We start from the raw sequence: 72,089 nt of genomic DNA, 5'->3' as shown, positions 1-72,089 counted from the left end.
TCCCCCCCCTTGGGATGGAGGAGTCCACACATAACCCAGGATGGGTCGACTTCCCTTGTAACGGGGACTTACATAGTCAGGAGAGCGAGGGACCCCATTTGTGGGACTACCTCCTTGACTCCCTGTTTGTGACTGGCCCGAGGACCTTCTGGGCCTAGCATTATTAGGTGCAGGTAGGTTTTTAGGCCCCCCATCTCCAACTCTAAAACGGGGGTGACCTTTACCTCTGCCACCTTGGCAGCAGCAGGGGTGTTGTTGGCTTTGGGGTTTTTGGGCGCATTATTTTTATTTTCTATTGGCTTCTGCACCTCGTAGATGCGGGTGGCTTGTTCAATGACCCATTCTAAAGATCTTTTCTCATGAAAATCTCTCACGAGCTGGGTCATTATGTATTTGGGCAAGGCATGGAAAAACGTATTAATAAATTCTCTGCTATCCGTGCGCACTCTTCTGGTGGTCTGCGCAAAGGCACGTTTCAGTTCTTGCACAAACTCTTGTGGGGCCTGATCCTCCCCACACTGCAAATTGTAGGCTGCCTTGCGAGCCTCTTGGGGATTTCTGTGAACAGAAAAATGTTTTAATATGGCCGCCCTATAGGTGGACCACCTGGAATGATTTTGGTCCTCCAGCCCTGCAAAGAAACTGGAGTACTCTGGGGAGAATGTCCACTTTACATATTGGATACAGCTTCGGCTGTCCTTCAAATGAAAAGTCTCCATCATTTGCTCATAGAGCTCCAAGTGTTCCCAAACAGAGTACTTGGCGTTCTTATGATAAGGCGTGATGACACTCCTGATTGCCTTAATCTGTTTCAATGGGTCCTTAATCAAGGTCCTTTTTGTCTTATTGGCCCTTTTGGTCCGGGTAACCCTGGTCCATTCATCTTCTGACTCAGAGGCACTGCTCCCAGAGGTTCCCGTCTGTTCTTCCAGGTTTTCCCGGATTCTGCGAGCCTGGGAATGGCTGGCAGAATGTGGGGACCTGGTCTCATGTGTCCTGTACCGCTCAGAGGAGTCTTCAGATCCCTCCTTGCTGCCAGGATTTGATGGGTACCCCCCCCACTGACCTAACTGGGCAGAGGTTTTCAGGATGCCCTTAATGGGCCTACTCACCTGGGGTTCCCCATCAAATTGCACTGTGCTTGGGTGCCCATACCCGGATGCCCGCCCCTCCATTCCTGGGTGGTACTGGCCTATGAGCCCCATGCTTCTGGCTGGATAGTAATCTGCCATCCCTGTGGCCCTGTGCTCATGTGCGCCAGGGGACATGGGGGTGGCAGAGTCCAGGGACTGAGAAAAATAAAGGCCTCTGGTACTAGGGCTCCTGGGGTTATGCTCAGGAGTTTCTCTTTCCCAGCGAACCTCATCTCTATCTGCCCCTGCTCCCTGTTGCAATGCAAGAGCCTGCGCCTTCAGTTCCTCAGTTAAGGCCTTACTAGACTCTATCAGTCTCTCCTGCATCGCTACCTGTTGTTGGAGTCTATCATTGTGCTGGCAGAGAGCCTCATTCTCTCTCTGCGTTTCCTGATTGGTCCTGGAGCACTGGGCCAGTCTTTGCTGCAGGAGGGTTACCTCCTGAGCTGTGTCCCTATTGGCCTGCTCCTGTCTTGCCAGAGCCTCCTCCACCTTCCTGGTGTGCTCTAACAAGTTATGGTGTTCTTTTTGGAGGTCACCCAGTCCCTGGAGGGCCAGGTGATTTTCTTCCATTTTCCTATCTAGGTGGTTTCGCAGGGTGACTACCTGCTCAGCACATACCCTATTGAAGTCTAACTGTTGCTCCAGCTTTTTCTGGCTCTGCAGTAGGGAGTCCAAACCTTCTTGGTACTCCTTCTGCAAGGCCAGAAATCTGGTATCCTGGTCAGCCTTTTCCTGTTGCAGGATGTCCATATCCTTCTTTATTTTAATGATGTGCTGTCTACTCTCATTTTCTGACTCCTGGCTCCCCTGCAGCCTCTGCTCAGAAGAGACCAGATCAGATTGGACCTTCTCTAACGCCATCTGTCGCTTATTCGCCAGATCTTGGCTTTCAGTACATTTATCCTGCATGTCTCCCATATATAGGTACAGGTATGCCGCTATCCTAACCATCTTGTCTTGTTCATCCTTAGCTTTAGGAGCCATGTATAGTTCACTCAGGGCCACATGTAAGGGACCCTGATCTCTCCATATATCTGACCCTGTTTCCGTGACCTGTTGCGTGATGGCCTGCAACCAGACCATGCGGTCCTGGTGAGTCCACTCACCTCTCACAAATAACTTATGTATTAAGTGCTCTCTGGCTATTTTCATGTCTACTAAGGTCGTCATTCTAGAGATTTGAGTTCCTTCCTGACTTACAGAAGTTTGTATTTTATTCTTGCAAAACAGACCTTTTCCTTAGAGCGTTCCTTTGAGGAGTGCTTTACAGCGTAACACAGCGTGTGATCCGACCGGATATGTGTATCTGGTCAGCTGGCACGCTGTATTAATCTGCACAAGTGATAGATCTAATCCAAACGTCCGGCACGAGCCCCCAATTTGTTAGAGGATTCAATTCAACACTACAGCTAAGTCAATGCCTAGTCTGGGATACTGAATGGAAACCCTTATTAATATATCTTTATGTCCAGTTCATGCGTTCTGGATGACTACCCCTATATAACACCCCTCTCTTGGAATCCTCCTGACCCCACTGAGCCAAGAAGTAGTTCTGTTTTGCACGTTTAAAGGTTTATTTGATAATTTAAACAATATATATATATATATATCACGCTTTATAATAAATTAATAATTGAATATCACACTGAATCTGAGCAGTAATCAATAATGGATAGTCTGGCACTAGCACACTTCTTTATAGTCAATGATGAGTGGTTATAGGATGGATAAGATAGCAACAATACCTTATGGTTTCAAATGGATGCAAGGTGGAATGAAATGCAGTACAGAAAATACTCAATATGCGTTCAACAAAACAATGTAATCACTTTTCTCTGGCAATCCCCTCCCCCCTTTATGCAATGCAAGGAAATGGAAGGAAAGCACACAGTTCTCAGAAATGCAATCAACTGTAATTCAGTTCACCCCAGCAAGCTTAGACTACAGAAGTTGGAAACACAGGCCCAAAATGCTTTTATATGTGCTGACAATGAAGTGAAAAATATGCTAAAATGCTTTTAATTCCCTCTAGGAGGTTCAGGGTGAGTGAAATCTAGTTAATATTAGTCCAGGCTCACTTTAGCAAGGATCTAGGAGTAACTAGCAGGTTAAACGAATTTTTGGCAACTGAAAGCAAGAAAACTGCTGTTTTCACACGTTGAGAAATTTGCAAATCGCGGCAAATTCGCGAGTGAGTTTTTCACGATTGCGGCAAAAGTATTGGGGGTAGGAATGCGGTTCTAAGCTTTCAAAGGAAAGTTACTGCAAGTCTCTAGGACAAACGGTTACGGAGTTATGAACGATTAAATAAAGGTAGTTTTTCGGATTTGAAATTTTAAAGTTCAAAATGACAAATGACGGCTAGCAACTAGAAATGACAGGTGACAGCTTTGCAAATGACAGGTGACAGTTAGGAGGCAGTTCTACTTAGATTAAAATAGATTGAATTATATTATTTTAACTAAGAGATTGGTTCTGCACAGTCTGCTAGGTACTCACAATATATTTCTGAAATAAATGGGCCTCGCCACGGATCTGGTCAGGTTTTAGACTGGACTCTGGTCTGGTCTCTGCACTTCACAGTGATCTGGGTCAGCTCTGCTCTCTCTCTGGTTTTGGATACTGCTCTGCTTTCTCTGGGTCTTTCTGCACAGCTTTCTCTGGAGATTGATGGATTTGAAGTCTGGATCTCTGGATGTGGTATGGTCCGGCAGAGCGCGTTGCAGCAAATGGAATTGAATGTCCCTATCTGTCCTGTCTGTCTGCTTTTATGTGTTTTGAAAATGGGTGTGTGTGCAGCATCACTAGGCTCTACCCCTCTCCACTTGTCATTGGCCACTTCATCCGCTTCCCCTTGATTGGGGGAATAAAATGAAGTGTCATCATGATGAGGTCTGTTTATGGTACAGAGAACCCACCCCTGTCAAATTACACACAATCTATATTTTGACCTAAAAGACATATTTGCACAGGTACACATTTGTTTAAAATTACATGCACCCATCACATATCACAAGAGGTATACCCTGTCCAAATCTGCTCTTCCTGGGAGCTTGCATTCAGAAATGGCGACATTTGCACTTTTTAACTGGTTTCGCAATAACGGACATTAACCCAAATTTATACACATGTGCGCAAGGAGTATGGACATTACTTGATGAACTGTCAGATTTTTAACATGCATACATTTTAAGTAATACCCTCTTAACTGCTAGGTTGCCCCCAGATCATGCCACCGGTTCTAAAAACCTCTTAAAATGTGGGCAGAAAAATCACAAGAATTATGGTATCATTTAAATAATTTTCACAAGTCCGTACTATGAGTTATTCATCTTTTTCTAAAACCATATTCTGGCTACAGGGGTGTGGTTTCCCCCCAGCACAAGGTTGAATTTCTGGTTTTTCCAGTTCTGCCAAGCCAGCTTGCTCTCACAGGCAGTGCTCCTCCCCTTTACTTCCAGGAGGAGGCCACTTTTACAGCCCCTGTAATAAAACATTTGCCTGAGTCAGGACAGGGCTTTGTTCAATTTCCTGCAGAGCCCAGGTAATTCAATCAGGGAAGTGTCATATCGTTTTTGGTGGGAGCAGCAAAAGGGCAGCTAGGCCTGGGAACACAGCTGTTGTGCAAGTCTCAACTCCTGTCGGGGGTAGCTGGTGGGCAGAATTCAGTTCCTTAAGCCAGGCCCCAGCTAATGTCACTTTTGTTCCCCAGTTTTCTGCATTCAAATAAAATGAACCATTTTTACATATGCAGCTAGAATGCTGATTCTAAGTTTAAAACTATGACATTTAAACAATTGCAACCTATGTGACACTCAAAAGTAGGTCACTCATTTCTTTTAAACATTTAGATTGTTTAGTGTCTTTCAGTCCAAATTTACTTAAACTGCTGAAATCCACAGCTCAGCCAGTCTTGTTATAAACCTTCAAGTCACTTCAGAATATAACTTTAGATTGTATCCACCTCTCAGTAAGTCTTTCTTTGGCATGCTTTGGGTTCATCTATTCAGTTTTAAAAAAAATCTGGTGGTTTTAAAACGCCGGCTTTCTGATAGTGGTGAGTACTGGTACTGCACCCCTTTTTGGGATTTAAGAAAATGAATTCCCCACAATTCTAGGTTGCTTTTGGCAGTCAGCACTGCCGTTCCCAATGGTTTCAGGCTACTGTGTGGGTAGTCCAATGGTGGTTTTAGGCAGTGCCCTTCTGTGCCCATAACATCGACAAAATGGGTGGCAGCCTATTCTTCATGCACTTCCCTGGGCATTTTCTGGGAAGCTCTGGCCATCATGATGTTTTCAATGCCAGTACTGCACAGTTTTTGAGGTAGGGCTCGGATGTATGGGTAAAAACATCCCACAACATCAAAGATGGTGGCACCAAATCTAACACGCTTAAACCTGGGATGCACCATCTTGTGTGGGTCTTGAGATCATAGATATTGAGTGGGATGGCAAAGGTTGGAGCGATGTGCAATATATTGAGGCACCTCATTGTTACAACGCTTGTAAAAGGAGAGGAGTTTATGTGTGATTCGATGTTTTATAGGGAGCCAGTGAAGTTCCCACCTAGCATTGGTAACGGTCTCTCTGAGATAACCCACGGACTGCCCAGACCGCCCCATTTTGGGTGGCTTGAAGTGCCTTGATATCGGCTTGAGACGTGCCTAGCAGCAGACTATTGCGGTAGTCTAAGTGCGAGTTCACTAAGGGCGTAGTAAGCCGCAATCTATTGCTGAAAGAGATGTACAGGCGAAAGTAGTTTAAGAGTTTTGTAATGTGACCACAGTTTGCCCAAATATGAGTGATCTGCATTCTCATTAAGATCTGTGCGTCAAGGATGACGCCCAGTGGACATTCTGGACATTCTTGACTTTTGCTCACACCTTCATTTTAGGTTTTATATGTGTAGTCACAACTGAGTATATGTTTTTTGGTTCTTATGAATTTTTTCACCACGTAATGAGTGAAGCCAACACAAATTATACAAGACATGTGTGCAACATACTATGATTTTCCAGTCCTGATGAAGGCTGTCTAAATTGTTTTCTGGGGACACTACGGATGGGTGGTCCCTTGGAACTCAGTAGGCTGAAACAACACCAATGTCGACATGCTTCTATAGTTCAAAAAGAAGTAATTCATTCCCGTGTTGCAATACATCCTTAGGCGATGGGAACATCTGTGGCAATGTGGCAATCCTCCTCTAGTCTTGAATATGATATCGAGTGGTCGTTGAGTGAAGCTCAGTACACCCCTAAAGCCACAGCGAGGCTCACTGGGCTTGTGCATTAATAGGGAAAAGGCGTGATACTATACATATGCCTTTCCCTGTTTCTCCCAAATAATATGGGAATTATTTAATTATTGCATTTTGCACTTTATGTTCTTTGCACTTTTCACTTTAATAGGTTACTAGCCTCATGCATGTGGATTCTGAGATTTGTGTTGTTTATGGGTTGTTTTTCAGTCATGTTTTTTATTTTTATCAGGATATGAATTAAGTTGTTTTTATCATGTTTTATAAACATACCTGATTGTTTCCAATATTATTCACGTTTGAACACAGGTTTATTTTGTCTGGTCTGCACAATACTTGTTGTTGTGACATTATGTAGATGTGCTTTGCAATGAACTATGCCACCTATTTATTTTTCTAAAATGTACTTTTTATATTTGCTCGCAGCCAGTAGTTTCAGCCATATTGTCTGGTTCACTAAAAATAAACATTTACTTTGCAAGCATTGTGACCTTGGACACAGACTGTGATGATTGACTGATGAAGGAGATCAGCGCAGAGTCTCCACTGGCTGTTTGGCTTTAATATTCCCAGCACCGGATTATTGAAGGTGCTGTGGACTGGACGGATTATTCCCCGGGACTCAAGGTTCTTAATTATTTCAGTAAGGGACTCCATTGATGCGAGAGGCAAGCGATATTGCTTCACAAACACAGGAGTCATGCCAGGGTCCGTGGGGATTGTTGTTGTGTGGATGTCAGTGCGACCACAGTCATATGAGTCTACCGCAAAGAGATCTTGGAAATCCAAGAAGACTTGTTTCAACTTTTGCTTCTGTTCCCGAGTCACACAGGCATCAGCTAGGTTGACTCTCTCTTCCACCATCTGCCTGAAGCCTGGAAAGACTTCTGGTTTGGCTATCTCCGCGGCCTCCTCCAGCTGGGTGGAGAAGTCCCTGGTCAGAGTGCTGATTTGGACTGGAGGCTTCAGGTGGGAAAGGCAGCCCTCATGGACCTGGAAAATCACCTCATCCCTCCTGAAGTCACAAGTCACATCTTCCTTACCATAGGGGCAGGAAGTGTACACCAGGAAGTTCCCCCCATGCCGGGTAAAAATCCTGTCTGGTGTTGTATTGTCATCACTGTCACTGTCAAAGCAGTCCTTGGGGATTGGCCCTAACAGTTTATTACCTAAATCTATGGAAAAATGTCGGTCATCAACCGCCATTCCAATAATGGTGCCTGCGGCTAGAGTAATACTCTTTGAGTCGCTGTTATCCACCTCTATTGGAATGGTGTCATGTTCTATGTTGACTAATGGTGTTGGGTTTACCCCCAACCCTTGCTGTTGGAGAGAAGCGTTTAGATGTATGTAAGCATCAGGGTTTTGCAAATATTGTCCTCTTTTAACTTTCACTTCCAGGGAGAATTGTCGGGTCCTTTCTGGGATGGTGACTTCCTCTTTGATCTGAATTTCAACTGCATAAGGTAGCAATTGAGCTGACCTAAATGCTTTTTCTGGATCATCAAAGCCCATGGGATTATCCGCTAATCGGGACCAAGCTTTGAAGTTTATTAGGTCCAAACTAATGGCAAAGTGATTGAGAATGTCACTGCCTAAGTAAAAAGCGGCAGTGACGTCTCGCACGACCCAACAATTGTGGACTATGCTCTTGTTGCCAATGGAGATTTTGAGCATACACCTGCTTGGCAGGAGATGTTTGGAATTAGGTGCTTCCAGGTCCATTTCCCATTTGTCTATCAGTTTGAAGGTGGGAATGGCTGGATCTTTTGGGAGTTGGCGGAACATGGCTTCGCTGATGAAGCTCTTACCGTTGTTCACACACACTCGAGCGAGAACAGAGTCCTTCCCATCATTTAACTGAACAGGGATGAACAACTGCTCTCCAGTTTGCTGAATATCAGCCAGGCTCTGAGCTGATTTCACATCCTTCTGGACTATAGGAGTGGGAGTTTCTGATTGTGGATTAGTATAGAATCTCAGAGTGTTTCCTTCCAGCGTGGAGTACCACTTTAGACTGGAAGGAAGGTTGATTTTCAGAAATAGAGAGGACCCTCCATCACCAGTCTGTTGTCCTACTGCTATTTCTGTCACGTCTGGAATTTGGCTGTTCTGGAAGTGAAATTCTACTTGGTCAGATTTTTGTTCAACCATGTGGCAGGGGCCGTTTAAACTAACATGGTTGACACTCTGTTTTAATTTTATTGGTTGGCTAGTCTGGGTCCAGAGGACCTTGTTTACGCAATCTATTAGGGGTGACAACCTTCTCAGGAGGTCATTCCCTAGTAAACAAGGGGTGCCCTCTGGAGTCACAACTATGACTGGGTGTTTCAACTTGTGTCGCCCAATTTTAATGTCCAAGTCTGCCGTCCCCTCGACGGGAATTTCCTTCCCGTCAAAGTTCTGGAGTTGTCCAGGAAGTGAGGTGAGAGGAATTTGGTAATTCCCTCCCCTTCCTGCATTCAGTTCATCAAAGGCCCTTCTGGACAGAAGGGTAGCTTGAGATCCAGTGTCCACCAGTGCCAAAATTGTACCCTGCCCCTGTACTTGTACCGGGGCATAGTATCTTCCCTCCTTCTCCTCAAGGGGGCACAGATAATGCACATTTTTGGACAACTGGTGGGCTAACTTTCTGGTTTTGGACATCGCTAGCGAAGAGATTTGGGCAGAATTCTGTGGAGAGCCTTGGGAATCTGAAAGAAAAAGTTGGCAACTGGAGATCAGAGCCATTGTGGGTTCCCCTGGCTCCGGTTCTGGGCCACCCCCCCCTTTTTGGAGGCAGTCACCAGGATGGGTTTGAACCAGGGGATTTTCTTGCTGTTGGTTCTGGGTTGAGATGGTGGGCGGCGGTAGCTCAGTCTCCACATCTCCCCAGTCTGGATTGGCATCCCTAGGGACCCATTTTTCTTTGGGAGGAGTTCCCCCCTCTCTGAAGGAGAAGATCCTTTTCCCAGGATCCTCTGAGGATCCCTCTCCCTCAAATTGGAAGATCTGTACCTCCTCCTCAAACTGAGTCTGTTTGGGTATTTTGTTTCTCCTACCCCCCCTCTGCTCCTTAGGAGGCAGACTTTCAGGGGCAAGAGATTTTGTTTCCGGTTCCTGGGTTTCCAGGGGCTGTTTACAAGTGAGGAAGGAAGCTTCCTCCAAGGCTTTACACCCCCCTTCCCTTTGTGCCTCCTCCCTGGGAACCGGTGAGTTATCGGGGTGCTGCCCCCATCATTGTTCTGGAGCACCAGGTCCAGAGTTGGGTGCGTTCTGCGCCGGAATGCCGATCTGAGGGTTCTGCTGAGCCCTCAGTATGTGACCCAGATCCCGCGCCATGTTTTGAACCTGGCGCTCTAACTGGGAAACCCGCTCAGGCTGATACGGGGCCCTGTTTTCTCCCCTGGGCTGATCCCGGGAAGGGTAGCTATCCCTTCTTTGGTAGTACCCCTGGCTGGGAAGATTTGGATACCCCTCCACCCTTGGCCTCCCCTCTCCCGGATTCGGTTGTCTGGGCTCAGGGAATTGGGGAAAGAAGGGTGGAGGATTTTGGGGCTGGAAATTGGGTGGATACCTGGGGAAAAAGTTCTGCCCAGGATTTGGAGAATTTCTGCCCTCCTGCGGGAAGTTGGGAGGGAAGTTCCCTGGGTTAGGTACTTGGCTGGATCCCCCCCCTTGGGATGGAGGAGTCCACACATAACCCAGGATGGGTCGACTTCCCTTGTAACGGGGACTTACATAGTCAGGAGAGCGAGGGACCCCATTTGTGGGACTACCTCCTTGACTCCCTGTTTGTGACTGGCCCGAGGACCTTCTGGGCCTAGCATTATTAGGTGCAGGTAGGTTTTTAGGCCCCCCCATCTCCAACTCTAAAACGGGGGTGACCTTTACCTCTGCCACCTTGGCAGCAGCAGGGGTGTTGTTGGCTTTGGGGTTTTTGGGCGCATTATTTTTATTTTCTATTGGCTTCTGCACCTCGTAGATGCGGGTGGCTTGTTCAATGACCCATTCTAAAGATCTTTTCTCATGAAAATCTCTCACGAGCTGGGTCATTATGTATTTGGGCAAGGCATGGAAAAACGTATTAATAAATTCTCTGCTATCCGTGCGCACTCTTCTGGTGGTCTGCGCAAAGGCACGTTTCAGTTCTTGCACAAACTCTTGTGGGGCCTGATCCTCCCCACACTGCAAATTGTAGGCTGCCTTGCGAGCCTCTTGGGGATTTCTGTGAACAGAAAAATGTTTTAATATGGCCGCCCTATAGGTGGACCACCTGGAATGATTTTGGTCCTCCAGCCCTGCAAAGAAACTGGAGTACTCTGGGGAGAATGTCCACTTTACATATTGGATACAGCTTCGGCTGTCCTTCAAATGAAAAGTCTCCATCATTTGCTCATAGAGCTCCAAGTGTTCCCAAACAGAGTACTTGGCGTTCTTATGATAAGGCGTGATGACACTCCTGATTGCCTTAATCTGTTTCAATGGGTCCTTAATCAAGGTCCTTTTTGTCTTATTGGCCCTTTTGGTCCGGGTAACCCTGGTCCATTCATCTTCTGACTCAGAGGCACTGCTCCCAGAGGTTCCCGTCTGTTCTTCCAGGTTTTCCCGGATTCTGCGAGCCTGGGAATGGCTGGCAGAATGTGGGGACCTGGTCTCCTGTGTCCTGTACCGCTCAGAGGAGTCTTCAGATCCCTCCTTGCTGCCAGGATTTGATGGGTACCCCCCCCCACTGACCTAACTGGGCAGAGGTTTTCAGGATGCCCTTAATGGGCCTACTCACCTGGGGTTCCCCATCAAATTGCACTGTGCTTGGGTGCCCATACCCGGATGCCCGCCCCTCCATTCCTGGGTGGTACTGGCCTATGAGCCCCATGCTTCTGGCTGGATAGTAATCTGCCATCCCTGTGGCCCTGTGCTCATGTGCGCCAGGGGACATGGGGGTGGCAGAGTCCAGGGACTGAGAGAAATAAAGGCCTCTGGTACTAGGGCTCCTGGGGTTATGCTCAGGAGTTTCTCTTTCCCAGCGAACCTCATCTCTATCCGCCCCTGCTCCCTGTTGCAATGCAAGAGCCTGCGCCTTCAGTTCCTCAGTTAAGGCCTTACTAGACTCTATCAGTCTCTCCTGCATCGCTACCTGTTGTTGGAGTCTATCATTGTGCTGGCAGAGAGCCTCATTCTCTCTCTGCGTTTCCTGATTGGTCCTGGAGCACTGGGCCAGTCTTTGCTGCAGGAGGGTTACCTCCTGAGCTGTGTCCCTATTGGCCTGCTCCTGTCTTGCCAGAGCCTCCTCCACCTTCCTGGTGTGCTCTAACAAGTTATGGTGTTCTTTTTGGAGGTCACCCAGTCCCTGGAGGGCCAGGTGATTTTCTTCCATTTTCCTATCTAGGTGGTTTCGCAGGGTGACTACCTGCTCAGCACATACCCTATTGAAGTCTAACTGTTGCTCCAGCTTTTTCTGGCTCTGCAGTAGGGAGTCCAAACCTTCTTGGTACTCCTTCTGCAAGGCCAGAAATCTGGTATCCTGGTCAGCCTTTTCCTGTTGCAGGATGTCCATATCCTTCTTTATTTTAATGATGTGCTGTCTACTCTCATTTTCTGACTCCTGGCTCCCCTGCAGCCTCTGCTCAGAAGAGACCAGATCAGATTGGACCTTCTCTAACGCCATCTGTCGCTTATTCGCCAGATCTTGGCTTTCAGTACATTTATCCTGCATGTCTCCCATATATAGGTACAGGTATGCCGCTATCCTAACCATCTTGTCTTGTTCATCCTTAGCTTTAGGAGCCATGTATAGTTCACTCAGGGCCACATGTAAGGGACCCTGATCTCTCCATATATCTGACCCTGTTTCCGTGACCTGTTGCGTGAAGGCCTGCAACCAGACCATGCGGTCCTGGTGAGTCCACTCACCTCTCACAAATAACTTATGTATTAAGTGCTCTCTGGCTATTTTCATGTCTACTAAGGTCGTCATTCTAGAGATTTGAGTTCCTTCCTGACTTACAGAAGTTTGTATTTTATTCTTGCAAAACAGACCTTTTCCTTAGAGCGTTCCTTTGAGGAGTGCTTTACAGCGTAACACAGCGTGTGATCCGACCGGATATGTGTATCTGGTCAGCTGGCACGCTGTATTAATCTGCACAAGTGATAGATCTAATCCAAACGTCCGGCACGAGCCCCCAATTTGTTAGAGGATTCAATTCAACACTACAGCTAAGTCAATGCCTAGTCTGGGATACTGAATGGAAACCCTTATTAATATATCTTTATGTCCAGTTCATGCGTTCTGGATGACTACCCCTATATAACACCCCTCTCTTGGAATCCTCCTGACCCCACTGAGCCAAGAAGTAGTTCTGTTTTGCACGTTTAAAGGTTTATTTGATAATTTAAACAATATATATATATATCACGCTTTATAATAAATTAATAATTGAATATCACACTGAATCTGAGCAGTAATCAATAATGGATAGTCTGGCACTAGCACACTTCTTTATAGTCAATGATGAGTGGTTATAGGATGGATAAGATAGCAACAATACCTTATGGTTTCAAATGGATGCAAGGTGGAATGAAATGCAGTACAGAAAATACTCAATATGCGTTCAACAAAACAATGTAATCACTTTTCTCTGGCAATCCCCTCCCCCTTTATGCAATGCAAGGAAATGGAAGGAAAGCACACAGTTCTCAGAAATGCAATCAACTGTAATTCAGTTCACCCCAGCAAGCTTAGACTACAGAAGTTGGAAACACAGGCCCAAAATGCTTTTATATGTGCTGACAATGAAGTGAAAAATATGCTAAAATGCTTTTAATTCCCTCTAGGAGGTTCAGGGTGAGTGAAATCTAGTTAATATTAGTCCAGGCTCACTTTAGCAAGGATCTAGGAGTAACTAGCAGGTTAAACGAATTTTTGGCAACTGAAAGCAAGAAAACTGCTGTTTTCACACGTTGAGAAATTTGCAAATCGCGGCAAATTCGCGAGTGAGTTTTTCACGATTGCGGCAAAAGTATTGGGGGTAGGATTGCGGTTCTAAGCTTTCAAAGGAAAGTTACTGCAAGTCTCTAGGACAAACGGTTACGGAGTTATGAACGATTAAATAAAGGTAGTTTTTCGGATTTGAAATTTTAAAGTTCAAAATGACAAATGACGGCTAGCAACTAGAAATGACAGGTGACAGCTTTGCAAATGACAGGTGACAGTTAGGAGGCAGTTCTACTTAGATTAAAATAGATTGAATTATATTATTTTAACTAAGAGATTGGTTCTGCACAGTCTGCTAGGTACTCACAATATATTTCTGAAATAAATGGGCCTCGCCACGGATCTGGTCAGGTTTTAGACTGGACTCTGGTCTGGTCTCTGCACTTCACAGTGATCTGGGTCAGCTCTGCTCTCTCTCTGGTTTTGGATACTGCTCTGCTTTCTCTGGGTCTTTCTGCACAGCTTTCTCTGGAGATTGATGGATTTGAAGTCTGGATCTCTGGATGTGGTATGGTCCGGCAGAGCGCGTTGCAGCAAATGGAATTGAATGTCCCTATCTGTCCTGTCTGTCTGCTTTTATGTGTTTTGAAAATGGGTGTGTGTGCAGCATCACTAGGCTCTACCCCTCTCCACTTGTCATTGGCCACTTCATCCGCTTCCCCTTGATTGGGGGAATGAAATGAAGTGTCATCATGATGAGGTCTGTTTATGGTACAGAGAACCCACCCCTGTCAAATTACACACAATCTATATTTTGACCTAAAAGACATATTTGCACAGGTACACATTTGTTTAAAATTACATGCACCCATCACATATCACAAGAGGTATACCCTGTCCAAATCTGCTCTTCCTGGGAGCTTGCATTCAGAAATGGCGACATTTGCACTTTTTAACTGGTTTCGCAATAACGGACATTAACCCAAATTTATACACATGTGCGCAAGGAGTATGGACATTACTTGATGAACTGTCAGATTTTTAACATGCATACATTTTAAGTAATACCCTCTTAACTGCTAGCTTGCCCCCAGATCATGCCACCGGTTCTAAAAACCTCTTAAAATGTGGGCAGAAAAATCACAAGAATTATGGTATCATTTAAATAATTTTCACAAGTCCGTACTATGAGTTATTCATCTTTTTCTAAAACCATATTCTGGCTACAGGGGTGTGGTTTCCCCCCAGCACAAGGTTGAATTTCTGGTTTTTCCAGTTCTGCCAAGCCAGCTTGCTCTCACAGGCAGTGCTCCTCCCCTTTACTTCCAGGAGGAGGCCACTTTTACAGCCCCTGTAATAAAACATTTGCCTGAGTCAGGACAGGGCTTTGTTCAATTTCCTGCAGAGCCCAGGTAATTCAATCAGGGAAGTGTCATATCCCTTTTGGTGGGAGCAGCAAAAGGGCAGCTAGGCCTGGGAACACAGCTGTTGTGCAAGTCTCAACTCCTGTCGGGGGTAGCTGGTGGGCAGAATTCAGTTCCTTAAGCCAGGCCCCAGCTAATGTCACTTTTGTTCCCCAGTTTTCTGCATTCAAATAAAATGAACCATTTTTACATATGCAGCTAGAATGCTGATTCTAAGTTTAAAACTATGACATTTAAACAATTGCAACCTATGTGACACTCAAAAGTAGGTCACTCATTTCTTTTAAACATTTAGATTGTTTAGTGTCTTTCAGTCCAAATTTACTTAAACTGCTGAAATCCACAGCTCAGCCAGTCTTGTTATAAACCTTCAAGTCACTTCAGAATATAACTTTAGATTGTATCCACCTCTCAGTAAGTCTTTCTTTGGCATGCTTTGGGTTCATCTATTCAGTTTTAAAAAAAATCTGGTGGTTTTAAAACGCCGGCTTTCTGATAGTGGTGAGTACTGGTACTGCACCCCTTTTTGGGATTTAAGAAAATGAATTCCCCACAATTCTAGGTTGCTTTTGGCAGTCAGCACTGCCGTTCCCAATGGTTTCAGGCTACTGTGTGGGTAGTCCAATGGTGGTTTTAGGCAGTGCCCTTCTGTGCCCATAACATCGACAAAATGGGTGGCAGCCTATTCTTCATGCACTTCCCTGGGCATTTTCTGGGAAGCTCTGGCCATCATGATGTTTTCAATGCCAGTACTGCACAGTTTTTGAGGTAGGGCTCGGATGTATGGGTAAAAACATCCCACAACATCAAAGATGGTGGCACCAAATCTAACACGCTTAAACCTGGGATGCACCATCTTGTGTGGGTCTTGAGATCATAGATATCGAGTGGGATGGCAAAGGTTGGAGCGATGTGCAATATATTGAGGCACCTCATTGTTACAACGCTTGTAAAAGGAGAGGAGTTTATGTGTGATTCGATGTTTTATAGGGAGCCAGTGAAGTTCCCACCTAGCATTGGTAACGGTCTCTCTGAGATAACCCACGGACTGCCCAGACCGCCCCATTTTGGGTGGCTTGAAGTGCCTTGATATCGGCTTGAGACGTGCCTAGCAGCAGACTATTGCGGTAGTCTAAGTGCGAGTTCACTAAGGGCGTAGTAAGCCGCAATCTATTGCTGAAAGAGATGTACAGGCGAATGTAGTTTAAGAGTTTTGTAATGTGACCACAGTTTGCCCGAATATGAGTGATCTGCATTCTCATTAAGATCTGTGCGTCAAGGATGACGCCCAGTGGACATTCTGGACATTCTTGACTTTTGCTCACACCTTCATTTTAGGTTTTATATGTGTAGTCACAACTGAGTATATGTTTTTTGGTTCTTATGAATTTTTTCACCACGTAATGAGTGAAGCCAACACAAATTATACAAGACATGTGTGCAACATACTATGATTTTCCAGTCCTGATGAAGGCTGTCTAAATTGTTTTCTGGGGACACTACGGATGGGTGGTCCCTTGGAACTCAGTAGGCTGAAACAACACCAATGTCGACATGCTTCTATAGTTCAAAAAGAAGTAATTCATTCCCGTGTTGCAATACATCCTTAGGCGATGGGAACATCTGTGACAATGTGGCAATCCTCCTCTAGTCTTGAATATGATATCGAGTGGTCGTTGAGTGAAGCTCAGTACACCCCTAAAGCCACAGCGAGGCTCACTGGGCTTGTGCATTAATAGGGAAAAGGCGTGATACTATACATATGCCTTTCCCTGTTTCTCCCAAATAATATGGGAATTATTTAATTATTGCATTTTGCACTTTATGTTCTTTGCACTTTTCACTTTAATAGGTTACTAGCCTCATGCATGTGGATTCTGAGATTTGTGTTGTTTATGGGTTGTTTTTCAGTCATGTGTTTTATTTTTATCAGGATATGAATTAAGTTGTTTTTATCATGTTTTATAAACATACCTGATTGTTTCCAATATTATTCACGTTTGAACACAGGTTTATTTTGTCTGGTCTGCACAATACTTGTTGTTGTGACATTATGTAGATGTGCTTTGCAATGAACTATGCCACCTATTTATTTTTCTAAAATGTACTTTTTATATTTGCTCGCAGCCAGTAGTTTCAGCCATATTGTCTGGTTCACTAAAAATAAACATTTACTTTGCAAGCATTGTGACCTTGGACACAGACTGTGATGATTGACTGATGAAGGAGAACAGCTGTGATGAAGGCCTGTGATGAAAGGGAAGGATTGGCAGAGGACAAATACTCTGACGTAAGAGTCAAACTGTGATGAAGGACTGTGAAGAAAAAGAAGGAATGTGATGAAAGAAAAGGACTTTATTACAGAAAATAACTGGGTTATGAAATGATGAAGGTGAGGGGCTGTCATGAGGAAGGAACGAAGGAAAAGGACTGCTCTGATAAAGAACTAAAGAACTGCAGGCAGATGGACGGACTGACATAGGACAAGGACTGCAACAAAGTGAAAGCTCTGGCCCGAGTGACTTACAATGGAAAATGACAGTGACGAAGGAGAACTACTTATGATGGAGAAGGCCTGCGAAAAGAAGAAGGATGATGATGAAGGAAAATGACTGCGATAAAAAAGAAGGACTGTGATGATGGAGAAGGAGGATTGGGATACTTGATAAGGACTGTGGGGATGGGCTATGGTGAAGGGCAAGAACTTTAACAAAAGACTATAACAAAGAGACAAAGGGCAGGGCCAGTAATGGAGAAGGGTTGTGATGAAGGATAAGTAGTCAGATGGAAGAATGTTATGAAGGAGGACTGTGGAAAAGAAGAAGGAATTACTATATCAAAGGAGTGATGAAGGAGAAGGACTGTGATGAAGGACTGTAATGAAGGACTGTGATGAAGGGCTGGTGAGGGGGAAGGACTGTAATGAAGGACTGTTAATGTTAATGTTAAGGGACATTTGTACCGTGCACTATCACCACCGAAGTGGTCCCCTGGCGCTCTGGCGGCTCTGAAAAAGGGGAGGAAAGGGGGTGGGTTATTGGGAATAAGCTGGAAAAGTGCAAGAGAGCAGTGATGTGCTGTTGGCAGCCTCAGCCTGGTGGGTCAGTTGGCTGGGCTTGGGGTGTTTTACGGTCGATAGTCGTTGTGTGCTGTTGTGCAAGTCAAGTCTATGTGTGGTTTGTTTTGTTGTGCATTGTTGTGAAGTTTGTGCGGATTGCTGCGTTTAAGGCTTGTGGTTGTCTTTGGTTAGAGTTTGAGAGGTGTATGCAGAGGGATGATATTGTTAGTTGGTTGGTTAGTTGGCAATGCTGTCCCTGCAATTATGGGATTCCATCTAGGTGCGGCACATGCTGACATTCACATTTCTATCTAGATGCGACGCAAGCTAGGGTTCAGAATTCTAAGTGTGGTGCATGTTAAGAATAGATTCTATCTAGATGCGGAGCGAGCTAAAGTTAAGAATCCTGAGTGTGGCACATGCTAACAGTCACATTTCTATCTAGATGCGACACAAGCTAGCTTGTGTCGCATCTAGATAGAAATTCCATACAAGCTAGGGTTCAGAATTCCATACGAGTATGGCACATGCTAATAATCACATTTCTATCTAGATGCGACGCAAGCTAGGGTTCAGAATTCCATACGAGTGTGGCACATGCTAACAGTCACATTTCTATCTAGATGCGACGCAAGCTAGGGTTCAGAATTCCATACGAGTGTGGCACATGCTAACAGTCACATTTCTATCTAGATACGACGCAAGCTAGGGTTCAGAATTCCATACAAGTGTGGCACATGCTAACAATCACATTTCTATCTAGATGCGACCCGACCTAGGGTTCAGAATTCTAAGTGTGGTACATGTTAAGAATAGAGTTTCTAGCTAGATGCGGAGATGTGATGAAGGACCGATGAAGAAGAAGGACTGTGATGAAGGACTGCAATGAGGGACTGTGATGAAGGACAGATGTAGGAGAAGGAATGTGATGAAGAACCGATGAAGGAGAAGGACTGTAATGAAAGACTGTGACGAAGGACTGATAAAGGAGAAGGACTATGATGAGGACTGTAATTAAGGACTGGGACGAAGGACTGATGAAGGATAAGGTCTGTGATGAAGGACTGTAATGAAGGACTGTGACGAAGGACTGATGAAGGATAAGGTCTGTGATGAAGGACTGTGATGAAGGACTAATAAAGGAGAAGGGCTGTGATGAAGGACTGATGAAGGAGAAGGACTGTGATGGAGGACTATAATGAAGGAATGTGACAAAGCACTGATGAAGGATAAGGTCTGTGATGAAGGACTGTAATGAAGGACTGTGACGAAGGACTGATGAAGGAGAAGGACTGTGACAAAGAACTGATGAAGGAGAAGGAATGTGACAGGATTTGAGGACCAATGCGACAATGGAGAAGGACTGTGATGGAGCAGAACAAAAGAAAAGGATTGACTGTAGCAAAGAACTGTGATTAAGGAAGAGGGATGTAATGGACTGATGGTGTAGACGTACTGTGATAAAGGATTTTGAGGAGTACTTTGACCAAGGAGAAGTACTGTGATGAAGGAGGACTGTGTGATAAAGGACTGTGAGGAGAAAGAAGGGCTGTGATGACGGAGAACTATGACTAAGGAAAAGGACTGATTTTGACAAAGGAAAGTGATTAAGGAAGGGGGCTGCAAGGGAGGATTGAAGAAAGAAAAACACAGTGACAAAGGACAGGGATGAAGGGCAAGGACTTCTTCTCAATGCCTTTTCTTATTTCTCTCTTCCCCGCCCCAATCATTGCTTTAGCCACAAGGTGGGGATTATATTTTCCAAATCCAAAAACAACAAAATACGATTCATTCACTCCATTTGGATGTCGGCACACCAGGAAGAAAACCTGAGGTTGCATTGCCATACATCTTTACAACAAATTGAAAGCCCATATACACCATCATTCTTTGGCAACGTTGGCTTTGCCAGATTGCAGCCAAAACTATACAAAGTGTATTGATGAATGGATATTCCTCACTCTGGCCAAGTGGAACTTGGCTGAACTTTTTTGGGCTGATTTTTTTTAACACTTTTCTAACAACAAAGCCATAGATGGTAAGTTTGGGTTGGTGTATATATCAGGGGTTGCGCGTCGCCCGCTGTTTTTTTTGTGCTCAATAAAGTAATACAATTGTCCCCAAAAATTCTGCAAAGTTGCATTCGGGAAAATAAAATGCAAAGAAACCTCATAGATCCAATCAATGCCATATGTAATTCCTCCAAAATGCTAAATTCAGCCACAAATCCACATTAAAGGTCAATTCTAAACAAAATACATTGCTGCACAATTCCATTAAGGTTGTTAAGTAATCTGCCTCATTACAGAGTGAGCCCATGAAAGTAGAGTGGCTTCTTTATCTCTATTGTTTCAAGTTTTCCCTTCACCGTCTCAAGACAGCAATTAGAAGGGTCCTTCATTATCTCTAGATAACTTTCCCAGAAAAGGAGCCCAGTGAGTGCAAAAGTTCAAAACGTTTTGCTATTCCAGAAAAAGTTAGTTCTGTATGGTCTGCGAGCTAAGGATCCCAGAAGTCAGCTCCCAATGGGGCCCAGGAGCCCATATAGTCATTCGCCCGGGCATGGAGCCTGTGTTCGATGGGGAAGGAGAAGAGGCTTAGTTGAGGGCCATGGCAAGATCCATCCTGGGTGCCCCAAGCCCAGCATGTGCGAGAAGCTGCGGATTTCCAGGTAAGCACTAGAATAGCACTGCACTAGAGTGAGAAGGTGTGAACCCAACAAGAACAACTATGTTGATTACATGTCCCGTCTGAATCAAAGTTCTTCAAATGTTTGACAAGCCTAACAACAGTTTGTGAACATATGTTAAATACAAATTGCAATAGAAACTCAAGCCTGGCATCTGTATGAGTGTTTGTTTTTCTGTTCATGTGCTTAATGTGTTCTGCAATTTCCTTTCTGTTTTTTATTCAGATTCCAAAAGTGATGTATGAGTTTATGAATGCAGCACTTAGTCTGCAATTTTATTCGCATTGTAAAGTAATTGAATTTGTCATCTCTATAGCGCCTTTTCCCATTGGTTTGACCTCAAAGCACTGTAGGTGAACGCCCTATGTTTAAGATGTGTCTTCGGCCTTTAAAATGCAGAAATATCACATAGAACCGTTTAGAATGTGTGTGTAGATTTTAGCCAATGCGAAGGTAAGTAGGGTTGGCCAAGCACCTGTTAGATACACATGTCGACATGAACGTCATTTGGGGGTCACTAGGGAGGGCAGTTCTGACCCCCGGAAACACCTGTTCGACCGCTGCACTGCCTGTGCGACCCCTGGTCAGCCCTGATTTCTACCTGCACTTTCTATCCATAGTCAGAGTATGAGTTGCACTCACGGTGCAGGGGCCTGCCGCCCTACCAGCCTGGCAAAGCTGGGCTCAACATTGATGCAAATATTCTAGGTTGCTGGCACGGCTCCTGCAGCACTGTCTGCTTCTGAGCACGTGAGGTGTGCCAGAGCCTGCGCAAGGCTCAGTGCGTGTAAGAGGGCCGGCCATTTCCAACCTCATCTGGAGCTCGAGGTGACCAGTGCAATCCTCACACAAATGGAAATCTCAGCTACAGGTCAGCAGGTTGTGGCAAAGTAAACATTTATGAAAGTGCTCACATAGGCCGGGCTACTTCAAAAAAATCAAAGCATTCATAGATCTATTCTGGTAGTCGTCACAGATCTCTGCTGCTTGTGTACAAACCCCCTCCCCTGCCAGGCACCTGGAAAAATGCACAGGCTGTGCATGCTGTCATTTGAAAAGACCCTAAAATGGTTCTCTCTGAGGCGGTGACCTGGGGGGAGGAGAGGGGATGTAGGTGACTAGGTGGGGGACAGAGAGAACGAGCACGATGGGTGAAAAGAGGAGGGCAAAAGAGGCAAGTCTGGTGAGGGGAGTCTGTCTCAAATTCATTGCCTTGAAGTATAATATGCATATTTCATGTATATGTGCGGCTAACGACCACCTAAATAAACACAATGCATTGTGTTGGGTGGTTCGCTTTTGAGATTACACATATATTCGTGCTCACAAGCACTTAAAAATAAATAAGCCATGCTGCTGAGCTTGTCTTAGGCAATGTGCTGATAAAAGTGGTGGCCCTACTGTAAAGGGGTAGGGTCATTCACTTACTCAATAGTCCATTTCCACTGATTTTGAAACTGTGGCGTCCACATAATTACAGCCAGACAAGGGGCCTCATTCCGAGTACGGCGCTAACCAATGGCGCTATTAACGCCTTGGTTGACGCCGTACCCGGACCGGCAGCGCCTTGGTGGTTGGCGGAATTACCGCCCCATTCCAAGGTTGGCGGGGCGGTAATTCCCCAATCCCCATTTACCCTTCCCCATTCCCATTCTTGCCCCATAGGGCATAATGGGAGTGGGGAAGGCGTCAATTACGCCACCGTAAATTACGGTGGCGTAATTAACATCAAGGTCCCTTAGCGCCATGGTATTTAACGCCTGCTAAAAGCAGGTGTTAAAAGCACCATGGCGCTAAGGGAACTCGGAGTATGGCGGTAAGGGATTACCGCCACCGCTCTCGTTAGCGGTGGCCGCTATCCCTTACCGCCATACTCGGAATGAGGCCCAAGATCTTGTTTCTAATTGCTTTTTCCATGAAAAGACTAGTGACAGTATCTGAAGCTTTCTTTATTTAGAGCAGTGCATACATATGAGGCTGCGGTAAAAAAGTGTTTTTCCTAAACAAATAAATATTACACATACCGGGCCTCATTAAGACCCGGGCGGTAATCCCTTACCGCCCTATTCTGAGGTCCCTTTGCGGGTCCTCCCTGTTAAGTACAGGACCCGCAAAGGGACTTTGGAGGTAATAACGGTACGGCAATTTGCGGTACCGTTATTACCGCCTTCCCCATTCCCATTGAGCCCTATGGGGGCAAAAATGGGAATGGGGAAGGGCCCATGGTGAATGGGGAATTACCGCCCCCGCCAATCTTGGAATGGGGCGGTTATTGCTCCATTCACCATGGCGGAATCGTTAAGGTTCCGGCGGCAACCATGGCGCTAATTACCGCCTGGGTCGTAATGAGGCCCACCGTCTCTCACCAGCCTGGGTTGTTCCCCTGAGTTACAGGTTGAACTCCTCGCATTTGCTTCATTCCACCCAACGATTGACCCCCTTAAACTACCCCTTTCGTTCATCTCTGCTCTTTCTGCTCCCCCTCATTTATTTAGGTGAGACCAGCTATAAACATACGCAGCCAGCTACTGTGAATCAAAATGACGGCAAGCACCTGTGTCTTTTATAAACCATTTGTCTGAAGAGTTACTCCTTCTCCTGTCCCCTTTGTAGTCCCGATCTCTTGCAGCCCATGTATTCAATCTTTTATTTTGAGCAAAAATGCAGAATCTTCCGTTGTGTGTGTTATTAAATCTTTATACAAACTGAACTACCTTCACTTGTTTTAGACTTGTTCTCTTCAATCTGCGTTTTAACATATTTTCTAAAACTTGACTAAGCCAAATGTTTTGCAACTATGAAATCAGCGCTAAACAAGGCAGAGGATTCAATCCCTCTAAGAGCGCTAGTGGGATAATGCACCTGTGGCAGGCATGGGTGTAAATTGCAGCTCTCTTTGTCCATCTCTCTGGTGCTCTGTCTTTCTGTCCTGTACACTCCCTCTCCCTCCCAAACTCACTCCCACAAATGCAAACCCTCTTGCACACACCTTCTCTCATGCAGTCTTTATAATGGACCCTTCTTACCTTTCACTTATGCTTCTAAGCAAGATGTCACCCACCTTGCTCTTATTGACACCCACTGGAATTTGCCACACTTCTCACACTTTGGAGGGAAATGCTTGCATGTTTATTATTTAGACACACCTTATGATCTTGGGCACAGCCAGCGTGCAGAAGTGTTTTTCCAGGAAATTACTGGTCTTAATGTTTTTCTTTGCGCACATCCAGCTTGAAAGTTTGTTGCAGAGTGTCCTCTGTTGATGTGTGCTGTTGGCTTCCTGGCAGACATCCAATGGAATTTCTCAGCTGTTCTCCCACAGAAACATTTGTAGATTATGTTGCTTCATATGCAATGTTCTGTGGTTTTGACTGTGAAATGCACCATTGCACCTCACTGCCCTCATTTGTTTGGGCCAATTCGAGGAAGGCATTTGTGCATATCCACGTTGAGGATTGTCCATCCCTCAATGGGATCATCATTTGGTTGTGGGCTTGTTTGGTGCATGTCTGTGTGGGTTGGGTAGAGATGGGCACACTTTGCTGCATAAGTAAAACACAATGCTCAATAATGGAGTACTCAGAGTGCACGATATACCCCAGCTGTATTCAAAGCATTGAAACTCGGCAAGGACAGCATACAATCATCTCTTAACTTTATAATGATTGTGAGAAGCTTATAAACTAATGGTGTCATACTACAATAACAATTACAAAATGTGTGAATATTTAAGAATTGGTTAGCATCCCAAGCTACATACAGAATGCATTGGTGTTAGTTCAATCATTAGCTAAAGCATATCTGATGACCCCTCTTGGGATCAGCCCATTACAAATGCTACTTTCATTACATCATTACAATCACACGGTTCCATGTGTTAATATCCCCGCAAAAATATCGCCATACAAAATTATTGCCATATTTTTGCGGCAATATTAAGGCATGGAACCTGCGGGGGACACCCCCGCAACCCCTGCATTATTTTTAAATGAGCGGGGACACCACCGCAACCAGCACTCCCAAAAATGTTCCCCCCAAAAATATTGCCTATGGCGTTCCAGACTACCACATATAAGGCAGTATTTTTGGTGATGATAATATGTAGTGATAACAATCACAATTGATTTGTTGGCTCTGTTCAATATAGGCAGTGTGGCAAGAGGGATTTCTAATGGTTAGCCATTTACTCACTAATCTTGAACACTTTGCCGAGATGTCAAGATATGAGGGAGACATAAGGTGCGGGTAGAGAAGTCCATGGTCTTCAATAATAATTCCAATTAAACGTAGCTCCTTGCCATTCCCAGGTGATGAGGCCTATCTTTTCCTTTGTACATGTCCTTGTGCATCATCTAGTGTGTATGTGTAATAGGGAGTTCTACAGGTGTCTTATCTGTAATTGGCTCATAATGAATAGCCTACTTTTTCAGTGTCTTTATCAGGTGTTTGGGTACCAAGTTGGAGAATGAATGTCTTCCAATGTTTTGTTCTTTTAGCTAATTCTGTTAAACCTCTTTATGATCACTTGACACAACCTTCATCTATCCTCTATGAAGACTTCTGGCATGTTGATCTCGTGCCTCTCTGCATCAATGGCTGTGTGTGCTCTTAATTAAACTTAATTTATTTGGGCGTGTAGTGCCCCGCCTCCAGGGAACTGTTATCTCGTGTCTATGTTCTGCTCATCCACTGCTCCCTTCCTTCCGTTCTGACCTTGGCGCTTTACTAAGAACAACTGCTAGGGCAGCTTCATGCTTCTGAAAGAAATTAGTTTGTATGATTTCAGCATCTTGGATTCTCTAAGACTTTGCTAAATCTTAGGCCTGCTGCGCCCTCGGTTTTAGGAAATAGAGCTGTACTTCATGCTGGCGACCCACATTACTTTCTGTTCAAGTTATTCACATCTTGTGCATTTGCCTGCTCTGGTAGTCTGCATCTTTCCCTACCTATTATTTCCTCTGCCCTATCAGTGTAGTGAGTCCCTCTCTTGCTACTCAAGAACCCTCCTTCCTTCTATGATAGTGAGAGCACACTACCTGTGCCTTCCTGAACCTAGTTGTAGTCCCTACTAGTGTTGCACAGCCAAACTAATTATTTATGGCAGATGCATGTGCAATAACTGTTAAAACTGTTTGTTTTGTTGGATGCATCTTAAAGTCCATTATCTCTCACCCCCAGGCTCATGGGGCGGTATGGCTGCCTCAGCTTGTATCGTTTCTCACCTGTACAGTAACAATAAGGAGCAGGAATTGGTACAAACCTATTTATCTGAATCATCACAGCTCCATGAGGACAGACTACTTGGCTTGGGTGTTGGTCTGGAGGTTAACAAGTCTAGGGTTGTGTTTTCTTCTTTTCTATTTACAAAGAACTCAATTATTTTTGGCACTGCTTCTTCAAAAACATGCAGCACATTAGCTTAACCATTTTCCCAGGAGTACCGTTGCAGCATTCATGACCTCCAAGTAGTCCTGAATGTGGGACACTTTTGTTTTGTACGTGGGCCACTTTTGTTTCGATGCCCAGTTTTCTATGACCCCGTCCAACCCTGCCCCATGGGTTATGGGTGAGCACTTGGTTTTGAAAAGAAATAATTTCTTTGTTGAAGTAAGAGTGACTTCAAAAAGAAGTTCTTTCATTTTGAGTTGCGAGCCCCACTACCCACAGGACATGTACCCTTCTGACTCCTCTGCTGCTCTGCTGCTCATGACAAAAACCAGAGCTGGTTCCTTGCATGCATACTGGAGCATGGGAGCCAGAGGCTTGCCGGCAGAAGAGGAGGTAAGGAAATATATATGTCTGTGTATACATATTATGTAATCTACATGTGTGTATATGTCATGTAATGTGTGTGAATGAGTGTATGATGAATGGGTGGCTGGGGGTGCATGTGTGAGTGAATGGTGAATGGGTGCAAGTGAATTTGGGTGATTGTGTTAAATGCCTAAATTACTACAAGTAATCTTCATTACTCCTAGTCCCACTCTTCCTTGTCCCAGTACGTGCCTCATACATATTTACTGGGATGAGGAAGAGGGACATGGAGGTAATGCTGGTCTGGAGAGATGATTTGGGGTGTTGGAGGAGGAGAGTGGGATGGAGAGGGGACATGTGGGAAATGAGGAGCAGGAGAGGGGTGCTCTAATACATAATGGTCATCAATGAAAAGCAGACATATTATTATTGGCTAGACTCTCATTTTGGTACAGCCAATCTAGTGATGTATTACTGTAGCATGACATTTTTAATGGGCATCTATATTAAAGTAATCATGATAAGTGTTATTACCTGCCTAGCCACTTTTTACTGATCCATGGCATATTTAATGGGCATACATAATGAAGTAAGAATCATTAGTGTTATTATGTGACTAGACTAGCATTTTGGCGCTGCTGGTCTAGCCATGTCTTTCTGTGGTTTGACGTTTTGTACTGGTTATCTCTGATAAAGCAATCATGTTAAGTGTAATTACTTGGCTAGACTGGCATTTGGGTGCCGCCAGTCAAACCTTTCCTTACTGTGGCATAGTATATTTTTCTGGGCATCTTTGATAAAGTAAGCATGATAAGTGTTGTTACGTGGTTAGATTGTCATTTTGGTGCAGCCCATCTAGGTATGTCTTACTGTGGCTTGGCATTTTGGACTGTGCATTATCAAGGCTACAGCAAACATAAGTGTTATTACGTTTCCATTGATGAATGAGTACCAACGTGCGTTGTATATCACTTTGGCAAAAGCGCTATATAAATAAGAAATCATTATCATGAATCGAAGCATTAATGCTCCTGTGCATTGTTAGTGACGTGCATCTATTGGATTTTTGGCTACAGTAATCTTCCAGCATCTGGCAATGTAGAGGTTCTACTTATCATATAATGCCAATACCTGACATGCAGCTATAACTGGCATAATACGGAAGTAACTGGCCATACAATGCTGAAATGGCATATATATGGCAGTGCCTTGGCCTATGTTGATTCTATTGGGTCTAACCCTCTCATATCATGACCCATCCATGGCATATAAAGGCAATACGCCTTTTAAAATGTGGTTGGTATCTAAAATATTCTTGTAAACTTTAGTACCTATACAGTATTTTCAGAATTTTACACTTGTGCACTTTTTGTATGTCCACAAGACACTTCCAGTGATCTCACCATGATTAAAGAGGAACTGATGAGATCTTAGTCAGAGTTCATTGACATCACTTCCTGTGATATCATCAGGTGTGTGACGTCACATCCGCTACCCCAGGCATTTTGTTGAATCAACATCCCTGTTTCTATTATTATTATACAATACTGCTTAATGCTAACACAACTCTGTCTTTTGCAGAATGTTTCATAGGGGTGGAGCACTACATTCCTGGGTGTAATGCGCAACGGTGCCTTAGTCTCCATGTCAAGAATCCTTTGGGCTCCAGAGAAGTACACCCAACATTGCACTGTTCCCGGAAAAGGAGCTCACTTGTTCGTTCCGGTGATAATGGCCGCATGTGACTCGCTGACATCCCTCATTCATATAAAGGTACATGCTTGAACGGTGTGAGTTGTAAACACTAACATATGGTGTATTGGCCGGGATGCCTCACTCAGAAGAAGATGCATCTCATGCACAAGAGAAAGGTCAGTGAATATTTGTTTAACTTCTTTTCCTTCACCCTGGAAACACAGAAGGGCTCTTCCCGAATCCTCCCACGAGGCACTGCTGCTAGATGGAGAGAGTAGCCTCAGAATGCCATTGTGTGCAGCACAGTGTCAATGAGCCAACAGAGGTATTACCAGTCAAAGCTGATTCAACAAAAGTGTGAGGGCCAAGCTGATGCAGTGGGGGTCTGAATTAGATGCAGAGCAGAGGGGCAGTCTGTCCATTTTGATTAGACTGAGGAAGAGGGAAATAAGGTAATAGAGAATTACCTCAAACAAAAGGGCAAACAGTGTTTCTAGAAGGACATTGGCACACCTCTCCTGCACACAGATTAGATTATTTTTAATTCCTCGCCCTGGTATGCTAATAAAGGGAAAAGAAACACTATGATAACAGCACTTTGGAAACAGGGGAGCCAGGGGTGGTCAAATATAGGACGTGACATCACCGGCATTTATGACCGCATTTGCACGTAGTCGCCAACTTGGTGCAAAGGGGGGGTGGGTGGAAACATTGGCTAGCATGTACTGAATATACTAAAGTCAAATAAGAAGGAGGTTTACCCCTTCCATTGCATTCCAGTAAGCCATCACTGCCCCTACTCCACCCATCTATAATCATCCAGGTTATAGCAGCCCTCAAAAGGCAGAGCGACACAACTAGGATGGGAGAACGAGATGTTTGCTAAACAGAAGGTACAGCTGCAAGGTGGAGTACCAACACCAAAAAGAAGTTCCCAATTCAAGGGAAAACAAGTAAATAAGTTTCAACATCACTCGACAGGCAGCTCTGGCATTGCCAGTTGGGGTAAACTGTATGTAAGTGTAATGCTTTTGGGACTCCAGAAATGTGACGATTTCTTTGAAACAGTACCCTATTTCTAACTGAGTGCTTGTTTAATACTTGATTAAGCTTATGGAATCCATTGTTACCCCAAAACTTTCATGTTACCTTGAGTCAAACTCTCTAGGCAGGTTTTAGACTTCTTAGATGAATGGAATCTGTGAAGATTTCTCTTCTTGTTGTCATAGCCATGCTAGATCATAAAAGTGTATCAATGATCAGACATCATGTTCCACGCTTGATAAAACAGAATACACCTTGTTCAATAATACCTTTATCACAACTAGTAAGATGAGCATTCCCAAAACCCTAACTGAAAGTATTTTTGCAAATATAATACTAGTTGTCACCATTACTGGCCCCTCCTCTATCGTGTACATCCCAATACCCCTCTATTTCACACCATATCCCTCACTTGCATACCGTATGCCCAGGATTTGACCTCTATGCCCAATATTTTCAGTAGAACATGCTCCGCATTTGTGTAATTTACTATGCCCACATGTTCAACCCAATCCTCGCTTCCTTTTGCACTGCCACATTCCCCTCATTTGAATCATAAGATTTTAACATTTTTCTTCATCTTTTGTGTCATCACATTTGCCCTCATTAGCTCTTTTAAATCCTAAAATGAAATTCTATTCACCAAAATGTATGCATGCCATCTGTTCCTAGGAGGCAGTACAAATGTTTACTTTTAACAGGAATTCACTGCAGGAAGCAGATGAAAGGGCATACTAATTGAAAGCACACTTGGTTAAGACATTTTTATTTCATCACGATTTTTAGAAATTGAGGGACAGATGCAAAGCAAGATAATGATCTCAGCACATGGCTCAAGGAACGTGCTACTCCAGTCATATCATACGTCAAGCTCGCAGAAGAGCTAAACACACTGACAGAGAACTGTGTCTCACACCGGCAGCCAAAGAGCAAAACAAAATGAGGATGACATGTGTAACCACCTTCACTTCCCTCAGCAACTCCATCAAGAAAACAATTCTCCACCACTGAGACAAACTCCACACGGAGGATTTCAAACCCGAGAAACCTAGATTCGTATTCAAACGGAACATAAATTTGAAAGACCGTTTAGTGCACACCTCCGAAGACAAGACAAAAGAGAAGATCACCCAGACAACCCTTTGGAATCTCCCTCCTGTCAAAGGCCATTTCAGATGTGGCAACTGTTCAGTGTGCTCCTTGAAAGACAACATCAAACACATTGACCTAAAAGACAACAGATGGACATTCCCTAAATTCACCAATTGCAAAACAAAATGGTCAGTAGATGCCATTAAATGTCCGTGTGACATAATCTATATTGGTAAATGCAAGAGAGAGATTAAACAATGAATCTGTGAACACCGTTCCTGTGTCAAAAATCTAGTCGAGGATAAACCCTTAGCAGCACACTACAAGCTGAAAAAACACAGCCATAATGACATCTTCTGGGTAGTCTTACAAACTGTCCACAACCCTTTTCGTGGAGGCAATCGAGATCTTGCCCTCCGCAAACTAGAACAGAAGTGGATCTATCGCCTTGACTCTGTCAAAAATGGTCTTAATATATCTATTGAGTGGAACCTGTTCTTCAATAGGTGATCAAGCTCTGTCTCTTCACACCCCTGAGCCTTGATCAAAAATCCTTTTTGGCCTTTATTGACCTCCCCAACAACCAGGAGGCACCACCTAGTTTGTGTACACATGGTTATCTCCTCTTTCTGTTACTTGAAAAACACACAACAATACAAGCATGGGTCACAAACTTCCTCCCCCATATTTATTCACCAGTCATGCAGATTGACATCCAACAACCAGACTGTCCCAACTAGTCCCCATCAGACACCATTGACCCACTCTCTATAGCATAGTGGGTTCGGGCATTTTCTGTTGTAATTACAATTACTGATTACTGGTTACTTAGTGTTTTCTTACTGTTTTCTGATTAACAATCTGAAAATCTCTGTTCCACCAATAATACTCGTGATATACGCCTATAATATCAAACTATTGATGTTTTACTTCTATGTATTCAATACAGGTGTGTCCCCCCCTTTTTTGTTTTTGTTTTCATGAGATACAAGTATTGTTCAAAGAGTATGCTAATTCTGTCTGCCTTTAAAACACCTGCTGCACAAGAAAATGTGCGTGTTTACAAAATCATTTACTGTACACCATTGAATCTGTAATCTTTTAAAAATTGTGTAAATCGACATTCATTTCAGTGTTGGACTATAGATTCATACAATTCTATCTGCAAGTCCGTGGACCTCTGCATTTACCCCCGCCGTTGCAGGTCCCTTGTACCAATGCAGTAGGGCAATGGATCCTGCGCCCATCAATCGCGCTACTCTCCAACACATGAGCCCTGAGCTCCTCTCAATTGAGCCATCACGCATATACACTGCTTGCCACCAAACACGCATGCGCTAGCAGAAGACAACATCGGGAACAAGCTATACAGCTCGCTCAGAGGTAAGCTCCGTTCACCGGCCACAGCAACCTTCGGGGTTTTTAATCACTTCCCTCTGCACTAACGAGACATCTCACTGCCTTAGACCTATTCCGTGATGACAGCCTTTATTATTACTTTGAGGCAGCCCACGCACACCTCTCCCTACCTCCATCTTGGCGAATTCACCAAGCATGGTTCCATACTGCCAATCTCGCTCCCGTCTGGATCATTCATATGTTAAAACAATTTTACGGGTCAGCCATGTGACGGTTTTTTGAGCAGCCGGCTTTCACTTGATTCCTTAGGTCACTCATTACAGTTTCCTTCCATAGTGTCAAGCGACCATATCCACAATCGCCATCTCCACTCACTGTGCCGCATCTCTTTGCACCAACATGAAACTGCACATGCTTACCTCTGCAGCCAGTGATGTGTACCTAATACACTCCATTAATGATCCTCTCCCACAGCAAAATCACAGCACCTTTGGTGAATACTACATAGAGAGTCTCTCTCAACTATACCGACCTGGATTCCAGTTTGGCTACTCAAGGTAAATTGTGCATTTGCTTTTGCGTTTTTAAAATCCCATTTCAATTTGATGCATTCCCTGCACTCGAATCATTTTTGGATCTCTCAAATTGTTTCAGAGACCACGTGCCCCATTCACGGACATCAACTTCACGCCCGAGATCTATTCGACTACTGGCCACCAAACAACGTTCAGCCATGACGCTCTCACTACCTTAGGTAGGTTTGCTTTCCGCAGTGTCCCTTTGTGAAAATACTTGTTTTGCCTTTTAAGTTCCCATCATAAACACTCCATCCCTTGTCTCACCATCTGTAGGTGCCTGGCACTCTGTTTGCACCAGCGTGCTTCAAGATCCATTAGTCCTGAAGACTGTGTGGTGCCACAACCAGCAGGTCCCAATCCCTTCAACCTCTGGCACTTCCATCTATTCACCGTTCTAGAAACACCTGATTATTTGTGTGTCGACAATGTTTGTGTACTGACTTATTATTAGCAATACATGAAATTACAGTCACCTTAGATGTACTAACCCACCGAAATATGCATAATCTGTTGCAAATTATTTGCAATGTTTTTTCTTTGTGCCCAGGATGGCATATGTCATTGTTTTAAACATATTTTTCTTGTAAACTAATAAATTGCATTATTTTATGATTAGAAAGAATTTCACTCCCTTGTGTTTTTGTAAGAGCTAACTGATATATGCTATCTTAGCTCCACTGCCTAATAAAGCGAACTACCATAGCGTCAATGACAAGGGTAGCCTTTGACTCCATCTCTTTTCGATAAATCTGGCACAGATACAATTGCCAGGTGGGGTGCACAGATGTACGAATACATCTTGCTTTGCATCTGTGCCTCCATTTCTAAAAATGGTTTTGGGTTAGGTGTACTTCTACATCTGTGAATGGGTGCACAGATGTAGAAGTACACCTAACCCAAAACGATTTTTAGAAATTGAGGGACAGATGCAAACAAGAGCCTCTTGCTTTGCATCTGTCCCTCAATTTTTAAAAATCGTTTTTTACCCGGATTTTACCATGGCCAGAGAGAGACACAGTATGGATGGAACAAAGGGCCTTCCGTACTGTGTCCGGGAGGTGCCAGGGGGGCTCAGCCCTGACTTCATTCTGCCGGGGCCCCGGAGCACCCGCATACTCGGCGCCCCTGTTTGGAAATGGTATCAGAGAAAGCAGAGGCTGAACCATCGGCTGAAACACTGAAAAAATATTTCTAATGCAGCATGAGAGGAAACAGTGCAAATGAAGCTAGTCACGCACCTCCCATGTGCAGAGAGGCCAGCAGCAGGCTTAGAGAGGAATGAGCTGTAAGACGACTTACGTTAGTACTGTGCAGAAGCCGCCACACATGCTACGGCAGCTGTCTGCATCCTGTCATGTGCACAACATGATAAAAGCCCTGCATACAGTATTTATGACATGCCCCGCTCAAAAGGGGAGATAGTTCCTGCTACAGCTCAGAGGTGGAGGTGGTTCCTCCAACTTTCCGCCCAACTCATATTTAGTTTACCATCACAGCTTTCCATACATCGTACTCGCTCACTGCCACATCGTGTCCAGCATGGCACATTACCTGTTCGGCTCGAGCATCCAGCTCGCTGCCTTGCATCGTATTACCAAGGTCACCACTTTGAACCACTGGAGCATTGTGTCATTTGTTGATCTGGATGAGCTGTTTCCAACATCTACAAGTAACTCATCACTCAAACCCACCCCGGTAAACAATCTGAAGTGCACGACCCAAACACTCTACTCAACCGCACCAAACTCTCACTTTGAAACAATGAGATGCCATCTTGCTGCTTGCACCAGTATGACTTTCTGCACTAGAACCTGGTGAAACTTGCACACAGTACAGTTTAAATACAAGTTTGACTTTGAGCCAGATAACATCATATTATTCACATCATATAAATAATGTGAAACCTCTTCATTTAGCTAAAGACAATGCAAAGAGAAACCCATGTGCAAAACAAAAGGAAGATGTCTCTTTAACAAGAGACACATATTTAACTGGGACAGATTTGATGAGAGGAGGAGACCTTTGTGCACAAGAGAAAGCCCCCTGACTTCATTATGCCTTCAGCAAAAGGGAGTCACCGAACCAGTGACTTGTATCGAGGCAGAGAACGCCAGTGGGTGGCCTGGCATGTGCAGACGTGAGGAAAGTATTGTGAGGAGGAAAGAAGGAATGAAATATCCAGTGGTGGTGTGACCACAAGTGCAGCGCGGTGGGAAGGACGCCTGAACAATGATGCCAAGATCACCATAGCGGGAAGTGTTGTTAGCTTCCAATCATCAATGTCTGTGTGCGGCAGGCACCTGACTAGGAGCTGAGAATGAGATGCCAATTACCGAGAAGAGTGAAAAAGCATACCCAAGTGAGAGCCAAGCCCTGCCACCTCTCCTGCATACAGAGAGGTACCGGGGGAAACGGGAAAAGCAGAGGGCGCTGGGGCACCATTGTGGATCTGAAGAAACTTGTCCCAGTTCGGAAGCATGAAAAAGTTAAAATTAGTCTGTGTAAGTGGAACTGTAAAAAGCAGAGAAAACAAGAAACAAAATAACTCAGTTGGGGAAGAGGATTATTATAAGATGAGAGAAACTCATACCAGTCCTGAGGACAAGATATTAAAAGGGAAAACAATTAACAAGAGAAGTGAAAGGAATATACAAAAGGGATTTATCCAACCCAGGTGAGGAACAAGCAGAGACTGGAAACAAAACCTCTGGGAAGATAGGAAGATACCTTAGAACAGGATACAAGAGGAAAGAGTTTAAGACAGAGAATGGAAAGCCTAAAACTGGATCAAGATAAACCCAAGTCAAGAAACCCTTAAATTAAAGATGCCAAATAGTCTACAAGGGATGACAAGAGTGTGAGGAACCACCACCAGTGAAAGCATTATAAATATAGGACCACAGAAAGCACAAAAATCAAGAGGGTCTTTGAAGAACTACAAGATCTGCCCTCACAGACTATCCAAGGAGACTATGGGCCTCATCAGGAGTGGGTGGTATCCCAGCAGTAAATCCACTGGGATACCGCCAAATGCAAATAGCGTTACTGAAACTCGGTCATCGCTACTAGTGCTAGATCCCGAGATGTGATGGGGCAATACATCCCCATTTATTTTAGGTCCATTTTCTCAGACTGGGGCATTTTCAGTGCTATTACTGCGGTGCTATGGGCTGAAAATGGGAACTTAAATGGCAGATTTAACTCCAGCTCTGAGCTGGGGTTAAATCTGCTGGCTTTCCACCCAACTCATAGATGAGAGGAGCGATAATTTTGCAGTAATAGCATTACCGCCGCATTTGTACTGCTCCTTCCAACTTGTGATGCGGCCCTACGTTAAGAAATATCTCTACCATACAGAAAAGTTGTAAATAAAAAGTCTTTGTGAATAGAAGTGAAGGCCAGGGAAAAATAAGACACTCTACTGGCCTGTTTAAGTTAGTTAGATATAGTGGTAGGGTCAGATAAAGTTAGTTTGGACAGAGGACACATTTACTTTGGACTTCCATTAAAGAGTTTGAATCATGTCCACAGCATGTCCGACTACTTCTTCCGACCTGCCACAGTACTTTGAAGTGGCCCTGTCCACCTTTTAGGGCCCTGGAGACTGGCTAAGTCCCTTTTGCACCTTTTGCATCTTTTGCACATTTTTCTAGTGAGAACTTATCCTTCTTAAATTCCTTATTGCATTTCCTGGCTGTTTTTCCTCCCTGCTGAAAACCCAGAGTGCTGCACCATTACATTTTGCATTTCTCAGTCTTTTCTTTACAGAGGTAGGTTTTTGATTGTGTGGTTTATAGTTGAGTGCTCAATTTATTTGTGTAATTATTTGATGAGTTGGATATGCTCATATTCTGGAACCGGAGTAATTTGCTGTTTGGGTAGCTACTGGATCACTTTCTGGGCCCTTCTGAGAGCTTTCACTCAGCCACCGTTTAACGAAAAGGCAAAGGAGGTATATCTCTGAGCTGTGCCTGTTTTACCTTTATGATTGGGGTCATTGTTGTTTTGTGAAAGTATGGGGGCTGATTAGGCAGCTTACCCACTGCTCACCCTTGTGCTTCTGCAGATCAGAAGTAATTTCAACACAAATGCATTTTAAAAACACAAATATTTTGCTAGCATTACGTAAAATGGCATACAACGTGCATTCAAAATGGAGGGTAGTACAGTAAAACAACCACGCAGGAGTATTTTACACAACTACGAGGGACATGTTGATAATTACAGCTCACAAAATAAATGTCAAAATTGCTACTGCCTATGACACTGTTGTCCACAATATACGTGATCATTGTCACTGTGAAAGATTTCATGAGGCTAGGCCCACAATATATGTCGTAATTGTCCCTGTAATACACATTTCACTGGTACCAACAATATATGTAATCACTGCCACTAAAAAACACATGACACATGTCCTTACAGTATTTACAGCATTGTCTAAGCTAGTCACATGGGATACCCAATTCGTGGTAGTGAAATCGGCATCTTACGCAATGAAACCTCTGTTCCTGTTGTTTTTTCACTGTAAATGCAAGCCCTTCTAAGGAATATGCTGTGAGTGAAGAGCCTTATATTTACTTTAACTGTTATCTGTACACACTCGGATTGCTCTGTCTGTCTTTAGAATGTGAGTCTCACTCGACAAGAAGGCCAGTCAATGCTTATGTTAATTTTCGATGTGAGCTGTGGGCATATCACACCCTTGTACAAGGCTGGAGTTTTCTGTGTATTTAAATGCTGACAAGATAATCCCTGTAGAAGGTGAAGATGTCCAATGCACATTCACATTCATGTGTAACTTGTTGTAACGTATGGATGTAACCGATGCATTTGGGGAATGTACACCCATGTTTGATTTCATATGTATGCAGCTGTGCGCTGCTTAATAAACAAGAAATGACTTGTCACACCTTGGTGCACTGGTGTGACTTGTGAGCTGTATCCGCCCTCTGTCCATTGCAAGCAGCAGACTGGCGTTTAAAGCGGAAGAGTCGGTCTGTCTGTCCTTATCACTTTCACCTACCCCCCACACACACAAAAAACACTCTGCACCCACACCGTCAACTAATTGCAGATAGACAGGTGCATATACACTGACATACACCCATAGGCATACACATACACACGATTTCATGTGTGCTTACCTGCTGCTCCAACATCAGGAGGAAGTATCCAGGCAGGAAGCAGGGTGAGGTATCATTCTTTCTCTGCATGCTGCTGGTCAGTGAGGCCTTATATAGCAGGAATGCTTAGGTGGACCCCTTCAGAGAAAATATACCTGCAGTATCCAGGAAGCAGGAACGAAAAGACAAAAAGTTGTGTGCATTTTACGGAACATTAGGCATGCATGGTGAGGGGTATTGCACAAACTGTAGATAGCAGATATCATGCAACACTTGCTAGCCCAGAGGTCCTCCATCAACTGTAAACTGCAGTACTCAGGTGTCACTGTACTTGTCCCCCTGTATCCCTCACTATTGATTGCAGGGCACCTTACCTATTGCCCATTATGGATGAGTAGCCTCTAAAGAAAGAGGAGATTGGTTAATGTCCTTGGATGCCAGTGATGTGGTGTCTGTACACATTGTGGTCTGAAATTGGGCAAAGAGAGCATTGGCATTCTGGATGTTGGTGGTTTTGAGTTCTTTTTTTCCTCAAAATAGGTTATCAGGGTGGATATCTTTGGATTTAATATTAGGGATCAAGCGTTGGGCACCGAGGATGTTTCCTGAGCTATTACAAAGTTCTTTTGAATGAGTTACAGAGGATTGGGAACATTTTGGGCAGGCATCTTCACTAATTCAGAATATCGCCTTAGGTTTGTTGATGGGTATATGAATTTGTCTGAAAAGAACATCATGTTAGCAATGAATATTGCTTTGAAGTAAGTTTGTTTTGATGTTTTTATTTGTTAGCATCTGTTTATTGAGTTTGAATAGGTTTAATCAAATGACAAGTATTTAAAGAAAATATATAAAAAAATACAAAGTGATTATTGAATGTTTAGCACTTCAGTGGTGATTCCAATGGAAACTCATTCAACGTAGATCATTCCAACACAAAATAAGAGTAAAGTTAATAATGTGAGACACATGTGTAGTTCTATCTTTGCCAAAAATAGATAAAAAACACTCCCTAACCTTATTCTCCAATCGAGGATGTTCCCCACCTCTCAGAATGTATTGAATAGGATGGTGACATTTTTGCATTCCCTTTATAATCCCCCAATCCTTGTATGTTACATGAATTCGCAGAAACAGCTTTGATATTCTCAGTCTTTGAGGACATGTGATTTGGGCATAGTTGGAAGAGAGATACTGAATTATTTGACTCCAAAAGTGAAGTTATTCATGTTGTCAGGGATTTTATAGCAATGAAGATTAAAAAGGTCCACTGTCAACTGCACAGCACACCAACAGTTTGCAAATGTACTGAAAGTTACTTTTGGACTGCATGTGACAATCCCAAGAATTAACCATGTACATTTGAAAGATAAGCCTAGAACTGAAGCATTTATTTTCAATGAATACATCAAAGTTCTTATACTATCTATAGCATGTGTAAAGTATGTATATCATGTGTAAAGATGATGTCCTTACAGCAAAGTGTTATTCCTAGTCTAAATGTGAGGAACCATTATGTAATGTGCTCCTTTATTCTGCCACATTAGTAATTCATTTTAATGTATATTGTGGTAAAACTGAAGAACAGGACTGAACTTGGTGTTGAGTTTTGTTTTGCTGTGTCATATATATTGACAGGGCCGGCCGGTATTGCAAACATTGAGAAATTCAATCCTGAAGTGATGGGGGGCAGTGATTGTGGAGATAGTGTATTTAAACGAGGGAGAATTAGCAGGAGATAGGGGAGTAGGAGAGATAGGAAGAATGAAAACAGTCCTACACCATCACCTCTACCAATGGGGCAGGGAGAGTGAGTGAAGGTGTGTTCAGGGCCATGAAGGGCAGCAGGGGTTGCAGAGTCAGAGGGAGAGAACCTGTGTTCAGTAAGGGTAATGAGGTCAAGAGAAGGAGAATGACAAAGAAAGTAGTCAGAGGAGGAGAAGGTTGTATTGCAGACAGACTGTGCATTCCACAGAGCAATACAAGGAGAGTAAGGTGTAGTAGCATAACAACATTGAGTATTAGAAATAGAGGTGCTGGGAGTAGATGCAAGAAGAGGAAGTGTAATGGAAGTTAGAGTTGGAGTAAGTTTTGTGACTAGAATGAGTAGTGGAGCGAGAAGACAGGTGGCATCGAGGAGAAGAGATGATAGGGATGAAAACATAGTTGAGATGGTTCTGAGCTGGGGAGAGTGAAGAGTGAAGTAGGAGGAAAAGGAAGAGATAGCATGAGAAGTGCATGGTGAGGGTGAAGATGAGAAGAAGAAATAAAAGGTACTTACAGACAAGTATCAGGACACAGCAAAGCAAAAGCTGATTGGCAAAGAGGCAAAGAGTCTGATCAATGGCTGCTCTTCACCCTTCATAATGATGACCTTAACTAGGAAGCGCCTGGCTGGACGCCCACAGGGACGATAATTCCTTACACTTTCCTTTTTGACACAATTTTACACAATACCACCGGATTGCAGCTAGCCATCTACAGGCCTTGTACTGCACACATTTTTAGGTATGCACTTTTTACCTTTAGGTTCAACCCAAAGACAAACTAGATACAAAAGTTAACCACCACATGCTTTCCCAGTTAGACTTTTTTATATTAAAATTCTGGTTTTATCCCTCAGAAAAACACACTCTGCATCAATAAGCAATACATTGAGCACATGTGAGAAAAGAGGAAAACACACTCTGCATCAATAAACATTACATAGAGCACAGGCGAATAACAATAGGAAAACTCACTGTGCATTAATACACTTTACATTGAGCACATGCAAATAAAAACAGAAACACACACTCTGCATCAATAAACATTACATTGGATCAGCATTGCACATCCAATGTAAGTGATTTCCCTCTTACCTGTCACATTGCAGCTGGCACTTTGGCTGTGAAAGCACATGCATTATGAATAGAGTTTTATTTCTCATTTACTCCCCTATCCTTAGCTAACATTAGGTTAGTAGCAAGATTGTGAGATTGGCAGATTGGTGTTTCTGAAATTCAGAGATCTTGAACCCTTTTGCATGAAAGAAACAACTTCTCTGCTAGCTTCTTTGGATTCTTGCCAAATGTGTTAATCCTTTGTTACCTCAAGGATCAAAATAGGTCTGCCTTCTGTGTCCAGTCTAGCACATTGCCAATTATAAGATCCTGCAGAAGGGGGTCCTAATTGATAGACTTAACAACCTATTTATATTCACACTGAGCTTTCTATTTGACTGGCCAGGCCCTTCTTATAGACAAGTACGATCGGCCACTTTCTGCAAGGACACTGCCCCCGATTCGAAATGCAGCCTTCAAACAGCACTCTCGGCAGCTACACCGGTCTCAGCCCACACAGAATGGCCCCCTCCTTTCATCCAACCAGCAGCCCAGAAGCAGCTCCTCTCCCAGTCCAAAGGCAGCTAGCAGCCCTGAAAATCAGGACCCAAGGAGAGCCAACAGACCGAGGAAGAACAAGCAGAAGAAAAGCTGCAGAAGAACCCCTCCTTTTTCTTTTCACCTCCTTTTAAGCCTGTCAGCAGATACTGCCTCCTATGCTGTGCCCCCATATATTCCCTTTAGCATTTTACATGACATCTGCTGTAATCTGTCATACCACGTGCAAGAACTTTCAAGAACTTTCCAGCACCCAGCACCTTTCAGGCCCCTTTTCGTGTAACTTCCCAGCCCAAGCGTAAATGACCTATAGACCGTATTCAGCATAACACCTCCGCAAAATGTTGGTTTTTCATCCTTCCTCTCTTCCTGCTCAAGACAATGACTCGTCTACTCTACTGGCCCATCGTGCCACACCCTCTGCATTGCAAAACACTGCTGTCAGCTCTCAATTTTGCTTTTTTTGGAAGCCCGCAAGATTCTGTCAGTGATGTTCGTGCCTCTGATGAGCTACACAATACACTCAGAGCCTGCGGCCCAACAGCTCGTTCCACTAAATTCACCCCTATACTAGCTGTTAGTACCCAATGTCACTACCTATTTGTCCCACTACACTACACATATCATATGCTGCACATCTTCCTTAGATCACACCTCTCCTACAGGTGTTCAGAAGGGATGATACACGCTCTTGTCACTTGATAGCCTAGTCCATCAGTGATTGGTCTCTCTTATATGTTTCCTGGTGTTGCTGGGATGAGGTGATTTAGTCATGATTGGTGTTTCCAGAGGAGCTTTTTGTGGCTTTCGGCTGGAGATTGTGCTGATCCAAAATGGCTGCAGGAAGTGATGTAACCAATCCAAGATGGCTGCAGGAAGTGATGTCACCAATCCAAGATGGCCACTGGAAGTGAAGTTCCAGATAGAAAGTGAAGCCAAAAACCAGAAGGGATGACACATGTTCTCATCACCTGACTGCCTAGTCCATCAGTTGTTGGTCTCTGTGATATTGTCCCTGGTGTTACTGGAATTAGGCAATTTCTTCATGATTGGTGTTCCCACAGCAGCCTCTTCTGGCTTTTGGCTGGAGATTGTGCTAATCCAAAATGGTTGCAGGTGGTGATGTCACCATTCTAAGATGGCTTCTGGAAGTGAAGTTCCAGACAGAAAGTGAAGCCAAAAACAAGAAGGTCTGACACTGACAGACACTCTTATCACCTGAATACCTGGTCCATCAGTGGTTGGTCTCTGATATTTCTGGGATGAAGGGATTTCTTCCTGATTGGTGTTTGGTTCAGAAATTGTGCTGATGACTGGTGGTTTAGTCTCTCCTGCTTAATCCTCAACTTTTTCCCAAGCTGTTCTGGATTTTAATGCAGGTGAACCTAGCACACATTTAATGTACTGTATTTCCTAGGGTTGTGCTGGGAAACCATTGACTAATTGTAATTGTGTTCATATACAGGCCTCTTGATGGTCACTGCTCTCTTCACTTCTCTTCAATATTCTACAACACGGTTTCCTTAGTACCACCTGTGGCTGGTGTACATCTACACCACTGAAACAGGTAGTGATGGTGGATTGGTTTATCATTGAGTCTGCCGTTTCAGATTGAGTAATGCAAGCTTAGGAAAACATGCAGCACTGCTGCAGTATGGGAGTCAGGTGGTGGAGGCAGGTCCCGGTGTGGCAGTGTGGAAGCAGGCTTGGAAGTGGGTTGCTACTTGTAAAATGTAATTTTTTACAGTCGCCCACTGGAGGATGCACACTACCCCGCTACAGACCAGAGAGTGAGGATCTGAGAGTTAAGCTGTTCTGTTCTTGTGACACTAACAGTTAGGCTTTCATCAGATAAGCAACTCCCTCAGCTTTTATCCATAAATACAATATTTACACTTTGTGGTATGTTTATAGGTGTGTGATCTATGGGGAAACACAGTGTTGTGGTAGCCTGCAGTTGGATTATGTAGGAGTTGATTCTGAATGGGCAGGCAATAGCTCCCCAACCTTTAAACATGGTCTCAGGAGACACTTCCTTTTCTATCTTCAGTTTACAGCTTGTCTTCCATCCACTGAAATGTTCTGGAGCTCCACCTACATGTTCCTGGTGGAGTTATGTGACAATATGACACCTACCATGTGTTCATAAGAGTCTGATAGCACTTGGAGCTGGTGGGGAGCAGAAGGACTCCATTGGTGCGGGTAGGCAAATTTTGGATGCTGAGGCTGGGAAGTTGGGTCTTGAGCAGGGAACGCTCAGCTGGAGCAGAAGTTTGCTTGCTCAAGCTCACGCTGAGTGCCACAGAGAAGCTAGCAATTCTAGAGAGAAGCCAGTTTCACTAACCCAAAATCCCATCTGAAAGAGGGCACAATGCCTGCTCCCTTGTCGAAAGCTTTATATCCAGCTCTTACAATGGCCTTTTGTGTAGTGTGCAACGTTGGGATAGGATTCTATTTGCACTGTGAGAAGTTCATTTCAATTAATAAAGCACATTTTGTTTTTTGTTTGCTATTAGGATGTACAAATGCTTTGCGTTTTTTTGCTTATTGCTTTCAAATGCATATTTCGTCCACTTTTTGGTGACTGGGACCCAGGGAGTTGCTGTCCTTGCTTCCCTTTTCTGCATGTGCTAAGAAGGACTTGGCAGCTCAACCGCACAGAAAGAGCAGTTTCATTGTGAGTGCACAGAGCAGGAAGAGAGCTGTGCAGAGCATTCCATGGGCTTCTCTTAGGGAATATTTCGTCAATGAGTAATTTTCCCTCCATTTGTGAACCCCTCAAACTGTTTTATTTGGTGTGGCTATCCTATCCTGACTTTTGCCTGTGGTGCACAGCCTTCAGCTGGGCTCCACTGGGCTTTTGCACACTTGGTGTGGGAAAACTGACACATCCTTCAGACTGTCAGGACTAGGAAACTATGTTTCCCTTAGTCTTCGACTATGTTGCTTGCCATTTCTAGGTAACTTTTTAACAGTGCATAATGTACCTTCCAGTACCATGTGCTGGGGTCCTTGTTGTTTTATAGCCCTAGACACCCTCGAAGGATGATTTGGTGATTACACAAGTGCCTGGGACGAACCGGTGGCAGCAGTTACTTTTATAAGTGTTTTACTTCTTTTTACAGGATCATATTGTGTTTACCGCATTTGGTTCAAGACTGTGGCCAGGTCCGAAAATGGCTGAGCCACACTTTTGTTCTGTCCCATGGCCATTTTGCCCCTTGCCTTCACCCAGGTAGACTAACCCATGTTTTCCTTATTTGCACATACATTCTACACAAGATGAACCATTTGCTCTTGCACTAGTGGGGGACGCCCCCATTCCCCTTCTGCCGCCATGAGGAATAATGCTTCAGCTAGAGCAGAGGTGGGACTATTGCAAGACACATTTGGACTCCATTTTGTGTACCCTCGACTCCATCTTTGGAGTAGGCTGCAATTCGGCACTACAAAGTCTCCTCTCCCCTCTGCAGCACCACGCACAGCAAGCACCAGCCGCCCCCACCTTTTCTGTGCGGTCCAAGTCCCTTTCTCACGGATGCACTGAAGCTAACTGCAACAATGAACATTATGTATCGTATCATTCTTCCTCTGAGATCACTGTCCTGTGTGTGAGCCCGCCTGAACCATGCCGTGTAGCTCATCCATCTCCACAAACCTGCTCCTACACCCCTCACCCTCGCTGGTGGAAAATAACTGCTTGTAGAACCCTGTGCCCTCCTAAGGTATTCCCTTGATGTAACAGAAATGTGTCCCCACTGGGCTGACCACTCCATAGTGACCCCAATAAACTCAGACTTCTGTCACGGTATATCCTGTCCCAAACTAACATGTGTCACTCCATCTACCATTTCACCCAGATGTGCCAGACCAACCCAACCCCCAGGTCATCGCACACCTCGAACCTCATGAATGACCCAGTGTAAAATGATGTAGTGATGTATGTGCAATGTGTAAACCTCCAAGATTTACTCAAAGGTATATTGATGCTCAGTGTTTATTGTATGCCAAGATTTAGTATCTATGCCAGCTTAGCCAGTTTCAACCGCTTCACCAGCTTGACCTGACACTCATTCCACCCAGGCCAGTCCAGCTGAACCACGTGAGGCTCACCCTCCCGCCAACGGAGCAGCCAATCCTGACAAAGCAGCACCTACAGGCTGCTATGCATTGTCACCTTGTAACCAATAGTATTGTATTTTTGTAACCCTTATAGCTGATATCACTGATGAAGTCTTTTTTGTTTTATAAACCTTTATGAGTGTAATGTTTGCCAGAGCACTCACAGGGCAGCAGAGTTCTCTGGATGCCGAATCTTATAAACCTTTGGCAAACTCGCAATCTGTTCTCCTGGTCTCATTCCCTACTGGGATGTGTCATTTATTCTGAGTTTATTCTGGTAAAGTGGGGAGTGAGCCCTTTCAACATGCACCCCCCACAAAAAAAAGTGATCTCTTTCGTGGGCTCCTGAATGTCACGTGTGTATGCCCAGGAAGTGGGTTGGGACTGTCTGGTCCCAAACCACACTACTGGTGCCAGGATATCTGGAGTGCCTGAATGACTGGCACCACCATGGGCCATGATTGGTCCACGACTGGGATCCATTAATGTGAGCAGATCTTCGATTGGAAGTTCTCGATTTTGGTACAAAGCTAATCTTGGATAAAAGAAGGGGCTCTGCATCCATTCCAGGTCTATCACCTGAGTTTTCCCCAAACTACAGAAGGAGCCAAGTATCTTGCAATGAAGAAACAGACTCTTGGAACCGCCGCCGATTCTTTGAGAGGGTTGGCACTCTAAGCCCTCTGTTGTTTTGCCGGACCCCTGTTTTCTTCATCGATCAAGAAAGCCTGCAAGGGCGCTTTGCCCATTTGGAGTAATGCGAACAACTACTCTCGACGCGCCTGCTTACCTGCTGAACGAGCCCCTTCGGAAGTGTTCCTGGGCCATTCAGTGAACTGTCCAGCTCCACCAATGGGAATCCAACAGAATCACTGCCGTCCCAAGTCGAAACCCGAGACTTGGGGCCTCGCTCTTATGTAGTCCTGTACCCTCTCCTGCCAAATGTTGTAGGCCAAGCGCCTCTAGGTCCCGAATTCGGAGAGTGTGTAACGCTGCACACATCTGTGATTCCCGCGTCACTACCAGTTGGTGACAGTCGCTGTAGGTGTCTTGTTGACCTGCTCTCCTGTGCCCTGACATCTGCTGTACCAGAATGTTCTTTCTGTCTCCTTCGGAAGCTCAGAAAAGGCAACTGTACCGTCACAGACAATCGTTCTGTCCTGCAGCCACCGAGAGTCAGAGAGTCGCGAAACTGCAGGACTCGAACCTACAAGGGATCTCGAGTAAACTGGCAATGTTTGGTCAGGACTGTGCTGAGGGTCGGTGAGTACTTGCATCACTTACCAGTGGCCCCCTGGCACAACTAATCTCTTTTACGCACCAATATCCATAAAAAGGTATTTGCTTTTGGCTGGGTTAGCCTATGCTCCCTAGTTATTCTCAACTTTTGGAAACTGCTCTGCTGCCAAGGGCAAGGCCGTACTTGAATAGTGGGAACCAATTCTTCATCGCCTCAACCCCCTTCCTGACTTGCTACTGCTCTCCTAAGAAGAACCGTTTTTTGTTCTGCCTGCCTGTAACTAAGATATGGTGCATTTTTACGCTGAGCTGTACTGTTGAGCACAAGGTCCCTCACTTCTTAGGGCTGGATTCGAAAGTTAAGGAACGACTAAGAAGAATTGTCTAATGCTCCTATCCTAGTGTGTTAACTCACCATTCTCTTAACAGGCTATGGCTGTGTTTTACTCCTCTGTCGCATAAGGAAACGCATTGTATATAAATTATATAGTATAATATTTGTGTGGTCACTATTTTTATATAACAAAAGCCTATTTCTGTCAATTGGTCCGGCCGACAATAAATGTATAGATATTTTTCATAGTGCAAAAGAAAGTTGAATGGGCTCATCCAACTAAGTTTGGCGCTCCCTGTTGGCTCTCATGGAGCTTATTCAATAACTTTGTAAGAGTTCATGTAATCTTGATCAAAGTTCTTTTCACACTTTCTTCGTATTTATATGCGTATTTAGTACTATCCTTTAGTGATAACATTCAAATGCGCAATGTATTCACAAATCGTACACCGCTAGGCATTCAGACAAGAAGCAGATTTATATGGTTTCTTGTGTAGTTATTTTAATGCCAATGCATTTCGGAGCGAATCTTCTTCTTCAGGGCGTTAACCACACTAATATATTCAAAAACTAATACATCAATTGAAAAGATTGAAAAAAATCAAAAGATACATCCATCATATGTTCCGCAAATCACAAATCAAATGTAGTGTATATGATATGAAAACGTTTCACAAGTATATATACATTAATACTATAGTAGGCCATTGTGGTGATAATAATCCAATATATGAAAAAGATATTCAAATGTGAAAGTACATACCCATTAATGGCAAATTCCAAAAGTGAATTTTTGAAGAGATGATTTTGGGGTGAAAAAAACAACGACATGGTATCCTCGTTAGACAGGTGTTACTGAAAAACATCATGGTAATGAACATTTTGTTCACAATTCTTAACATGTCAGACGTTAAACTAAATTACCTTCTTCATGATTCTTTGTGGTGTCTAACACCATTGCAGGGCAGAAAACCCTGCACATTCAATGATTCAACTGTAAATGATAAGAACAAAAATAACGTGCCCTTAGTGAGATGCTGATAATTTCTGTAAGTTCGTTCGAGTTGCCGTGCACCTTAAAGAAAGGATTCAAGGCTTACCCGTATGAATGTTACGTTTCTCTGTCAATGAACGCTCTTTAGAAAAATAATCAAATAACCTACTTTTAGTATACATGTAAGCTAGCCTTCGTTGTCTTACATTTTGTGAGCGGGCAGATAGAACTTAATATGCTGATATTCTTTCGGCGTGTAGACAGTTTGAACGCGAGCGAGCGTTGCGTAGGAAACACTGATTAAAGTTGTGTTCTGGTTTCCATGGCAACCCCGTGCGGCATGCGCAATCGCGTAGGACATTCCCAGCATTGTGACGCCTCGCGTCCCGTGTCCCCATGGAAACGGGGAGACGGGACGGTTGGGGTATCCATGTGAACATAAAGTTGTGTGTGTTGTGGAGACTTCTGTTCTCAGTGCGTTATAGGCGTACCTGTGTCTAACTTAGCAAAACGTTCTAAGGTGGGTTTAATGAAAAATATGGTCTCACGAGTCCACATTAATGTCCTCATTGACTAAGTGCTTTAGGGTGAATACATTTAGACACATCGTCTATACATGAAGACATTTCTTTAAAAAGATGTTAATAGAATAAATATAGATTAGTGAAATGCTTGTTGCTTGATCTACACTTGTAGATGGTCACGGAAGGTTGAAAACAACCATAAACCTTAAAAATGTGCAACCAAATTACCCGGGCGTAGTGATTGTTTAGTTTACTGCATAAAATGTACAGGGTACTAGGTACTCTCCTTAATGTAATTAGATTCCACAGTTGTGTAGAAAAGCTTCTAAATTACATAAGTAGAAGCTCTTTAAGTTGTTTTTGGGAACAAATGCTCGTTACCTAATATGCATTTGTAAATGATCAAAACAAGTTAAAAAAGGCCATCAATGATGAAGATATACAATGAAATGATTTATGCATAGTACTTCTGTAATTCACCATATGAGTTGTACAAACTCTTAGGTACCCTCCTCAATGTCGTTGGATCTCATAGTTGTGTAGATAAAATTCTATGTAACATCAGCGCAACCTCATTCACTGTTGTTATAGCCCTCATTGCCATATGATCTAGAGCCTCCTCTTAGGAAGCATGCCCAATTAATTTCTTCATTCAATCCTCGTGGAGTTAGACACCCCGACTTATCAATCCAATAACATTCCCTTCTGTCGAGTCTAATTAGAATGTTTTCATGTGGCTCGTTTCTTTGAACTACCTCTAAAATCAAAAATCGAATTTGTGTCAAATTATGTCTTTCTTTAAGCCAATGTTTTGCAACAGCTGAATTCAAGTTTTTGTTGCGTATACACGAACAATGTTCGTTCCAGCGAAGTTTCGCTTTTCTTTGAGACTGCCCTACATAGAATTGTCCGCAGGGACACTTACTTCCATAGATAATGTTTGTTGGTTCGCAGGTGGCAAATGATTTCAACATGATCTTTTTTCCAGTGTAAGGATGGTTTATAGTTGATCCCTTATGTACATAACTGCAGTTACTACAACCGGAAAGTTCCAATGTGTTTGGTGTCCAGTTGTTTCTTTGGTTGTCTTGTTTGCACCAGGCTGTCTCGAAAGTTTCTGCTACGTTGGTAGGCAAATGTTGGTGGTTCCTTAAACAGTTCTCCAGTCCTCTGGTCACAGGACAACAATTGCCAGTGCTTTTTAATGATTGATTTGATACGACCGCTTTGTGTTGAGAATCTGGTGACAAACACCAACGGTGGTTCAGTTTTCACTTTTCTTGTAGCTGTCAGTAATTCATCTCTGCTTTTTTGTTCCACTTTGCATTTTGCATCTGCTATCTCTTCCTGTTTGTATCCACGTCTCAAGAATTTTTCACTAATTTCTTGAAGTTCCTTATCATAATCCATTGGATCACTGATAATGCGTTTTACTCTGAGCATTTGGCTGTATGGCAGGTTTTTGATTAAGCTCGGTTCGTGGAAACTTAGTCTGTGAAGTAAGTTATTTCAATCAGTTGTTTTCGTATATATGTTGGTTTTGTATTGGTGTTCCATGGATTGTATGTTCACGTCAAGAAAGTGAATGCTGCTCTGGGAATGTTCATGGGTGAACTGAATTCTTTCATCAATGGTGTTCAAGAATGAGAAAAATTCCATCAATGTTGTCTCTGTATCCGTCCAAATTCCAAAGATGTCGTCTATAAAACGAATCGAAATGGCTAAATGTGGTTTCCATGTTTGATGACTCAATATGTGATCTGATATAGATATTTTTCATATACACTTGTCTAAGAGTAATTTGTGGTTTGTTGCTGTGTGTGCTCATTGTGGTCTTCCGATCACTCTCACCCCTCCTGAGACTTAGGGCCTCATTACGACCCAGGTGGTAAGTTACCGCCTGGGCCGTGACTTTACCACCATGGCGTAAACTATGTTGAGTTGTAATGAGGCCCTTAGTCTTGACCGCCTGCCAAGCTACCTAGATTCGTCTGGCTTGTCCAGACTGTTCCCCTGTTTCACTAAACTAGGGTGGCTTCCTAAACCTCTGCCCACCAGGTCAGAGTTTAGAAATCCATCTTAACAGTTTCCAGGGTAAGCAAGGACTCCAGACTGGGGACCAGAAGTGGTCATCTTAAAATAACTTTTCCCAGAGAGATTTGCTGTGCTGGATCACAAACCATTTCCCTGCCTTGAATTGCTCAGGAAATTGTGTCATTTAAAATAGGGATGCACTTTTAAAATTGTCCTTTTTTTAAGCAACCATTTTGCTTTACCCTGCACCATATACGATTCAGCGCGGCCAGCTGCTTTCAGATCATTTCATGGCCAACAGAATCTCTGCTAAGATTCTGCACTTAGGGAAGGGGACATGCATGTACACCATTTCCTTATAAACACTGCAGATTTCATTGCTGCAGTGTAGGTTGCTAGTTCACACTGCAGGAATTATGAGAATATTCTTACTGCTATGTCTCATGTAATTGCTTTACCATGGCAGAAGAACAGATGCACTGGAATGCCCTAAAATATACGGGGTGTCCCAATGATATGGCAGCCATGTCCTTAGAATTTGGCTGCGCTTCCCAAGTATGTGGAAGGCAAGAACCTGAGAAGTTCAAGGAAAAAGCCCAGTGCTTTGGATTCAGCAAAGCCCCAAAGCTGTGGTTACAGATGTGCAACAGGATGTCAGGAAGGCTTTCAGTAAGCTGTGGTAGAGGCTGGCAGGAAAGCTGTCCAAAAGCTTTAGTGGTTGCTACGACACCGGAAGTGTGTGAGGCTGTAACTAAGATATGGCTCATTTGCATATTATGGATGTGATTATGGTGTGAATCAAAACCCTTTACTTGTAAGAAAGACTTCAGAGCAACATGTTTGTTTGACAGCTTCACTACAGCTCCTGCACACTCACTTCACAGCTATGCTACAATTGCATCACACAATTGAAAATGGAATAACTGGACAGCTAAAACACAGCTGAAATACAGAGGCGTTGCATGCTTCAACACTATCCTGAAAATGTACGCTATTAACTCGTCTCTGCCTTCTAATGTTTTTAGTTCCTTTTAACACTCTGGCATCCCCCTTTCTCAACTTCCACTCTCTTCTCCCCCTCCTTACATTCTGGATTTCAACCACACACTCCACCGAGACAGTCAGTCCATCTACATGTCTCTGACTCTGCACTCTCTGCCACCATATTTAACTATCCTCTGTATGTATTCACCTTGACCTGTCAACCGCTTTTGACATCCTCTCTTTCTTACCTTATTTTCTCTGGACTGTGGCGCTGGCCGCAAAGTTGGAGCGGGGAACACGTGAGCAGGGGCATTTTTGGGAGGCGGCAGAGGGCGACCCTGAACGCAGGCATCATGAAGGAGGTGGTTCTGCGTTACGGCGTACGCAGCACCTGAGTGATCTACAAGAAGCTGGTATTGTAGAGTCTGCCAAAGGCATTCGATATGAAACATTTGAACAACCCCAAGGTTGTGGTGTGTGCAGGAGAGGTAGTCTGGTTGGGGGTTACAATCTTGCAAAGGGGCTCTTCAGAAATTTTAAAGGAATTTAAAAGAACTGGATCCGGACTTGTGTGATTTTGATTTCACGGTCGGGAAATTAGACCTTAATGGAGGAGGAGCATTTTCAGTTGAACTGTGTTGGGGAAGGACTTTATTTCATCTCTGAGGTGTTTTGTTGTTGTGTTGTGGCCTCTATGTATGAGGTTAGGTTTGTTCCTTAAGGGTTGTGGGTTAATGTTTGGCTCAAAGGCCTGTAATTTAATGATGGCATATGTATGCTGTGGCCTTCTGGTGTAGTCCTCATCAGTTATTTTGGGGGTGCTATAGTGGACGTTAGGGTGCAGGGATATTGTGGCAAAATTTGTTTTTGGGCATGTTTGTGCAGGGATGCCTGGGTTCTATGGTGGACATTTGTTTGTATTCATTCAATGGGGGAATTGTGGACATGTGGGTGCGGGGGGTTACTGGGACATGTGTTTTGGGTCGAGGACGTATGGGTGTGGGGTATGCACAGCAAGGTTCCTTTTCCAGGGGTTGCACTATATGTATTGGATATTGTTGCATTGTTTCCATGTAATTTGTGTTGTTTGTAGAGTTTTCCGCTGGTTTGATTCCCAGTTTGGCTGGGTGGGTTCTGGGTGTGTTATGGGTGCAATTGTTGTATTATGGTTCATGTGTTGGGATGCAGTGACGTGCTGTGTTATATTTCGGGTTAGAAGTTTTCAAGTGAGGTGCTGCCTGTGTTGGTATTTGCAGTGAGGTGCTGCCTGGGTTTTGGTATTTGCAGTGAGGTGCTGCAGCCGTTGTTGTGCTTTGCATGGAGGTACTGCTAGGGTTCAGAACAGCCGGTTGTGTTGAAAGGGTGCAGTGAGGGGCTGCTGTGTTCTGTATGTGTGCAGCATGTACTCTTCATCTTCACCAGATGGTAGGTCTAGGGTATGGATTTGTTAGGCTGGAAATGTAATGTCTTCATCTGTCAAGCCTCCAGTGTGCTTGCTTACTAGGGTTGCATTGGTGGGGTTTGTTTTGTGTGTGTGTGTGTGTTTGGGTATTTAGCTGTCATTGGATACGGTGAGGTGCCGTGTTCATTTCAGTTGGGATACAGTGTGGTGCTGTGTTCCGCAAGGGGTCTTTGGTGCAAGTAAATACAGGAGGAGTCAGGTTTATGAGTGCTATCCTCAATCATCAGCATATTGTTTTATGGTTGCATCTACCGTTCTAGTTTGGTATGCTTTGTCTACGGATGTATTAGGCCGTAGGTTTTGCTGGCGCTATGATCAGTTTGTTTCTGGGATCGCTGGCTTTGTTTTCAATTTTACGCAGGCTTTCTGTGATACTCTTTCCTTTGGCGGGGGTGAGTAGTTGGTGATGTGTTGCCATTTTCAGGAATGCTGTGGAGCGTGTGTTTCCAGGTTGTTTTCCTAGCTTCCTTTGCTGTTGGAAGTTACATCCACGTTTTGACCATTTCCATCATGGGCTCTTCCTGTGGTTTCCATTGTCGGTCATCTGCAGTCCAGTGGTAACTGTGCTATTCTGTCAATGGGCTGTTTTCCTTGGTTGTTGTTCAGGTTGTTGTCCTGGTTTCTAGTTGTGGGTCCCCTTTGTTTTTTTTAGGCAAGTTTCCTAGTTGCCTAGTGCCATTTTGGTTGTTTGTGGAGTTTCTTAACTAGTTTACATACTGACCGCATGTAGACTTACTAGAGTTTCCTTGGAACTTGTGGTGGTCTTTTCTCCTTCTGGTTGTTTATTTTTATTTGTATATTTATATAGCGCCGAAAGCCCCTGGGCATCAGGGTGCGTAATATAAATCATACATCTGACAAAGACCAGAACATAATAGAAACAGACAACTGAAATAAATAAAAACGAAAAACTCAACATTACAATGACATGGTAGCACAGGCCAAACTGGGGACGGTGGATCAAAGAACAGTGCCACTGGGAGAATATAGTCCGACCAAGGGAGCTAAATAATTAAACACTAATTCAGTTCAATTCAATTCTCAGGGCCGTAGATGAGCCTACTTGCTGTGAGAGAGAAATTCTATTGAAGTACATCGGCAGACTGCTAGACCCACATCCCAAAATGATGCAGTCTGTGTTATTGCTTGAACACCAGTTAGTGATTTGAATTCTACGCAGCACTTTTAGGTCTTGCGTTCTTACACAATTAGTCCCTAGCTTGGAATTAAACCATGCCAACATTTCTTTTTTCAGGGCTTCCTTAAGTTCATATTGATTGGGCTTGGGAACAATGGTGACAATGGGAACCCACATTTCGCGGGTCCAAGACAAAACTCCTTAAGATGGGATCAGTGATACTGGCCATTTTAGCTTTCCTTTGTCGGAGGTCCTTACCAAGTGGAGAAGCAACCAGCAGAGCCTACTTGTTCAGTGGCATAGGGACTGCTCGTGATATGTTTTCCCCTTGGTTAATTGCTGTGCGGAAAGTCTTCACCTGCAAAGGCACACCTGCATGACTGGACTCAATAGGGTCTCTTTGACAGCCCTTTTGCCGGTAATTCTTGGAAGAAGGGGAAGTTTGTGTGGAGTTTTCCTTACTCATGTTGGACTTCTCTGGGTCAGGCAAATAGGAGGTGAGATTATTGGAACCCACCAATTCCACCAATCTCTGGAAATCCGTAATGTTCGGACAAGCCCCGAGCTTCCGCATCAACTGTTCCTGAAGAGGACAACAGGGCTCTAAAACCTCAGCCTCTCAAGAGCTGTGTGGGCCTGGGCGTTAATATCAAAGGGGCACCAACATATTCTTCAGAATTTGACTCATTCTGGGAATCTTTACTGATATTCGAAAGTTCAGAGCAGACAAGCTGTTTTTGTTGCAGCTTCAATCTGCTCTTAGCACTCATTGCTAAAACTTCAGACAAACAGTTGTTACTCCTGCAGGGTGTACGTACTGGTGATTGCATCAGGGGCACCACCCTACCCAAAACAATGGGCAGGGGACTAGTGGGACCCTGTCCCTCAAGTGTTCCCTCCACTGCACAAAACATTACCCTTATTCGTGCCTGCCCCTACCCGGACTGTAGCCTGGTAACTGGCATGACTTAAGAAAAAAAGCACAGGAAAAATGAGAAGGAAAATAAAAGACTACTCGGCTCCAAGTACTGAGCCGTAAATGTGCACCTGTGAAAACACACCAGCATTAACGGCTTACCCGTAATTCCAGCGCTAAACCGAAAACGCTTGTGAACTTATACGGAAGGCTGAGGAAGCCTGAATGCTCAGAGCGTGCACCAGTATCCATGCACCAGCCCGCTATAGGCCGTTGTCTATTTACCACCCAGAAGGACAGGCCATCGGCAGAGACAGCTGCAGCTCTAAGGGATTCCCAGGCCAAATAGGTTGAAGTTGGTCTGCAGATGAAGCGAAGGCACAGCTCCTTGTTCTGGTTGTATTAATGATTAATGGAGGGAGAGGTGCTGTATGGGTAGGTGAATGTGGTAAGGTCACTAGGAATGTTGAATGAGTGACTTGTGTGAGAGTTCTTAAAGTTACACCTGGAAACTGACTGGGGTGGATGTACCAGTATTACTGCCTTTGTATTTACCAGGCTTGGCACTTACCTTGTTGGGCATATGGACAGTAATTGTACTTACATTGATGTTGTGTCCAGGCATCTGTATGCCCACGGAGGCTAATACAGCTTGGCAGTAGTGTAAGGGGGATCAAAAGCCACAAGTACCGTGACTCAGCACATTTCGTTATTTTTACATTTATAACAGCCCACAAAGCCCTGAGGCATCTAGGCGCTAGTTACAGTACAGGTGCAGTAGCACAGGCCACAAAGTGCAGGACCATGCATAAAGTTACAGCATGAGGGCAGACTGTGAAAGCACACTCCAGTAAAGCCTCGCCTCATGGTATGAGGCAAGGTGTGCAAATGAGAATGAAAAGTATCACCTCATGCTATGGGTGGCTACGTCAGGTGCGCACGTAAGCACGAAGAGCCACCTTTCTCTGGATGTACAGTCAGGAAAGGCCACACCTCATGGTACAGGGGCTAAGCATGGTGTGCACATAAGCATGACGAGCAGCATTATGTGGGTGCACAGTAAGGAAAAGCCCCACGTCATTGTACGGTAGGTACATCAGGTGTGGACATAAGCATGAAGAGCAACATTTGTGTACGTGCACAGTCAGGAAGGGCCTCACCTCATGGTACACCGATGCCTAGAAACACCACTCCCCACTCTACAGAGTATCATTGCTAAACGATGCAGGACACATAGAGACAGCTGCAGATGCAGCAGGTGATAGGTGACAGTAATGATCCAGCAGCACTTTTATGGACCAAGATATTGCAGACCAGGAAAGCATCCTGCAAATGAGGATCAGATATATGACAACAAACAAGACAAGGAAGCCCTCAGCTGCGCTCTCATGGGCTGTCGCTCATTGTTATGGGGAAATGGACATGTCCTTCAGTCTGTCAGTACTGTGAAACGTTGTTTCTCTTTGACTGTGTTTCCACTTTTGGCAACATTTCATCATTGTGCAAAGTACCTTTCAGTACTGCACAATGAGTCCTTGTGTTTTCAGGCACGAGATATCCCCAAAGGAAGCATTGGTGACTGGACAATGTGCCTAGGAATGGACTGGTGGTAGCAGAAGCTTTTTTTTCGTATATTTTAGTAACTTTTCACCGAGCCATAACACGCTTACCACGTGTGGCTCATGACTATGGCAGGTGTCTGTCATCATGCCCGTGCCATGAGGTCTTTTGTCCATTTCTTTGGCTATTTTGTCGGTTGGCCCTCCACTTGGTCTTCATGACTTGGGATTTCTTTATTTGGGCATGAAGTTGCCTGCGAAAGCCGCTTCTTTTGGAGGCTAATGCAGGTCACGTGTGTGGGTACTGTGAAGGCATCATGAAGCAAGACATAGACAACAGATTCAAGGCTCAAACAAAATAGCTTTGTTTTCCTAAATGTCAAGATGGTGTTAGGCTTAACTTGCCCTATGCTGAGGTGGGATTTCCCTACCTAAAGAAACTAAGGATAGTCCGATTCTACTTAAAAGTCTATCTTTGTCCAAAACCTATACTTGCCCTCACAGCTAAAGATAAACAATGTGTAGGGATGTCAGCAATAAAAGAAATAGTCTTCCAATTAAAGTTCTGATCTTCTTCCAGCTCTTGGCTTACTTTCCAGCTCCATTTCCCCAAGTTCAAAGCAGTTACAAAAAGCCTTGGGTTTCCCTTCCCCAAGAAGACAATACAGTTACAAAAGTGCTTCCTGGATAACACCATCAAGGCAACATCAGAGTTCTGAAAAAAAAAAGCATCAGGGTTCCCTTGCCTAAGGCAACAACACAGTTCCAGAAGACTCAGGGTTCTCTTTCCCAGGTTCAACTTGTCCTGCTTGCCAACTCACAATCAGTTCAAATTTCTTAATTCTCAAAAAAGTTCCAGGTCGACATTACAATCTTTCTGGCTCTTCAATAGTTTATACAGATTTCTATCTTCTGCATTCACTTCAGCAATCAAATTTGCATGTGAAGAGCGCAAACAAAATGACAATGCGACAAAACACAAAGAGACAGGGCAGTTTACTCTGAGGCGGGGCTATGTTAGGAGCTTAGGTCATTTAAAAACAAAGGTTTTCAATGATTTTCTGAAGGATTTCACATCAGGCAAGTGGCAGTGTGTTCCAAAAAGAAGCTGCTCTAGCAGGGAATAATCTTCATAGACCTTTTCTGCGTTAGGCCCTTGGGCCCTGTATTTGTCCTTGGTTGGATGAACAAAGGGTTCTGGTAGGGAGATACGGGGGAACCAATAGTTTAAGGTATTAAGGGGCTGTGCCGAAGAGGTAGCGATGAACTATGGTGCCCAGTTTGAAACGTATACATTCCTGTATTGTTAACCAGTGGAGATTTCTTCTGTGATCTGATATGTGAGTTCTACGGGGGATGTTTTCAACAATGTGCACATCATTGTTTAGAATGATCTGGCAGTTCTTAAGATTAGAAAGTGAGGCTCCACTCAGTAGCAAATTACAATAATCAAGTCTGGGCAGGATGGTTACACGAGCGATGGTGGCGCAGTTCTTTTCTGTGAGGTAGGGGCGAATATTCCTGAGGAGGCGTAAATGGTAGTTGCAGGTTTGGTTTAGGTAATTTACATGGGCATCTGCATTTAACGAAGTCTCCAATTGAATTCCCAGGGTTTTTACTTTTTGTTGGACTAGGATTTCATTGTCTCTTATTCAGAAGGTTTTGTGTCTTGTGTCTTTACGCATGACTGAGCACTTTTACCCGCACATCGAACATTGAATACAAGGCTCCAGTCATTGTAGGGTTGGACTTACAAAGTTATGGTTTTTCATTTCTGAAGATTGTCTATGCTATAAAGATGGTCTGCCCTTTTCCCTTACAGGTATTGGTGAAGTTTAGACCTTTATTGCATTGACTACAGTGACTATATATATGTTACATAGCGTGATGCTTGTGTGGTATTTTTACATTGCTTTTCATTATTCTTTTGGGCCTAATAAAATGTATATTTTTGTATACTACTGCTTGAGGTTAATTCTTGGTGTCTAACTGATCACCCCACTCCTCCTGAGACATAGCCTTGACTGCTCTCCAAGCTACAGTGAATTGGTCCACCCATCTTCCTAGAAGTGTCCCCTGTTTCACTAACAAAGATAGCCTCCAAAACCTCTGAGCAGAGTTTAGAAATCCATTATAACAAATTGGTGTACAGCGGTGGGATAACAACTGAGGTACTTTGCTGTTGAACACTGATGTAGTACTTGGATTACAATTATACAGTAACACAGTGACATTTGTTAGCTAGGAAATGGTAAACCACCTGCTAAACCTATGAAATGGAATCAGTCACTTTTACTTCAGATGCTTCTAAATTCAAAACTTTAAGAAGGCTATGTGTTGACAGAGGAATCACTACGTCTGGCACAAACACTGAGCTGATCCAAACGATTGTAGATTGGCAGGAAAGTACAATTGTGCCTCTCTACTCCTATGATAGTGCAGAAGGTGCTGAGGTTGCTACCAGTAACAGCCTTGCGATGCATGTTGCTGCCATCACAGTGAGAGGGGATGAGGAGGAGGATGTTATATCCAATGGGTCATCTGTTTCCTCTGAGGCTGAGGCTGTGTTGGAACTCAAGAGACACAAGCAAAGGCTTAGAGAAAAAGAACTTGATTTTAACATGGCCAAGCTGGAGATGGAAAAGGTGGAGGAACAAAAAGATAGGGAACATCAGTTGGAGCTTGCCGAGCTTCAATCTGCCAATAGTTCCTCAAGAGGGTCTGGGAATGGTTCTGCCCCACCTCACATCCTATATTTCCTAAAGATCTGCTCCGTTTGTATGATGGTTTCTCAGTAGACTGCCCCCAGTGCCTGCAGTGCCATTGTGTTCATGTCAAAGACTGAGAGAAAAGATTTTGAAACATTGAAGCGAACCCTGATCTTGAAGTTTGGGACGACGCCTGCCCAATACTTGAAAAGATTCAGTACAAGAAAATAGAATGTAGTACTCGGATCACATACAGAATCTTGAAATAACTTGACTGGTTGGGAGGAGGTTTATAATATCACCACATTTGAAGGCATGATTAATTTGGCTATGCTGGAACATAGTTTTGCCTTATGTTCCCCTGAGCTTAAGCAGCATATGACTGACTCTAAGGAGATAGATGCTAAGAGGTTGGCCACTGAAGCAGATGTATGGGTATCCCATGGGGTGTCCCATAAGGACAGTGCTGCTTCTGGGAAGCAGGAGGAGGGAAAAAAGCAAAAAGAGAAAGAGGATGGGTCATCTGAACAATCTTCCTCCCAACAGGGCCATAAAATGTGTAAGAAGGGTAAACCACATGACCATGTACAGGGTAGTGGGACTAATCACCCCAATCACAACTCGGATTTTTCCAAGCCTCTCCATCCCAAGACCCAGTGGATCATGTGTGGTTGGTGCTGCCAATGACCAGATGAAGGGGGATCCCAGATGTAAGGTCAAAATCTTGGGGGTCCACTCAGTGAATCGGGACTTTACCCATGATGAGGAAGAAGTACTCACAGGGGCATGCTTCGCTTCTGACTCCTTACCCTGTGAGATAGGATCAGAAGTAGTCTTAGTTTCCCTGGGATCCATTGAACCCAGAGTAGCTGAGGCGTATGCCTCCGTCCCTGATAACACAAAGCATTACTTTAAGGCTAGTATCATGCTAAATGGTGTAGCAACCTCTGCCATTAGGGACACTGCAGCCAGCAGAACTGTTGTGAATTTCACTTTGGGAAAGACAGAGGAGCTAGCCAGAGTCCCTCTGGTGCCCACTAAGTTGGCTGATGGCCCCCTCCCAAGTTCCCAGTTATGCCTGTAACTGTGAATGGTGGAGTAGTTAGAATGCCTGTGAGAGCTCAGAGGCATTTATCTGGGAGAGTCCTGCTGGGAAATTATATCAGCGACTTAGGTCTTGTGGGAGATATAGCACAATGGCCCTGCACTAGGTCTCAGACCAAGACTGCACTGGTTACGTCCAAAGCTAAGCAAAAAACTGAAGGGGAAACCCAAGGCCAAGGGAGTAAAGAAACCAAAAAGAGGGAAAGAGAATGTTACCCACAACTCACCTACGACTGAGGTGGAAGCAGTTGGCCAAGCCCCTGAACCCCCAATACCATCCTAAACTGCAAAACATGCTTGCTTAAGGTGGTCCTGACAGGGTTGAGCCGGTCCGATAGCACAGCGAGTAGAGCGCTCGCTTTGACATCTGTGCAGAGCCTGCTGATGCTGGCTCAAATCCCGGCAGGGCCAAACTCAGCCGTTCATCCTTCCAAGGTAGATAAATGAGCACCACACACCGTGGGTAATAATAAGCAGCGCTCAGATACCTGAGGGTTTGCAGCGCTATATAAATGCTAAATTATTATTATTAGTAAGTGCCGACCTTTGGAAAGCCTAAGGAGAAATGCCTGTTCCCAGCTTGAGGGTCAACCTCCTGGGAAATGTATTGGGAAGGTGGGCTTCTATATAGTGAGCCCACAGAGTCTACTGAAGGAGACCAAAGGAGGTTGGTGGTGCCCTTCAAGTGAGACCCTTCCTTCTCCTTTTGGCACATGATGTCCCCCTTGCAGGTCAGCGTGGCCTCAAGAAGACTAAGGAGAGGTTAGACATGCACTTCTACTGGCCCAAGATCTTGGTCCAGATAGAAAGCACTGCAATGCCACTTGCAATATCACTGGAAAAAGTCATGCAACAATTCAGGCTCCAACGCTATCACTTCCTGCAGTGGATGTACCATTTCGAGGGTAGATATTGACATTGTTGGCCCCTTTGAAGCCCCAACATCCTCTGGCAGCAGGTTTAATCTGGTGTTAGTTGACCATACCTCCATAAGCCACCCGACTTACGACCGTAGCTGCTAGGTCAGTTGCAAAAGCATTGCTTGACATTTTCATCAGTGCTCGCTTCCCTAGAGAGGTTGTATCTGACAGATGCAGCAACTTTGTGTCCAAGTGCATGCAAGCCATGTGGAAGGAGAGCAAGGTCTTTTATGAGTTTTCTTCAGCTTATCATCTGCAGACAAATGGCTTAGTTGAAATGTTTAACAGAACTCTCAAAAGCATGATTGGCGCTCTTGAGGAACCCCAGAGTAGAAAATGGGATATCCTTCGACCATGATTACTCTTTTTTTAAACTTTATTTTAAAGAGAGACCCAGCAGGACAGGCGCAGATCAAGTTCAACATGTTATCACAACATACATTAAGTAAGAGACATTGACAGAATATCACATACTTTATGATACAAAATTAGGGGTTGAACATAGGTGAGGAGTCATTGTCCGGTGGTTTATCACATAGATCATTTCTATATGGGGCCCAGATATCTTTCAGGCGACAGGAGGTAGGTACTGTTAACAAATATTGTTCTTCACATTCATTAACCAATGCCAGGTCTTTCAAAAAAGTCGACCATGCTTACTCTTGAAATGTATCCCCGATACAGGATGCCCCACAAACAAAAAGAAAAGGGAAGTCCTGTGGTATTAAAATGGTGCAGGTCCATATGCTCCATTTTGCATCGTAATGTGTAAAACTTGTCTTTGCTTTTTAAAAGAAAAATTAAATGCTGTCACCCAATTAATGTGCCTATTTTTTATAGGCCCCGGATGATCTCTCTAATTGTCTTGCTATCACTTTCTATTGCAGGTCAGTGTGTCGCCTATGAAGGAAGAACATGAGAAATCACACCAGAAACATGGTGTTCATCCTTGCTGGATTTTCCATCCATTCAGATGTCCAAGTCACCGTGTTTGTTGGTTTCCTGCTCATCTATATCATTGCGCTATTGGCTAATGCTACTGTCATTATGGTCATTGCTGCCAGCACAAAGCTCCACACCCCTATGTACTGCTTCCTGTGCGTCTTGTCCTGCCTTGATATGGTCCTTGTATCTGCAACAGTCCCTAGATTGTTAAAAGACACGTGGGACCAAAAGAAGCACATTACTTTCAATGAATGCATTGTCCAAGGATTTGTGATGCTCATGTTGGAAGTTACAGATGCTTTCATTCTTACTGCCATGTGCTATGATCGTTACATCGCCATTTGTCACCCCTTACGTTACACAGTCCTTGTGAGCCGACGCCTGTGTATTGAGGTAGTTTACTTTTCCTGTTTTTGTGGCTTCCTCTTCTCTTTCATAAACACCTTTCTGGTTTTGCGGCTATCATTTTGTGAACAAAACAAGATTGACAATTTCCTCTGTGAACTTCCAGCTGTGCTGCCACTAGCCTGTGCTGACACTCTAAGAAATGAAATTGTGCTCTTCGCGTTAGCTGGCAGTGAAGGTGTGGTAACCTTCACAATCATTTTCATCTCTTACCTACATATTATTCGGGTTATACTGAAGATACCATCAGTGGAGGGGAAACGAAAGGTCTTCTCGACATGCTCAGCACATCTCATGGTGGTTTTCCTATTCTTTGGAGCCGGAGCTTGCACACATTTGACACTATCAAGTAGTCCAAGGAGACAAGATAAATTTGTATCACTCTTTTATGCAGTTTTTTTACCCATGTTAAATCCCCTTATCTATACTCTTAGGAATCATGAAGTGAAACAGGCTCTTAGGGAAGCAATTGGTATGAAGAAACAGTATAACTAGGCCTGAGAGAGCATAGCATATTTTTCTTTTACAAATCTTGGAATACAGTTCTTGGTCTGCAAAATAAAAAAAACATATGGATTAAGGTGAATGGAAGGTTCAAAATCTTCAACTTTGTTTTTACATGATGTGTAGAACAAACTCATGCAAAATAGGGTGAACTGGGTGAAGGGTCATTGTGATCTCTTTGAGCCTCTACAATGTTTATTCAGCCTATCAGCTTCCTTGAAATACTGCTGGGTTATGTTTTGCCAGGATATCATCAGTGCAGAACTTTAATTCTCTATTCATCCTAGGGAATGCAGCGCAAGCAATGAAACTGCAAATAAATGAAACCATAAAGAGTAATGTATCCAAGCCAAGGCTTCATATAATTAGCCAAACTATTATTGGTTGTGGCTTAAAACGTCAAGGATGGAGTTTATTGGATGCTCAATTACGGGGATTTATAAACCAGATTTGTGATTCACATGACCTCTTGATGCTGATTACAATCTTTTTTGATTGATTATATGCTCATCTATGGTTGTGGGCCTTTAGTGTATTAAGGTACGGGTCAATGGGGTGGCGAAGGTGAGTGGTCCTGGCAGAAAGGGGAAACCTCTATTGGCCCTCTGTTATGGTGATGCAAGAGCATCTCTTTGATTACTCATCAGGGGGGTTGATGAAATGTTGGCCTTTAGGGTGCATGTCATGATTTAAGATTGTAGGTTATGTTATGTGCACAAGGCCCGATAAATGTAGGCCTCACCAGTGCTTTATTTGTGGCTGTGTTTGCCAGGGCTCAGCCCTCGTACTTATTTTTGAGCCCCAGCACTTATTGTCTCCGACTAAGTTTGATAATAAAGTGATCGTAGTCAGTGCATCCATCAACTAATGTCACCAGTGGTAGAGATAATATTGATTGTATGTCACTTGCGGGTGATCCCAATGCTGCTTCCATAGAAAAATGAAGGAAATGAAGGAAATTAATTTGTAAAATCAAAGGCTAAATGATCTCATTCCAATTCACATCGGTCGGGAAAAAGATGGTCAAGTTTTTTGAGTAAATGTGATATACGGATGCTAAACGGACGTACTGCCAGTGATATTCCGGGAGCTTACATGTGGAAATGTGGAACTAAAATGGTTACTATACATTCCATATATTGTGCTATCAACTTTATCCCCTATGTTAGGAGGCTTGAGATGTTGCCTACAAGTAATCGTGACAATCATCCACTGCCACTCCAGACAGTATACTCCATAGCCCCTATAGAGACTAGGAAAATGCCCCCCTGCAGCCTACTTCTGCAAGAGTCTGTTCAGATACATTCTGGTTTCATCATCACCGTCTTGTGGCCAATGCTGGATTTGACTTTTATGGACCTCATTGATTCTCGGTGCATCACACTTTCTCATGGTGGCCCTGAATCATGCTGTTCCCATCTTCATCTTGTATCCTGGATTGCAAAATTATGTGTTACTACTGACTTCTGCAATTGTATTCTCCCTCCCCTCTTGCTTCTCCACTCTTTTTGACTGCTTATTCTCTGTCCTCGCCTCCTCTCCCTTTTCCTATCTCCTCCACTCCTTCCCTTACTTTCTATTATGCACTTACTCTATCAGAATTGTCCCTGGACCCAGTATGATAGCAACCTCGTTTGTCTCCTCCCCCTCCCCTTACTTGTTTCCCCCCCACCCACTCCACTATCTGAAATGTTTTCAGGCCTAGTATGATAGTTGCTTGTGTTGTTCCTCCCCTCCCTTTCTGCACCCATCTCCCTCTCCTTTGTTTTCTTTGCCTCTACCAGAAATGTCGTCAGGCCAAGTACGGTGGTTGCCTGTCTGTTTCCAATGCCTTCCCACTCGCCCCTCCCTTCCTTATCTATGTCTTAGCTCTTGCACTATCTCAAATATTGTCAGGCCAAGTACGATAGTTAATTACACATCCTTACTGTTCATGGCCCGTGAGAATGTCATTGGGCCTCATTACAATGTTTGCGCTCCGGTAATAACGGTACCGGTAAGGCAATACTGGCATCCATTACTGGGCCATTGTATTAGGACCCTAGATGCCGGTGCTACACTGTGGCCGTGCACCACCATACTGGCATGCCAGCAAGCGCCGTGCCAGTAACACCGGTATGCCGCAAGGAAGAGGACATTACAAGTAGCATGGACATGCAAATACCGGCATCCAGATGCCGGTAAGAAGGGCCACCATGATGCAGGCAATTCCGGCATCGCGGATCACCCGTTAACAGCACTCTGCTGTGTACCCAACTGCCACAGGTGCACTCAATCAGCACAGGTGGAGGCAATGGAGTCTGGGCCAGCACAAAAGGAGAACACCCACACACCACACCCCTTCCAAGACCAAAATGATACCACTTGCACTCCACTTCCTGGCCACAGGCACCCACCAGCATACAGTGGGCCAGCTGCATGGCATCTCGCAACCATGTTTCTCTGGTGTGCTAAACTAAGTGGTAGATGCACTCCTAAATCACGCAAGGGCCTACATATCCCTACCTCGGACACCACAGGAGTCGAATGACACTAAAATAGCATTTCATGCACTGGCAGGCATGCCCAATGTAATTGGTGCCCTCGACTGCACCCACATGGAGTTGGTAGTCCCACATGCCGTGGAGGTGGTGTACCTCAATTGGAAGCTATACCAGTCCATCAATGTGCAGATAATGTGTGATGCCAGCAAGATGATAACACATTGCTGTGCCAGATACCCATGATCCACGCATTATGCTATGGTGCTGCAGAACTCCTCACTACCCCGCTACATGGAAGGAGATGTCGTACGACATGGCCGGCTGCTGGGTGAGTCTGCCCTCTGGCCCATGGGAGAGTGTTGGGGGGCATACATGCATACGCAAGGAGACTGCCCTCTCGGCCATGGGAGAGTGTTGGGGGTGTACATGCATACGCAAGGAGACTGCACTCTGGGCCATGGGAGTGCCATCAATGGGGTGTCTGGACACTGTCCATGCTGCCAAAAACTGTGCCCATAATCAACCAAATATGAATCATGACACAGACAATGGAGCCTGACGCACTCTGACCACACACCAATGTGTAAATGTCACACACACAATCAGCACACACCCTTGAACATGTCCACCGGACATCACCTGACCATGCCCTCAGCACCACAATGCACCATCACATGTCCACGAAGCTGAAAACACATGACCGCATTGAAGCACCTCGCAGTATAATCATCCATGAGTGCGCAGATTCAATTCCACCTCTGGTATTTCCAATGTCACTGCCCCTCCATGACAGCAACACTGCATAATACCATGGCAACATGTGCAGATGAAAAAAATGGCAGTACACATGCAACAAGGATGCATCAAATTGAACACATCAAGTAGTGAGCAACACCTACATCGGTGCGTCGGCGTGGGCATTGCCCACAGCACATGAGTACCAGCATGCAAGTCGACACCATGCATCATCTAAGGTACTCTACCCAATATTGGCGGGCACTACCAACATTCACATTGTACCATTTAATGTGACAAGTGTGTAGAAGTCGAGGGTCACGTGCATGGCGTCTACAATGACCCATATGCATCATAGTCTGAACAAGCAATATCATGTAGTATAGCAGCCTAATGTATCGAACATTGCCCAACATGCATCTGGAGTCATCCCCTGCTACACAGCCCTCACATGTGTGTACATCATGGACCTTGTCAATCCATCTGGGTGGCTGGTGGTTCCAATGTCAATGCCCCTAAGTCATGTACGTCACCCAAGGCCAGCACCATGGATTGGCAAGTACTGTACAGGGCAGATAGTTGTGCAGATGTGAAGTCAATAGCTGCCATCGACGGAAAACTTCATGTGAACATGAACGATGTACAGGCTGATCACATATGGAAACTGAGCAGTATCCTTAAACATACCTTCTTCTGCTCCCATGCACGTGATGCTAGCTATCCCCTGAAGGTGTGGCTCCTCACCCCTGTCAGGAATCCGCAGAACAGGCGCGAAGAGGACTTCAATCGTGCCCATACACGCACGCATGTGGTCATTGAGCAGACCTTTGGCCTGTTGAAGGTACGGTTTTGCTGCCTCAGCAGGTCAGTGTCGCTCTCATTTACGGGCCTGAGAAGATGGGCAAGATCATCATGGTATGTGCCATGCTACACAACATGTGCATCTGGCGGAACATACCCCTGCCACCTGACATGGACCAGCCACCGCCAGGTGAAGTTGAAGGAGAGGAAGCAGTAGATGTTGGACATCGGCCAGGACGCGATACACTTGTGGGGCGTGCTGTGCGCCAATCGGTCATAGACCAATCATTATGATGTACTGGGATGCAGAGGGTGCCATGTATGTGGGACTCTGAGCACTGGGTGTGGGGGTATATGGGCACAGTGCACTGTAAAGCAATACATTGTCACACACCAAAGAAGCAATGTCCACTCATGAGATGTTTTTTACACAATGGGTGGATTTAACTGATAGTTTGTACAATGTGAATGAATCCTAAACCCCCCCCACCCCCACTGCCCCAACACCCCCCACACACCCCCACACACCCTCCACCCCCTCCAACCTCCCCCTCGCCCCAACACCCCTGACACCCCCCGACACCGCACCACATACCCACACACACACTCCACCCTCCCCCCCCAACACTCCAAGATATCAATGGCACAATGTGTTGGAGTTTAGCCTGAGACAGTCCAGTCTTTGGAGGATTGCAATGAATTGTGTTTTTAAAGATGGCCGCCGGTGCATTTCCCGTTCTTGCACCATGACGTTACTTCTGGGTCCGGTAATAATGGACCCGTTTATGCCACTATGTTAATACCGGTACCACTATTTGGGGGTTGCCGATGGCAGAGGTGTTATGTGCGCATTTCATGATGCCTTATCTGGGGGTTTGAGGGTCGTTACTTGGCATGCCGGTACGGCCGTTACTGGCATGCAGGTATGTGCGCGCTCGCGCACTCGTGATCAGCCGCTGTTTGCGGGATCGAGGCTACACGGACATGTTGTTACCGGCATGCCGGTAATGGACGTTTTTTACTGCAAATATTGTAATGAGGCCCATTGTATTTCCCGTGTTCCCTCCCTACTTTGAAGCGCTTCGAAACACATTGTGTATAGGTGCTATATAAATAAACTATCATATCATATCATTTAATGTTGGTGGTGAAATAAAAGCACCTGGAGTGAAAGGAACCTGATTAGCATAGGTAACTTCTTGGATAATAAAATTAACAGAAACATTTGCTATTATGCCTTCTTCTTTGGCGTTTCAGGTCAATAGGCCAGATAGACATAAGAGATACGATAAAGAAATGATGATGGCCAAACGAGTGTAGAGAGCCAATATCACAGAAATTGGGAGAGACATTGTTGACATCGATATATGGAATGCACCAAACAAGAAAGTCAGAAATAGATATAGTAACTGGAAAGTATTGGCTGGAAGGACAGTTAAATTAGTATGGAAAGCACTTAATCTCTATTGTGGTAGTGCCCTAAAACACACAAATATCCCTATTCCGGCCGATGCTTGAACTAAGTACATAAGAAAAATATTCTATTAGGTACTGAACAATGCAGATTGTGAGCATAAAAGATTCCATTTGCCATTCGAGCTAAAATTCAATATTGATGACATAATTGATTTGATAATGAAATTGAAACGATCCAAATCACTAGGACCTAATGGACTGGCTAATGTCGTCTTGAAGCAAAACCCTGACCAATTTGCTATTGTTATTTTGGCTTTATTCTCTGCCTTGGCCCGTCTCTCATGTGATCTCTTTGAAAGCATTGACAGGATGCCCGAATGGTCTCAGGATTTCTTTATACTAAATGAAGAATTTGTAAAGAAACCAGAAGACTTGGACTGGTCCTCAAACTATTCACATATGTAAATGTTGAGAAGATATTCGGAACACAGTATGTTGCAATATAAATATTTTGCAACTGAAATGTATTTAAAAAAGTGTCTGGCAGTTAATGGAAATAGATTTTAAATGCTCATAAGGATGGATCAGTCACCCACGCTCTAGCACCTTGAAGCGTCTCTTGTACTAGATAGAATTACAAATAAAGATCTTAAACCAAATAACCAGACAGACTCAAGGAATATGGCAAAGTACTACTTTATTCTCATTTAATAAAGCAGGGAGTACTGACAGGCATGGAACTGGTGCAAGCACACTCATACACAAACTTGTTTATTCAGGGGTTTTATCCTACGAGGCAAGTCATAAAATTTATCGAGGGGAGGGATTGGTTAGGGGAACATATCTACTTAGAGAACATATAAAGATTAGTCAGGAGTAGAAATTGGTATTCATGGGGCGGGAGATGAAAGGAGCTCCTGGGTTTCTGGGCTTTTCCTGGGACCAGGAGTTACTCACCCGACCCAGGAACTACTAAAATGAAAGGCCACGAATGCCTTCTTGCCATAGTGAATGTGTAATGGATGAGATAAAGCAAAACTATCAGCATAAGCACATTAGAGAAACAGATTGAACGTATGTAATGATGTAACAATGAGCGATGCACTCTTGACAGAATAGTCACCCCGGAGTGCTTAGAAAATCGTGTAACTTGATGTTATTTAGAAACTGTGACACACCCACAAATGATTATACCACTCACTCTGCTCCTGACTATCTATTGGTTCCTCTGTCTTTTGCATATTGATTTACAATTAACTCTCACTTGGTCTTTAATTAATCTGTCTGACATTATATCCATCAGTGTAACTGCATCTATGTCGATTCATGGACCACCATTGCTACCTCTTTACTGCCCTGGTAGTTTTCTCTTTCTTGCTGCCTCTTTTCTGCTAAATGCGTGTTCTCATGCTGTACTGCAGTTCCTCTTTTTGGATCCAGGGTAGGGTTTGAAAAATAACTGACTGTATTTGTTTTCCCTTTAGCATAAGAAGATGAGCTTGATAAGAGGTTGAGCAGAGGTGTTAAAAAGAACCGGGGAGATGACCGACCCTTGAGGGACACCACAAGTGAGATATGTCACCCGAGACACAAAAGGTGGGAGAGAGAGAGTTTGGTGTCGATCGGAAAGAAAAGAGGAGAACCAAGCAAGGATAGTCCTGAGAGGTCAGCCCCCGTCAGGTCCCCCAACAAGACCCCTTGGTCGATAGAATTGAAGTTGGCAGAAAGGTAGAGTAAGACCAGAGCACTAACACCGCCCATGTCATAGGGTTGACTCAGGTTGTCCATGACCAAGACCAGAACTCTCTCAGTCCCATGTCCTGGGCAAAAAACAGATTGTGGGGAGTGAAAAAAAGAAGATTCCCCAAGAAAAGTCATAAGAAGGGGACAGACTGGAGATTCCAAGAACTTCATTAAAAACAAAGGAGGAAAAAAATATAGGTTGCAGTAAATCTAACTTTGCGTAAGATGTAAACTCTAACTTTGTGTCTATTTCAGATTATCCAATATGAGATAAATGTCATTTAAGTAAATTACTTTTCGTCCTTTATAAACATCCCCTAACATACATAGTTAATATCACATGGCTAGACTTGTATGGCACCACTTGCCCCAGAAGTCATAAGTAGCTCCCGGTAGCTGTTGGTTTCAAGCTAACCAGGCTCCCCAAGGCTATAACCAGGAGCTAAATAGCCCCCATCTCCTGCCAATTTCGAACCCTGCTCTACCCTCGTCAGATTTCACTTAGCGCTCCATGAAATGTCTCTCATACACTCAATGCGGTAATAGGATTACTTAAGGGGTCCCAGCCGTAGCCATTCGTCTTCTGTTCCAATTTGACATTGGTGAGGGGGAGGGAACTAGTGAGAACGCATTCACCTGAAGTATACCTCACCATTTAAGGACTTATCGGATACGTCAAGAACCTGTGTCGCTAGAAAGTGCCCAACATATCTTGACTGGTTGTGAAAGGTTGCATAGTGAATTTCTGCGTTTGTTGGGGTGTTTTGTACATAACCATTCAGCACTTAGTGAAGCACCTTTTTGGAAATACAGTATAAACTTTGGCAATACCAGTTTAATGAAAGCACTTTACAATGTCTGGAAGGTTGCATGGGATATTTTAGAGAAATTGGATTTGAGTAATGAATTTTGATGAATTATTGACTGAATGTAGTCGAGAAATATGTAAACTGTGAATAATGTCAATGAGATGTGAAATAGTTCTTTGAACTATGACACATTATATTAAATAAAATAAAGATGTGTTTAATGGAGTAATGCCAGATACATTGCTCAGGGGGTGGGGCGCAGGGCGCTATAGCCCAGGGTATTTTGGTTGTGGCCCCGGATAGAAGTTCAGGGGCTACAACTAAAAGGCCAGCTAGCCCCGAGTCACCACATTAGCGTAGACCCGGATATTTTCCAGACCCAGCAACACCCCTGGGTAATGCTCTGGATTATCATGTGGTAAAAGACTTGCACTTGCAAAGCAAGGTACTTTTCACCCTTCCCATATACATGCTTATATGTTGTTTGTGCAGGTGGTGTTGGATTTTCTGCGATTTTTGAACTGTGATCTGCAGAAGTTATCACTGTGGCATGTAGATGGCATAGTGTAACTAGAGTCTATGCTATGTTAGGCTGAGTTCTTACATGGGGTGTGTGTGCCTACAGGCATGCTCTGTTTACAAAACTATCAGTTAAGTGTGTGTGTGTGTGTGTGGATGTGCTTATCTGTGTGCATGCAGTGTTATAATCTCCAATCTGTGTTGTGCATGTTCATCCTGCGTCAGTTGTGGGAACTAATTGTGTGCTGTATGCCCTAGATAGAGGGGCTTTTTTATCCTGGGTTTTTGCCTGTACTGCATACGGTTGTTTGCAATTGTGATGCGTTAGTGTTATCCAGAGGTCGAAGTGTTCGGGAGCGGTGCTCCCATACTTTTTATTTTTAAGTTTCACTGTTCCTATACTTTTATTTTAAAAAGAAACCGTTCTGGAATGATTTAGTTTTAAAAAAAAAGTGTAGGAAGAAGTGGAAGCTTGCACTTCAGTGCACTGCACTGCACGTACCCATAAATAGTAGGTGTGTTTGTTTGGGGGTTTGGATTGTGTGTGGGTGGGAGCAGGGATGGGGTTAGTGAGGACCGGGGCAGACCAGCAGGGAACATAGTTCCACTACTTCTTTTTGTACACTTCGACCACTGGTGTTATCTCATTAACCAGACCTGTTGACAACTAGTTACTCGATCCTGAAAGAAAGAGTTAATGATAGGGTGGTTGGTAAATGTAGATTGTTCTCCGCGGGAGCTAGTACTTTGCAGTCTTCTGTGGCACCATAACTCAATAGCTTGCTTCCTCCCACACTCAGGTTAGCACCACTTCCCGTACAGAAATTGAGAAGTGGAGGTGTATTTATTTTGCCTCCTGGAAAGACCTTGAAGAAGATCCATTTTCCAATGTATGCTTCATTCATACACCTCATCATCAAATAGATCACACACCTGACTGCCTCACATGTAATTGCATTGGTATTCCATTGTCTAATGTTAAGTGACTTCGATTCAACACTCCAACTAAGTCAATGCCTAGTCTGGGATGCCCAAGGGAAGCCCTTATTTATATATTTTTATGACAAGTTCATAGATCTGGATGATAAACCCTTGTATAACGCCCCTCTCTTTAAATACCCCTGACCTCACTCAGCCAAGAAGTAGGTTTGTTTTGCAAATTAAAAGATTTATTTGAAAAAATTAA

The 72,089-nt window shown here is 44.1% G+C and overlaps 1 protein-coding gene across 3 annotated transcripts; it reads left to right on the top strand.

Moving 5' to 3' along the window:
• The first annotated feature begins 31,372 nt into the window (after window positions 1-31,372).
• On the top strand, window positions 31,373-63,261 carry LOC138566180 (olfactory receptor 2C1-like). Of its 3 annotated transcripts, none has more exons than XR_011301865.1 (4): window positions 31,390-31,445; window positions 31,896-31,978; window positions 32,076-32,175; window positions 32,273-32,884. XR_011301865.1 is itself a non-coding variant. In XM_069643220.1 (4 exons), the coding sequence occupies exon 4, from the start codon at window positions 61,459-61,461 to the stop codon at window positions 62,386-62,388; it is 930 nt and encodes a 309-aa protein (XP_069499321.1). In that variant the 5' UTR covers window positions 31,390-31,445; window positions 31,896-31,978; window positions 32,076-32,175; window positions 61,431-61,458; the 3' UTR covers window positions 62,389-63,261. The 3 variants fall into 3 exon arrangements, 2 of the variants coding, with proteins under 2 accessions (XP_069499329.1, XP_069499321.1); XM_069643220.1 differs by lacking the exon at window positions 32,273-32,884 and adding an exon at window positions 61,431-63,261; XM_069643228.1 differs by lacking the exons at window positions 31,896-31,978; window positions 32,076-32,175; window positions 32,273-32,884 and adding an exon at window positions 61,431-63,261 and having other exon boundaries at window positions 31,373-31,445.
• The last annotated feature ends 8,828 nt before the right edge of the window (window positions 63,262-72,089 follow it).

The sequence above is a fragment of the Ambystoma mexicanum genome, chromosome 1p (assembly GCF_040938575.1).
Source record: "Ambystoma mexicanum isolate Mex_15411 chromosome 1p, UKY_AmexF1_1, whole genome shotgun sequence".
In the NCBI taxonomy this organism is placed as follows: domain Eukaryota; kingdom Metazoa; phylum Chordata; class Amphibia; order Caudata; family Ambystomatidae; genus Ambystoma; species Ambystoma mexicanum.
The sequence above is the reverse complement of the archived record's forward strand: the minus strand, read 5'-3'. Positions and strand labels throughout refer to the sequence as shown.

Coding starts and splice junctions, on each gene's coding strand:
- LOC138566180 (XM_069643228.1), top strand. CDS start 61,459: ATGAGAAATCACACCAGAAACATGGTGTTCATCCTTGCTGGATTTTCC.